At 37.8% G+C, this 62,004-nt stretch overlaps 2 protein-coding genes across 3 annotated transcripts; one reads left to right on the top strand and one right to left on the bottom strand.

Annotated features, from left to right (window-relative positions):
• Positions 1-10,190: 10,190 nt before the first annotated feature.
• zc3h4 (zinc finger CCCH-type containing 4) lies at positions 10,191-26,879 on the bottom strand. 2 transcript variants are annotated; one of them, XM_028464438.1, is made up of 14 exons: positions 26,578-26,879; positions 21,147-21,453; positions 20,971-21,078; positions 19,186-19,387; positions 18,581-18,726; positions 18,020-18,110; positions 17,803-17,936; positions 17,612-17,713; positions 16,369-16,480; positions 16,126-16,235; positions 15,284-15,750; positions 14,277-14,527; positions 13,957-14,190; positions 10,191-13,230 (listed from the first exon to the last, which is right to left on the bottom strand). In XM_028464438.1, the coding sequence occupies exons 1-14, from the start codon at positions 26,655-26,657 to the stop codon at positions 11,714-11,716; spliced, it is 3,861 nt and encodes a 1,286-aa protein (XP_028320239.1). In that variant the 5' UTR covers positions 26,658-26,879; the 3' UTR covers positions 10,191-11,713. The 2 variants fall into 2 exon arrangements, with proteins under 2 accessions (XP_028320239.1, XP_028320240.1); XM_028464439.1 differs by having other exon boundaries at positions 19,267-19,387.
• Positions 26,880-29,583: 2,704 nt separating this feature from the next.
• On the top strand, positions 29,584-41,565 carry sae1 (SUMO1 activating enzyme subunit 1). The gene is made up of 9 exons (XM_028464440.1): positions 29,584-29,787; positions 31,117-31,228; positions 31,458-31,631; positions 33,999-34,144; positions 34,939-35,038; positions 36,672-36,777; positions 39,471-39,615; positions 39,771-39,840; positions 41,357-41,565. Exons 1-9 carry the CDS (start codon positions 29,687-29,689, stop codon positions 41,447-41,449), a joined length of 1,047 nt encoding a protein of 348 aa, XP_028320241.1. The 5' UTR covers positions 29,584-29,686; the 3' UTR covers positions 41,450-41,565.
• Positions 41,566-62,004: the final 20,439 nt, after the last annotated feature.

The raw sequence follows: 62,004 nt of genomic DNA, 5'->3' as shown, positions 1-62,004 counted from the left end.
CTTTTGTTGGCCCCCCTGGGCCCCAAATTGAAAATTGGGCTCTGAGCTTTGATGCGTACACATCCATAGATTATAGCTACCAAATTTCAGCCTGATTTGTTCACGAATAACAAAGGAATAGGGATTTTAACTAGTGTGCACAACAAAAAGAAGAAGAACAAAGTGAGGGCGTTTAAGAGTCCGGTAGCTCGGCCTGAAAATGGGGTCGCGATCAAAAAAAAGGTTGGAAACCACTGTTTTATATGTTTATACTGGCCTAAAGCCGGAGCATTTCTGTGTCACTAAATGTGCAGAAGTATTTGAGTGGAAACCAAAACAATGAGTGACGCAATTAGAGCCGAGTACAGAACAACACACTGTAAATGTGTCGTTGTGTATCAATAACACAAAATACACACACTGCGTCACTTCCTGAGCTGCATAAATAAACCTGTTCTTCCTTCAGTAACAAACGTCCAGTTCTCTGCACATCCAGGACTCATTGAGTCGCCTCTCAGGATGTTTTCTGTTCCCACAATCCTCTGCTCTCTCTCTCTCTTCCTGTGAAGGCTCGCGGGTCGAGCGAAGGGTCAGAGTCGGAAACACAGAAATAGAAACGACTGGAAAAGGAAGGAAGGAGAACAGCTTTAATCACTGCTTCACTTTCCCCTCAACGGGTTTGAGTTTCATTTTCAATGTTCAGAAGAAACGATTCATCAATGAATGAACTCGTCCTTCTAGATCCAATCAACTCAAACTGACTGGAATTCAATTCAATTCGATTCTGTTTGAATCCAAATGAACCAAAATTTATGTGATGCCAAATGTAAAAACTTAGTCACCATTTCATAGCCGACATATTTTACGTTTAGCTAATTTTTTTCTTTCATTTGAGACAGAAATTCATGTAAAACAGCATGTTCTATATCATTGTTAAAAACGTGTAAACGTGAAATAAATCTAAGTGTAAAAGTTAAGTACAAACGTCACAGTCAGTGGTGTGGGCGGGACCTCGTGATTGACAGGCACTGACCTGCCCACTTCACATGATTTATAAACATTTAGCTTTAACTTTTAGATTTTGATATAAATTTAACATTTAACATTTACATTTAACATTTACATTTAACATTTACATTTAACATTTAACATTTAAAATTAACATTAACATTAACATTTAACATTTAACATTTAACATTTACATTTACATTTACATTTACATTTAACATTTGACTTTTAACATTTAACATTTACATTTAACATTTACATTTAACATTTACATTTAACATTTACATGTGTACACATTTTAACAATGATATAAAACATGCTATTTTGTGTACATTTCTGTCTCAAATTAAAGAAAAGTGAGCTAATATGTAGGCTATGAAAAAGTGACTTTGAGTTTGTAGAGTGGGCAGCCCATACAAATTGACTCCAATCCACAGGTTGATTTGACGCCATTTCAAGTTCATTGAAGTTCCATTTCCATTCAACTGGAAGAGTCAAAATGTTTCAAATAACTCCAATTTACTCAAAACTTACTTAAAATTGACTCCAATCAACTCTGACTCACTGGAAACTTTGAATCGCCTTAAATTCAAAGCACTTGAATAAAGCAGAATCGACTCCAAATGACTTCAATCGACTTCATTAAGAATGCAGTCGACTTTTTTATGGGAATCGGCTCGAATGTCCTTTCATTGATTCGTGTCAGACTGATTTGACTTGAATAGAGTGCAACTGTCTAAAAAACAGGAATCAACTCAAATTGACCTAAACACAAATCTGGCACAATTGTCCAAAAAAAAATAACTCTCCAATTAACTGGAATCACCTCAAATCGCCTCAAAATATCTTTGTTTGTAGTTTGTTGTATGTTTGTAGTCCTGAGAAAGGAGCAGTGATGGAAATGAAGCAGAGAAACTTCGTATCCTTCAAAGTCCTGCAATTATCTTCCATCCACAGCTTCCTTCAGAGCCTCGTTCAAAGGGTTAAGGTCACTGGGTCTCATGATGGAGTGCAGCGGAGATTACAGGCCAAACGTGTGTGTGTGCGTGTGTGTGTGTGTGTGTGTGGGAACAGCAGAGGGTTAAACACTAAACAAACAAACAGAGAAAGTCTCAGAGAGTTTCCACACAGGCTGTTTCAGCCCTAAACTGTTTCCTGTTGCTGTTGTTGATGGAAGTATTGTCTGTCATTAGAAACATTAAAGGGAACCTGTAGTGGATTTTAATTGTAACTGTATCAACATATGATATATAACACTAGGGGCCTGTACTACAAAGCTAGATATGTGAAGCCTTAATTTATCTCCATTAGCGGGCTTCACCAAACCAGAGAGAAGCTGTACTACGTACCTCGATATCAACTTGCTAAACTAAGCATTGATGTCTAAATATTCTCTCTACTCTCAGCATCAGATCCACACAGAGATGTGTTCACAGAATGATCCTCCTTTTATTGGACCAGTCGTTTTCTAAGAGAACTGATCGGTCGGGAGGCGGGACCTAAGTACTCGCTCAGACCCTAACCAGAACAAAACCTGGTTCCGACCAGGTTAGGTGTTCAGCCTAAGTTACCATGGTGATTTAGCCCCGTGAAATGTTAGCCAGCTTTGTAGGACAGCACAAACTGATTCAATCCCGGAAGTTAGCGCGATTAAAGCAAATCTAGCTTCATAGTAGAGGCCCTAGAGGTATATTCATTATTTTTCTCGTCTGTGAGAGACGGTGAGTCGTAGACAGGTGTTGTGACAAAATCTGTGACCAGAAACAATGACTCTGTTCCAAATGTCACACTAAGGTACGCTACACATTCAATGAGTATATACTGTCTACTATGTACTACTAGTATGATTAGGATGCTGAGCATTCCCACTAAAGTATACTTCCAAGTTTCCCAAGATGCATTTGGAGCCTCCATTGATGATTCTCCACTTTTGAAAGTTCTGAAAACATTTTAAGTGAAAAAGTGACCAAGTAGAATATCAACGTGTGCTCATTGGATCCATAAAACTCACGGAAAAGACAATTCATTCTGACAGTTCGGAGAGTTTTGGAGACCCTTCATTATGCTACTGACAAAACTTCCAATTAACTTCAAAACAAGAGCCTTATTTACAAAAGCTGTAAAAAAGACTAATGGAAGAAGATAAGAGATGCTTTTAATTTGAAAAGATGATGTTTGATTTTTATTACGTTCCGCTCACAATGCGTTATAGGGTGGTTGAGTATGACAAGTGTGCCCACCGTGCATACTTAAAAAATGTCCCTATATAGTATACATCTGGGTATTACTGGCGTTCTCAGTCTGTTCATACTAACTAATGTGAAATGCACTACATACTCATTTAGACATCAGACTTAGTATGAGTTGTACGTTAGTAGGACATTTACAACACAGCCAAAGGCACCTTCAGATCTTCCAACGTGTCCCGCAGGATAAAGTAGAAATGACAGAGAAAACAGGAATCAAATACACAATTTCAATTAAACGCCACAATATTTTCAAGGGATTGCATTTACCCCATGCTTATGTCACATGATGGCAACCATTTTTAAACTCAAATTGTAGAAGAGTCCCAAAATCAAGGACTGATGTCTATGGGGTGCCAAATGTAAAAACTCAGTCACTTTTTCGTAGCCGACATATTTTGAAAATTTAGCAAATTTTTATTTCATTTGAGACAGAAATTCATGTAAAACAGCATTTTCTATATTAATGTTAAAAATGTGTACACAAGAAAAATAAATCTAAATCTAAATGTTACATGTAAATGTAAATGTAGAATATTAAATGTTAAATGTAAATCTAAATGTTTAATATAAATATAAATGTTAAACTAATTGTTAACATGAATTTGTCTGAAATAAAAGCAGAATGAGCCAAATGTTCACAATATGTCAGCTATGAAACATCGATATCTGTCACTTATTGTTGAAATGAGGTTAATTTCAAGGATGTCTGTATTTTATGTATGTTAAGCATATCTTAACAAATCATGTTGAGGCTAATGTTATAAATTACATGTTATTTAGTGGCTAAAAGGGAAACAATCGTCTTGTTTCAGACTAACAGATGAATATTGTAACTACAGGAGGAAAATGAGTGTGTTCCTTCTACTGCAGAGCTGAGGAGTGTGTGTCGCTGTGTTTGGGAACGTGATCCAGTTCAAACTGGCCTACCACAGGAAGTGAAGATGTTGACGTTGGACTTTCTGGGAATGGATCGAGGTCACTGAGGCGCAGCGTCGACGTCACTGAAGCTCCCTGAACGCCTCAGCGTTCATTTAGCTGTCTCATTAGTTCTTCTACTTGTTGTTGTGAAGTTCACGTTAACGTGGGGTTTGTGCTTTTATGATCTTGTGCCTGAGTCAATCAGCACATCACGTACATCAGGGGTGCTGGAGTCTGGTCCTGGAGAGCGCCTGTCCTGCATGTTTTAGCTGTTATCTAGAATCTAATGTCTGCGTCATCGTGCAGCTGCAGAGAAAGCCTGATAACAAGCTATAACCAGCTGTGGGGGAACAGGTGAATCACAATCACAACTTATCGTTAGACAATCTGAAACAGTTCAAATTAAGGGTGTAAAAAAAAAAACGTTTCTACAAAATATCGCAATATTTCACCGCGCAATTATCGTAACGAATCAAAAAATGTTCAAATCGACTTATTCAGTCATGTTCTTTTACACACACACAAAAAAACATTTCATTGTGCTAACATATGCATAGCACGTAAACGTCAGTGAACCACATCAGACCTAGTTAATCTACCTCACTCCTCAATGCATTTTAGCTGCAAGTTCATTGCACTTTATTTTTTAAAGAATTTAAGAACTAAACAGTATCAGAATCTGTTGTAAAAGCAAAAGTTGAACGTTTTTGAAAAACATAATTTGACAGTTTGATAAACATACTTGTTTTTGATATTGGTACTTGAATTACTATTAGTTACCATTTACTTGTTCTCGCAAGTTTAAAAAAGAAAATTAATAATGGTATTTCATACCATTTTGTACTTCTAAAGGTGAACTTTGTAATTAATGATATTGCGATAAATCACAATGTTTATCGTATTGTTTAACGTCGGGATATATTGTATTGTATTGTCAGATTCATGGTAATATACACCCCTAGTTAAAATGTCTCCCCTCGTCGCTATTACCAGTCAAACCGTAATGCTGATACGGTTTGACGTAATCATGTTATCTAGTGAGTGATCATAACAAAAAATGGTAAAAAAAAAATAATAAAAAAATTAATGAATGCAAAGCTGTTGTCCTGACAACGTGAAACCCTCGTCTCTACACTGACGCATCATCAGGTATAATGACGACCAGTTGAAGTATTACACCAACAGGTAAACTGCTTTAAAGCGGCTCTAAGCTGTGTGAATAATAAAAGCTCACATGTTCACTTGATGGACATGCGGCGCTTGAATCATGAATGCACGGATGATGGTCATTGTGGGGAGGAAAAGGTGGTTCCCCAGTTGGACGTTCGCCCTGGACGTGTCCCGACAGAGAATATCATTACAGGAAAACACGGCATTGTTTAGAGTTTCAAAAGAGATCCGTCGAGCCGGAGGAATGGGACCAGTAGGACCAGTGGGGAGGAAACCAGAAGGAGATACGGAAAGAATTCCACTTGTCGGCAAGGACAGTGACCATCGGCCGTGAACCTTAGTAACCTGAGAAAGAGAAAGTCTTCTTCCTCAGACTGTTCTATAGACATAGAAACATAGATTGAAGCAGAGGTTTTGAATTGGCCCAAAAACACCTGGAAAAAAATGACTTCATTGATCACTATCATTCACTACTGCCTATAAACATTAAAAGGGTTTATCACATGTCAAACTTAACTTTCCTAATTTCCTTATTTGACCCTTTTCAATGTTTATCATCAATAATTGACTTTTATCTTTTTGCTTCATAATTCATGACTTTTCCTTATTTGATGGTTAATGGTAGTTGATTTAAGTCGTTTTAATTTTTTATATTTTGAGGTGATTCAAGGTGATTTGAGGAAATTGGAGAGTTTATTTAGGCAACTGTATACGATTTAAGATGATCGGTTTCTGTCGATTCAAGTCGATTAATCCTATTATCCTTTGGGTCAATTTGACTCCATTCAATGTTTATCATTCAAAAAACAGTAGTTAGCTTACATTTTTTGCTTCATAGTTCATGATTTTTTCCTAATTTGAGGTACAAATGATTAAGCATTAAATTATCATGATAATATTTTTTCATTGTGCACACATTTGTGTTGCTCTGGGGTCAATTTGACCCCAAGCTGTTTTAGCTGTGTAAAACAGCCTTTAGAGTGTTGAAGACACTCTAAACGCTGGTGGGTGTCTGTCAACAGTCTGTGATTACTTGCTAACTTCAGCCACCAGAGCATGTCAACCCACCGTTTCAGGGAGAGTAAAGGTCCCTTAGGAGAGCTCTTCTTCTCTGCTTCATTGTCTACAACAAAACTGCAGAGTTGGAACTTGTCGTCCCCTGCGGTGACAGATTATTTTTCAGGTCCTAACGTTTTTATCCTCTTTTGGTAAACTAAAGAACTTTACATTGACATGTTTAACTTTTCCTGATTATTTAGAACAACCAAAAGCAGCACAAGTTGGCATTTTGACTGAAAAAGCTGTTAAATGATCTAAAAAAAAAACATGCTGAATGCTTCACTCTAATAGAAAACAATGGGATGTTTACAGGCAGTGAGGCCATGTGACATCGTCAATCACGTGACTTCAAGATGGTGGAACAAAGTCCCATTTTTAAAAGACATTAAAACAAATATGGTGCAAAAAAGATCTTCTAATAAGTACATTTCAAGGATTTTAGGCCACATTTCTAAAGAAAATTGTAGCATCACTTTAAACTGAGAGAGAAACTCCATAAAGGGACCAGTCCCACGTTTGGGTTAGCTTAGCATGTAGCTGCCCTGGCTGAGCAGGGTGACACAGTAATGGGGCGGGGCTATGTTATCTGATTGACTTGTTGTGTTCAATAAAAACTCTTTAAAAAACTATTGAATTGATGATGTATAAAAGTTTAAAGACAATTTTTATCACTACAAGTGTTTGCGTAATTTGCATGTTCTCCTTGAGAACTTACAGGTTCTCTTTGACGTGTCTCTCACAGCTACTCAGACTGTGGGAGCGATTGTGTGTGATGATGCACATACACACACAGACTCTGAATTGTGTGTGTCTGACCTCCACACACAAACACACACACATACACACATACTCACTCTAGCAGTGTGTGTGTGTGTGTGTGTGTGTGTCACAAAGGCCTCAGTCACATGTGAGGCAGAAACATACCATCATTGTTACGTCAGTTTGTTCACGTCTCTCTCACACAAACATGCACACACACACAGCTGATCCATTCATCAGTTGAAGGCCAACTCTGTCCAGGCGTCTTCTGCTCATTTTGTCCTCTGAATCAAACCTGAGGCATGCAGCCCAAATTTGGACCCCCTAAGCATCCAATGTGGCCCTCTGTAAACCATCCAATTATACAGCCCGGAAAGAGTCGGACTCAAACGATCTCGGTTAATGACTTGGGTCACAGACTCACCAAAAAATATCAGTTCTCGCACTATAAAGGTTATAGATGTGAATCGAGCCTGCACTGGTGACTGTCAGGATTAAAACAATGTGCATTAATGATGGGGGTGAGGGTAGTGTGTGATTCAAATGACTAAAACGAACCAGATCAGTTTAATAAGTGATTCAGATCAAATCTGATCAATTGAGCTCACTAGCACTGATTACTAGAGTTGAGTTTAGGAGGTTTACGAGTTATCCATAGAGTGATTTATGTTTCTGTGATTCGTTGATGCCTTATACGCATAGCTCTCTGCGTTGATGCGCACCTCCAAGAAAATCCTAACTATGCATTGCAACGACGCGGACAGCAAGGGCTCTGATTGGTCTACTCAAAACCTCATTTATGGCAACTGCTTTTTCCGGACTTTTTTGCATTAACTTAACACTGCCATTTTCTAACATTTTTGTGGTGCAGTGCAAGCATTGTTTCTTCAATGTATCATGTCAAGAAAAAAATTATCGATGAGGTCATAGGAACAGGAAGTACAACCACCTAAACTCTATGACCTCTGAATGGCAAAAACTCCTTGGTCACAATTGTTTACTGTGACTGAAAGACCAACCAGGACTTTTCTGCGACATGTTCCTGCGATGCAGAACTTCGAATGGTCAATCACGGCGTCACAGTGACGGCGTAGCTCGGGACGCAGAAGCAAAGAAAGGAGCTCTGTTTGTGTTTGACGTTTGCTTGTTACCCCATGCGCTGATCTGATGTTGACATAAACAGTTGTTTATTAATAAAAGCGGGCTTACCACTAAAACAAACGTAACTATGCAGGACCTGTATTCGCAAGACAAATATGTATTTGGCAATTGAAAAGGTCATGGTCACACATTGAAAGGAAATGTTGTTCAATGGTACCAGTCTGAGCATTGTGGCCAAGTTAGAGGGAAAAAAATATTTTTTTGCTTTGGCTGAGCTTCGCCGTCCTGATAGCGGTAAGGTCTCACTTTGTTCACTTTTCTGAGTTCTTTACCTCAAATATGACCTCGAGCGAAGGCCAAGGTCATATTTGAAAGGAAATGTTGTTCAATGGTACCAGTGGCCAAATTATAGGAATTTTTTTTTTTTTTGTGATGTCATGAACTTTGACCCCTACCGATCTTTTTACTGGTAGGTCGTACAGCTTCAGTCCAATGAAATAAAATACTCCACTTGAGATGAGCTTTTCATAAATGTAAGCATCAAACTTGTACAATAAATATTCATAGAGATATGGGGAAAAAATTTCACACTTGATGCGACCTTGACCTTGACATTTTGGCTCCAAAAAAGGTCGAATGCACATCCTTGACATTGCCCCTATGAGATGACATACGTGTCATTAGTGCAGCATTAATAGCCTTGGAGGAGTTCCACGACAAAGGAGTTGCAGAAGAAAATTATTATTAAGAACTCCTACGAAAACAAATGTATTTGGCCATTTTCAAATGTTAAATACAAACATGTCATTTGTATGAGGAAAAAATAAGGTTTTAACAACTGTCAAGTTCGGGTCGGGCTCGGATATAAATATTTGAATGCATGTCAGGTTCAGGTCGGACTCAGACAAAATAATGCGTTCGGATCAGCACTCCAACTGTGACGGTTATTTATTTACTCGCCGTTCACGTGACCGTTTAATGCAAGACTTTCTGTGCCAACAGTATTTTGGTCCAACGTGCTAGTCTTCTTTCAGTCTCCAAGCCAACATCTTCTTCTTCTTCTTTATTTCTGGCGGAGTGCATCAGCGTCATTTGACGTCACGTCTGCAGAACTACGCGGTAAATTTGGGCCCAGAGTTGCAGAACAAAATGCATCACGCAGTCCGTTAAAGGCAAGAGGGAGAAATGTGTGTGGACTCTTTCTCTTTGGTTTTGAGCACTTCATCAGCACCTTTATGATTATTTTTTGATTTGTTTTTGATTTATTGTCTGTTCTTTTGAACAGACAATAAAGATCTATTCTATTCTATTAAGAGCTTCTCACAGAATAAACTACAGACTGATAACAGACTGAGTGGGAAAGAGCAAATCTGTGGATAAACAAACCAATAAGAGCTGTTGATGCTTTAGGGTGGAACTCATAAACAAACCAGAAGAAACAAGAATAACAAAGGAGAGAAGCGCGCCCCCTGGTGTTTATGACTATTACAGACAGGCTGTAATGTAAAGTGATATTGGAAACCTTAAAAGTAAAAAATAAATATGAAGAAATTGTAGCTTGATTAAAAAAAAAGTAATAATAATAAATAAAAGTTACTTGTTTAAACTCTGAAAATCTAATTAAGTAATACATTTCTTTAAAATTTATTTTTGAAAGTATTACTATGTCATTCAGCGTTATAACTTTAAATAATAAAATAACAAAACATGTGTAGATGACAACGATTAATCAATAAAACCTGAAAGGGAGGATTTTCATATTTGATCAATCTACATTTCAATAAAATCGCATGCTTAAAATTTGATCATCTGAAATGTACAAATAATTTTAACAAGTAATTTAAACCCACTTCTCAAAAGAAAAAAATGCAGATAAAATCCATTCATTAGTCACTTTTTTCCCCCACAAAAATACATGAAAATACATGAATGTCAGACTAGTAACGGTTGAATATTTATCAATTTTATTTAAATACTTACAGCTTCGTCTACAGTATACGGTTAGAAAAGTCCTGTGAAAGCATGAGCGACATGGTTTGGAATTTACAACGTGAAAGAAAAATACAAATGTACAAAAATAACAACAAGGAGGAGGAGGAAAACCAACGACTGCCTCGAAAATATAAAAAAATAAGTTATATAATGACCCACGTCTGTGAAGATGCTGATTCTACACCCAACCTGGCAACCCACAGTGCTGGATGGGATACTTATTTACACCCTGAACATCTGAACACTTAGTTATCCCGTCCACAGGTCCGAGTCTAGCTCATGATTGTCAAACCGAGCCGAAAAACCGCAAAATAAACGGGAAAAATCTTCCTTCGGCAAAACACGGCACAAAAAACAGAAACTATAGTTCACATAATCTGCTCAAAAGATCCTCTTCATGGAGCTCCTCACATGGAGCTGAAAGTTATTCCTGTAGATGGAGGAAATGGGTTCAGATCCCACACGTGGAAGCAATAAATATTATATGACATAAACAAAAGAGATTTTGGGATTTCAGCAGAAAAAAACAAGACGACAAGCAGCGGAATTAAAGGCAGTGATGCCAAACCAACTGTGTGCAGACTTTCAAAATAAAACACAAACAAGTCAAAATAATCAGATATAAAGTCTGCGTGTGAATAACTGTTGTTAAACTGGATGTTTAGAGAAAGAGCGTTACGTTTATGACATACAGTAGAGCCGAGCACGAGGAGAGAAAAAACGTTTAGTTTGTTATTTTAGAGGAATAAAAAAAGTTTAAATGTGTTTATTTTATAAAATGGGACAAATAAAAAAAAAAAAAACTTTCCCATCAGGGAATAAAAATTCAAATATAGAGGGAAACATTTGTTTTTATTATTAAGTCCTAGAAATATTGGAAGAAGTTTGTGGTTAGAGAAAGATTTTTAATGCAGGGTGAAAGTTTTAGGTGTGAAAATAGGTTAAAAAAAAAAAGGAAACTAAATTTCTAAACAATAAATTAATGGATTTGAGAAAAAATGTGTTTAAGATTATGACAGAAACCAAAATAAACCTTGAATGAAAATCCAATAATTTTAAATGTTACACACCTTAATATTTGAATATGAACACATTTTTAAGGTGAGTATAAAAATAGGGAGAATGCCACCTGTAAAATCATAGAATTTTGAAACTTTTAAATTGTAAAGATTTTTCAGGCAGAACCTTCAGACTAGATTGGACATTGGATCTCTCAAACTAGAGATTCAATGATTTTAGAAGATCTCAGAAATCCATGGTTTTTAAAAATGAGACAGAAATGTGTGTGACTTTCCTCCTCCTTCCTGTGCACGGCTCTGTGTGCACGTGATATCTCTTCAAACTCTGTGTGATGATAAGTGTGTTTAAAATGGAGGCTCTGTGATAAACTCTGGATCTGAAATACTGTGAGGCGTTCACAAACGTCTGTTCTTCTGTGTTTGCACTGACCAGCGTCCCAGAAGTAAAAACCAGTTGAGTTACTGGCAGAAAGGCGACGCCGTGGGGTCGAACCCTTTAAACACGTCCTTCAGTGAGGCGTTATCGTCGGCCGCTGCTGCAGCTGCAGCCGCCGCCGCCTGCTCAGCCTGTGCGGGGCTGTTCCCTCCAAACGGACTCCCGGTGCCGCTGGCCTTCACCGGGCCGTACAGCGAGGACACGGGCAGGCTGTGCACCCCCGGCGCCGCCTGCTCCGACTCTGCCACGGTGGCGTTGGGGGACGGCGTGGGTTTGGGTCGGGGCCGGTTGTAGCTGTTGTAGCGGTCGGTGCCCGGCTCTCCGCTTTTCTCGGGCTCCGGTTGGTCCAGAGCCGACTTACGCACGAACAGCGGCTCTTTGGACTTGGTTTTGGCGCCGGACGAGTCGCCGGCTTTGGACTCGGAGTTTGGCGAGCCGGAGCCGGAGCTGTCAGTCCGAGGGTCGTACAGGCTGATGCCGCTCAGCACGCTGGCCCCACCCGCTGTCCCGGACCCCCCGCCGCGGGCCGCACCCCCCGAGGAGAGGAGCCGTGGGTCGTATGGGGCGATAGTGGGTGGAGACGAGCTGGCTGCAGCAGGAGGGGCGGAGTCAGCCGGCTGCTTCAGCGCAGACTTCTGCGGCTGCAGGCGTGGGTCCGCGGAGGGTTTACGGGACACACGGGGGTCCACGGGCTTCTCTATGGGGGGGGCAGCTGCAGAGAGGGGTGGAGTGGGAGCGAGCGGGGTGGGGGGCGGGCTTTGGGATGGGCCAGAGTTCACAGTCTTCAGAATGCGGGTCAGCAGCTCCAGGTCGGGCAGGGACGAGGAGGAGGACGACGAGGGGGGGGCAGGGGGGTCATGGGCAGGGGGGGCTGGGGTGGGAGGGGAGAAGGAGGTGTGGAGCTGCTGCTGGGCGCGGGACAGGCGAGGGTTGAGGGCGGACACGGGGGGGATCCCTGGGGGTAGGGGGAGCAGGTCCTGCTTGGGGAGGGGCAGGGGGAGCAGGTCTTCAGGGGACCAGGTGATGGTTTTGTGGAAAACAGGAAGGTGGAGCAGAATGTCCTTCTTAATGTGGCTGAACTGCTGCAGCTGGGAGCGGGGGTCCCTCAAAGACATCCCCATCAGAGGGTCCAGAGGGATAGGCACTGGCTTTTCCCGGAGAACCCGCTCAGGCTCCTCCTCCTCGGCCGGGACAGTCAGCGGGGGCGGTTTGTAAACCAGCGGAGGCTCCGGTTTGGGCGCTGCGAGGGTGGAGCTCCCCGATGGTGACGCTAGCCTGGCTAACCGGGGGTCAGCGGGGGGTCCGGAGGAGGACGTGGAGGCAGCCGTGGAGTCAGATTCCGTGGATCGGGCCAGGCGGGGGTCACGAGCCAGGCGGGGGTCAGCGGGGCGAGCGGGAGCGCCAGTGGGCGGAGCCTTGAGGAGGCGAGGGTCGCTGGGACCTTCAGGTTTCTGGGTCTGCTGACGGAGCGTCTTCAGGATGGAGGTCACGCTGCTTCCTCCCTCCTCTTCATCACTGCTGTACCAGTTTCCTGAGTCGCCTGCAGAGGGCAAGCACATGACATTTATTGATTCTAAAAACAAACTCTGATTTCACCTGAAGTCCATTGTTTTTATTCATCATAGACTGTTATTATGTGTGTCTGTGTGATTTCACATGTCATATTTAGATTTAATAAATTAATATTCCATAATATCTAAAACAAGTCTCGCGAGCTCTTTGACCTACACGACCCCAAAAAAGGATGGTTGAAAATGTAGCAAAGACAAGGAAATGTCAAAAATGTGCAAAATCTCATGCGTAATTCATGATTTAATACACGACTTACATTGCTAGATATTCAGCAACCTGTTATACAGAAATATCAATAATAATAATAAAAACGATACTGCCATTTCAGAAAGAGAATTCTGTCATTTTTGTGCTGTTTACAAATATAACAGAAAGTCAGAGGTCCAACTTAATAGAAGAGTGGAGCGGTTATTTTCATCTACATAGCGCAGAAGTGAGATTTTGTAAATAAAGTTAGCACAGATAGCATCTGTAACTGTGTTAGATAAAAGCTCATGTTGTTACAACCTGGAAAGGATTTGTCAGCAGTTTTTAGGAAAAAATGCAAACCTGACATGTTAAAATTACGTTTTTTGTCTTTATTATAAATGTTGATTTTTGCTGGTTTTTATGTTTTTTTCACTGCCACTGTTTAAAGGAAATGCATGTTGAATGAAGGTCACATGACTTCACAGCTGTTTCTTCTCATCCATACCTTCAGTTTCTTTGCTTCTCTCTGATCCTCCTTCAGCCTTCCTCCTCCTCTCCTCTTCCTCCTGCTGCTTCTGTTGGATCCTCATGAACAAGACGCGCTGCGCCGGAGGCAGGAAGTCCGGCACTGAGATCCCTCCCTGGTGGGCCGGCGCTCCGTTGGGCGGGACTTCCTGTCCGCCCGGCTGGAACGTCCCCCCTCTGTCGTCACCGCTGGGGAAACCCTGGAAGGCGTCACCTGGATATGAAAGCAGAGGTGAAGCTTTCCAGATGTTTGTGCTCCTGTGCCCAGCACACTAACACTGACACGGTGTTATTTCTCACCTTCTTCCTCCACGCCCTCCATCGTTCCCTCCTCCTGCTGGTTATAGAAGGTGTTGAAGAAGTTTCCTCCACCCTGAGGACCGCCAGGAGGCATCGATCCATCGCCGGGTCCAAACTTGCCCATCATAGGCGGCCCGCCCGGACCCATGTCAGGAGGAATCATGCCCGGGGGGGCTGAGAAATGGGGCGGGGGGGCACCTGGAGGTCCAGCAGGTGCTGTTTGACTTTGGGCTCCAGAGGGAGTCTGAGTCCTGAGAGAAAAGAGACACAGGAGTTGGTTTCTGAAGCCAGGAACATTGAATGTTGGATCCAGCGTTGGGGTCAATTATAATTGTACTTGCATATTTGATAATTAATTATAATTATGATATAATTATAATTTAATTGTAACTGGAAAACCACGTTGCTGTTATAATCATAATTGAATTATAATTGGCATGAAAATTCTATAAAAACTGTCATTTACAATTTCATTAAACGCAAAAATGGGGAACCATGTTACAGTTCTATGGCTCACACATATGTAGTTACCAATTAATAAAATATGTTTCATATGAAGTTAACCTGTCAGTTCTCTTGAGGATCAAATCGAGGGCTATACTGACAGGATAAAGACTCATACGCTCACACCAGAAAAATTAAAACCAATATTTTCATGGACAAGGAAGCCTAAAGTAACCAGGAGATGCAAAACAAATTGGATGATAAATAATTGACTGACCCGTTATCATATGAGATGCTAACAGAAAATAAGGCTGTGCAATTAATCAGAAATAAAATACGATTTAAATTATTACACTCAACGATTACAAAAATAACAATCGAGAAAAACGATAATTGACTTTCAAGGGAAAATTATAATTGTAATTTGAATCGTAATTGGAAAAATTTCCAGTCACCATAATCATACTGGAGTCGTAATTGAACATGGATAATTGAAGATGCAATTGCAATGGGAAAATGTCCTTGACCCCAACCCTGGTTGGATCTGTCTCTGCGTCTCCTACCTGCTGACGGCCAGTTTCTGAGCCAGCTGTCCAGTCGGCTGAACTTTGATCTCAAACAACGACGGGATCTTCTTCCCCATGCAGCCCCCGCCTGCACCTACAGGAGGGGGAGGCCCCATGTGAGCAGGGGGAGCTGGAGGAGGCCCGCCTGGGTTGGGTGGTCCGCTTTGGTAAGGACTTCCATCAGGACTGGAAGAAGGTGGGCAGGGAGGTCCACTTCCAGGGTTCTGACCAGGTCCTGGACCTCCGCTGCTCTGATTGGGAGCAGGAGGAGGACCGAAGTCCACAGGAGGAGGAGAGCAGAAGTCAGCGGCTCCTTGGGTGGAGTCGATGGGGCCGGGCCGGGGAGGGGTGGGGAGGAGGCCCACTCCTGGAGGGGGTTTGGGGAGCGGGTTGATCCCCTGCTTTTTCAGCTCCTCCACCTCCTTCTCATCCTCCGCTCCGGCCTCAGCGTCCTCAGCGAGCATCTACGAGACCAGAAACACACACAGTCTCAGTGAAAGGATTACGACTTTAAATATCATAAATATTATTATGATTTAAATATCATACTTAAATACACATCATGCACCAACATGGATATTTACAACCAATCCAATAATCGGTCATTTTCAAAACATAACATTAGTGTAACGTAACAGTGTAATGTTATGTAACATTAGTGTAACTTTCTGTAACAATAGTGTAACTTTCTGTAACATTAGTGTAACTTTCTGTAACATTAGTGTAACTTTCTGTAACAATAGTTTGTGACAGTGTAACTTTCTGTAACATTAGTGTAACAATGTGACATTAGTGTAACTTTCTGTAACGTTATGTGAGGATTGTTTGGAGGATCCCACCTTGTTGAGCAGCTCCTGCGTGTCGTCGTTGAGATTGTCGTGGGAGAACATGCACTCATCCTCGTTGACACAGTTTCCGGTGGTGTGGAAAAGCTTACAGGGGAACTCACGTAGAGCAGCGGAGTCAAGGAGGAATACTCATGAAACGCTGCGTGTCTTAAAGTGACAATTATTCATTTAAAAATGTAAACAAATACATGAAAATGCTGTGATGGAAACCAGAAGCCGTCGGATGAAGGATATCATGCATGTAGGGACAGTGGTCGGCCCGGGCGCAGTATCCAGTGATGTAGAACTTGCACAGCTCCTTCTTCTTGGGCAGCTCGATGTCGTGGCTGAAGTTGCAGTGCTCCCCCTGGTGGCAGAAACAGGCAATTACGACCTCATACTACTCAGATCTTACCTTTAGGCTCGAAGGTCAGAGTTTGTTATCGTACTTTTAAAGTTGAGTGGGTTTATTCTATGTTGTTCACCAGCTTGAATAAGACTCTTATTGTAAAATTGTGTGTTTTCAGGCTTATTTACCAATGAAATCGTGCAAATGACATTCATGACGAGGTTAAAGTCTCTTCCTGATTGTGTTCAAAGATGAATGAATGTAAATATGAGCAGAGTAGATGATTGTATATTTGTTTTGGGCCAAAAACCCAAAAAGAAGTGAGCAGATGTATTTCTGTTATTGGAAGATGGCACTGGATTTGACCAGGGAAAATGTGATTACTTTATTTAAGCAAAGGTAACAGTTAAAGAGTAACTAAATGCCAAAAACATTTTTTCCTGCTATTGTAATTGTAATTGAGTTCAGATAATTGCCTTTGTAATTGTAATTGGCATGGAAATTCTTTAACAATTGTCATTTACAATTTAATTAAACAGAAAACTGTGGAACTATGTTACAGCTCTATGGCTTACACATCGGCCTATGTAGTGAACAATTATTACATATGTTTCATATGAAGTTTACCTGTCAGTTCCTTTGAGGATCATTAAACCATTAAAAAATAATCTAGGTATATACTGACAGAAAAAAAGGCTCAGACGCCCACACCAAAAATATTAATACCAATATTTTCATTGATTAGGAAGCCTAACAAGGTAACCAAGAGATATGAAACAAATTGGATGATACTGTAATATTTTTTGTGTATTTTACAGATGGTTTAAGACATGGGTCAAAACTGACCCATCACTTTAGAGATGCTAACAGAAAGCTAACACAAGAGGAAAGTTAACTTTTATGAGGTTATTTATTAAAGGAGTAATTGTGAATAATTGAATTAAATCTTTAGTAATTGAGAACATAATTTTACTTAACTTTCGGGGAAAAATAATCATTGTAATTTTAAATGGAAAAAAATGCTCATCACTGTAATTGTAATTGACCCCAACCCTGGTATACATATCAATACACTTTTTTCTTTGGCAAATTGATTGAAAGACTGAAAACTGAGATGCGAAAACAAAACGTATCAGTTGATAGTCTCACCCAGGTGCATCGACCCTCGATGTAGTACTTGCAGATGGCTTTTCCTTTCTTATCCGAGTATTTGTCACTCCTCCTCGGAGGGCCATCGCCTGCCCCCCCGTCCTGAAACATCCAGCAGACAAACATGAGGTCACTTCTTAATGATTGCGAGCTGGTGTTATGCTCAGCACAGAGCAGAGCTGAGTTCTCACCCCGTTGTCCATGTCAGGACTGTGGTCGTCGTCATTGCCCATGTCTCCTCTTCCTCTTCCGCGCATCCTGCCTCTCATTCCTCGGATCATCCCCCGTCCTCTACCTCGCCCCCGACCACGAAGTCCTCGCATCCCTGAGGCAGAATACACAACAGTTAACCATGATTAAAGCTACACAATAAGGACTGAATTTCAAAATAAAGGAAAATAATCAAACCTCTGCCTCTGTCCTTGGACCTTCTGTAATGAGTGAGCTCCTTTGAGTATTCGTCATAATCATCTTCTTCCATGTAATCGTCTTCTCCATACTGGAAGAAAAAAGGAGCAATAATTAGGTAAATGATGCGCAAAAGAGCTAAAAATTTACGATAAATTTCCACTGGTAATTAAGCGAATATGCAAAAATCTAAACCTTTCATGGGAATTATTTATTGGAATTAACCGGATACTGGGAGTAAGCGTTCAGCGCACCAGCGGAGTGACGGCGCGCATGTGGGGCACGCTTATCGGACCTGGGGCGGGGAGTTGATCTGAGATAAACAAACTGCTGACCATCACACTTTCACTGAGTTTTGGTTTTGCCATTTTTAACATAAATTTCAATCTAACTCAGTTTTTAAGTGTTACTGCTTCAATATTATTATTGCATTTTAATGTGTGTGTGTGTGTGTGTGTGTGTGTGTGTGTGTGTACGAGCTTCACCTGTTAGCACACACACAGATGTTAATGGTGGGTTAACTGGTTTATCTACATCAAAGCTCTACATCAGGACTCTCACCTCCATCTCGTGTCCGTATCCGTCTCCATCGTCATCTCCGCCCATTTTTGCCCCTCGCCCACCTCTTCCTCTCATCCCTCCTCTTCCTCGTCGGCTGCCTCTGATTCCTCCGCGGCCTCTCATGACCTTAAGGCGTCCTCTCATCCCTGACGGGACACAAGAAAGATGTTTGAAACTCACTACAATAGGGTGACCACACGTCCGGTTTTACCCTGACATGTCCTCTTTTCACGTCTTGTCTGGACCGTCCGGCCGGATTTTAAACTCGTGAAAATGTCCAGGTTTCCCAGGGACCCTGAACGTATCTCGGGCACATGTTAATTTGAAAGAACGCATCTCTGCTAATATTTGCTCTATCGGAGAAATTCCACCAGTTAAGCTAAGGAGTTGCTTTTTGAAGCCAGTATCATTTGAATGGCATTTGAAAATGAAGAAGCCACTAGAAGAAACTTAGAATCTAAGAAGTTAGGGGTAAAATAAGTTCAATTTCTGGATGAATAAATGTTGTTCTGCTTTTCTGTAGCTAGTCTTTACGTGTGTACATTAAATGTATCCAGTCCAGGATCCAGTCTGAGCACAAAGTCAGCTTCAGATGCCGGACTCACCCCGCCCTCCGCGGCTCCCTCCCTCCTTGGCCTTGCGGTACTGGTTGAGTTCCTTGGTGAAGTCGTCGTAGTCTTCCTCACCCATTTCCTCCTCCTCCTCGCCCTCGTAGAAGTCTTCCTCATAGTCGTCGTAGCCTCCGTAGCCTTGTTTTTCCCCCTTCATGTAGCTGCTTTTCTTGGCGCCTCCGTAGCCGCTGTGGGACTGGAGACAGACCGATAAGGTTAGCTTAGCATGTAGCAACGCTGGCTGAGCAAGGTCAAAGGGGAATGGGCCGTGGTTACGTTATCAGGTCTAGTTATTGCTTATCTTCACTGGGTTATGATTATTTGATCTTAACTTTTTACATTTGCAAATCCACCATTGTGCCTGGTGATCGATTCCAACAAAGTTATTCATCTTTATTTTGCTTACCTGGTTTTATTTTATCATTTTAACTTATTGTGGGTCATTCCATGTGATTTAAAAAAAAGCTCAGAAATGTTTTACCAATTGTTCTGTAATTATTAAATAGGCACAATGTACATTTTTGGTTTGCTTGAATTAATACTTTTTGAGATATAGTCAATTCAGTGAGGGGGGTATGTGTCGATATTTTTGTGCTTCCTTATTTTCCTTCCATTTTCATCTTCCAATATCTTCCATTAATTCCAAATCCTGAAATTTTCAATTGATAGAAATGTGCGTGGGATGTCCTGAAAATGTGTAGAAATTACATAGAATGATTCTTGTGTACTTATTTTATTTATTTCACTGCTCAGTGTAACTCTTTGTGCTTAATTCTTGAATGGTATCGTACAGGAAGGGTAGACGCAACTTGCCGTTATCAGACTGATCATTTTTTGGATCGAGACCCCATTTTAATATCAGAAATTTCTGGCGACCCCAAAGATTTTTTCTTCGTTCTATAATTTGTTTTTAATCATGTTTGTTATACTGTGTGTGTTACAAACACAGAGTTAATTTCATCATATCAATATTTATATTAATATAGAAGCTTTTTTGTCATTGCACTGAAAACAATACAACAAAATGTTGCTGGCAGCAGTCAATTAGCCTACGTCAGAAATATTAAAATGCTCTAAAAAAAATATGTGGTCATAAATAGTAATAAATAAAAACAAGTGTTAAAAGTACGGTAGCGACTAAAAGGCACAACAGTAAAAGGCACAAGCAAGTTAAAACCTGAGTCATAACATATTTCTGCTGCTAGTGACTGAGGAGTGCCTCAGTGCCTATTATATTATTTATTATATTCTATATATATATATATATATATTACTATATTTCAGAAAATGAAAATATAGAATACAGTTGTTAAAGATTTTGTGTTGCGTTTTCATTTTGAAAAGAATAATTACAAAAATAATAATCAGTAACATTTTTTTTTTAATTACTAGACATTTCAGGCGACCCAAACTAAATTCCAGGCGACCCCAAATGGGGTCATGATCCCAAGGTTAAATAACATTTGTTTGTTGGTTGGTTAATGGCGCGTTGCAACCATTAACATTGAAAGATAGATAGATAGATAGATAGATAGATAGATAGATAGATAGATAGATAGATAGATAGATAGATAGATAGATAGATAGATAGATAGATAGATAGATAGATAGATAGATGATTTATTCATCCCTAGAAGGGTAAATTCATGTGCCCAGTAGCATACAGTGTGTGCCATACATTCCACACACATACTTGTAAATAAATAAAAGGTTAAAAAGTTGCTGAAAATAATAATCAAAATGCACATTAGCAGGACCCATTGTAGAGCGGTTACTCACCGAGGATCCGTACTGAGGACTGTAGTCTCTGTACTTCCTCTTCTCACTTGGACTGTAGTCAGAATCATCGCTGAAGTCCGAGTGGTCATCGTCTGATGAGGCGTGACGCTGGAGAAAGGTTTGAACTTTGAGAATCATAAACGACTGAGACGTGTTTGGTCACTCAGACGTCCTACCTTATGTTTGGATTTGCGTTTTTTCTTGGCCTTCCTCTTCTCTCTCTCACGCTCTTTCTTCCTCTTCCTCTTGCGGCGGTGAGCTCGCTCCTCGTCTGATTCGCTGCTGCCGTGGCGCTCTTTGCTCCTCCGTTGCTTCTCGGCCGTCACCTCGCCCCCCGCCGCGTCACCTCCTCCACCTGTTTCAGCCTCAGCTTCACCACCTTCACCTCCATCTGCAGCAGAAGCTCCTCCTGCAGTCTTATCCGTCTCCGTTTCTCCGCCATCATCCTCCAGCTCGCCCTCCTCCAGCTCTCCATCCTCTGGTCTGTGAGTTAGAAACAAGGATGGAGGAACATTTAAATACAAGGAACAATAACTTTGATAAAGTCTGAAAACGGATGAAGTATAAAACATTAATAACACAAACTATTCTGCAGGAAACAAATGAGTTGATGCGTATTTTTGATGTTCTAGAAATTCGGTTGATGGAAAAAACAGGCCAAAAACAGAAAACAACCCTCTTATTTTGAAGGTACATTTTAAAAAACAAAATCACATCACATTGCAATACCATCTTAAAATAGTCGACTCTTCCGCATCCCTTCCACTGTCCTACCCTGACTCCCTCTTCCTCGTTCCCATCCCTCTCACCTAGGTGTAACACTGCCCTCTCTTTTTATATCGTCCTTTTAATAAAGTATTTCTTACTCTTCCTATAGTGATGGTCACAATTATGCAATAAAATTAATTCATTTATTTAATTGCAATAATAAAACATGCATAAAAAATAAATAAATAAAACTAAATTTTGATTTATTTTGGAAAAAAGTTACAAATAAAAAAAAGTTGTTTTTGCAGCACAAACAATAATCATATATTTTTTTTAATCCCAGGTATCAAACTTCCAGTCCTTTATAAACACAATCGTTGCTTTAAAAACATTTATTCACTCCGTTCACTTCAGCAGTTTTTTCCTTATTTGCTAACAAACAAAACTTCCCAAAAATTCTTCCAACAATGCTAATTAGATTTAGTTAAGTAAAATCTTGTAAATACCTATTTTTCAATGCTTTGAAAGATGATACAGTCGACTTGAATCGCACCAAATTTTGTGCTTTACAAGAGAACTCTGTCTTTTATAGACTTGCGACACTTTTACCCACCAGAGAAAACATGATAAATACACCAAAACATACCATACCAGCTTTAATCATAAAGCACTTTAAAAACTTTACAGTTGGCCAAAGTCTCGGACACAAATCATAAAACTATGGAAGAATATGTGTGATATACCTCCCAGACATTTTAGTGAGGATGACTGTCGTAGTTTATTCTGTAGTTTCCATCAGTTTTCTGGGATGACAAAAAATATTAGGTTTTATAGAAGATTTTAGGATGTCTGACAGTCGTTTTGAGGACTGCGTGTGTCATATGGCGGGGTGATATATCGAGATTCAAGATGCGTTGTTTTCTATTTTGGCGATATAGAAAATTACAATATTGCCTATATCAATATATATATATTGATATATAGATATTTTTTATAGTTTATTTTGTTTTAAAACACTTGTTTTAGGAGTCGCTGCTTTCTCTACTTCTCAGGACAGCATGAAAGACACAGTTAGATGGAATTCTGAGTGCGTCCTAACGACACCTTTCCCTAAACAAGCCACACTACAGAACTCACTCACACGTGCTGTCCTGTAGAGACGGAAAAAGCCAAAAGTGGCACATTTTGTGCAACTGTTTGTTAATTAATGTTCATGTGTGACATGTTGCATCAGCAAATTTAATCCTGAATTGCTTTTCTGGTCTGACTTCGTTTGAATTAAAAATATTGAGATTTATATCATCGCCATTTTGAGAAAAAATATAGCGATATGAGTGTAGGATCACGCCGTTTATTCAGCGTGCGCTCACATCGGGCAGGTGAGTAACAGCACAGCACACCTACAACAGATTTCTGTCCAATCATAGAACAGCTTTCCTCAGGCGGATTGTAGAGAACACAAAGGGAGACGAAGAAAACCAACATACGCGTTTAAGAGTCACATAGTGACTAATGAATCTGGTTTGACTAAACCTCAACACTTGATCTAAGCTAACTCATCAGCAGCAGCAGGGAGAGGCTCAGCTGTGTGTGTGTGTGTGTGTGTGTGTGTGTGTGTGTGTGTGTGTGTGTGTGTGTGTGTGTGTGTGTGTGTGTGTGTGTGTGTGTGTGTGTGTGTGTGTGTGTGTGTGTGTGTGAGAGCCCACAGTGAGCTGGGAAAACAACTGTGTGCTGTGTCAGCAGCTCTGAACCACGTTACAGGCAGAGCGGAATAATAAAACGTGCCAAACGTTTTCAACGAAGGGACAAAGTTCGTCTACAGGGAACATTTATAAAGCTCAACATTCAACAGCTAAATGTCACTTATTTAACCAGTCAAAGCATTAAAAAGACAATCTTTAAAGAGTCGAGTCAAGTTTCTTGTTTTAGAAAAGAGGTCCAACCTCAGTGTTTATCCTTTCCCTGTAAACAAAAGAGGTTTACATCGACATCTTTAACTTTTCCTGATTATTTTGAGCAACCAGAAGCAGCACACGTTGTCATTTTGACTGAAAAAGCTGCTAAATGATCTAAAAAGCAGGCTGAACGCTTCACCCCAATAGAAAACAATAGGATGTTTACAGGCAGTGGGGCCATATGACATCATCAATCACATCATTTCAAGATGGCGGAACACAGGCATTAAAATGGTATAATAGTCCCAATTTTATAAGTTAATAAAAAGAAATATGGTGCAAAATAATGTGTTTTGTTAGACATGGATCTTCTAATAAGGATGTTTCAAAGATTTTAGGCCACATTTGTGAAAACAGTGGTGACAAGGTGATAGATTATCAGTTGTCCTGTCCAGTGTGAAAACACCCTTAGATTGTCACCCCTCTTTCAGCTCAGAGCCACACACATGGTACATTGGTTGACAAAAAAGGGAGGGATAACAACTACCTCGTATGGAAGTTATTTTGTTGTTTTTACATCTTTGAGCAGATAATACAGACACCAAGACTGGACACCACAGCTCAAGGATTAGCAGCACCTTATTGAAAATACAGGATTCAACAAAGACCACCCCGAGGATATGGACAACAAAACAAGTACCAATTTCAAAGCAAACACTATCCAAACAAATTAAGAAATCAAACAAGAGAATAAAAAAACAATTTATCTTTCAAAAACCATTCTGCTTTAAGACAACTAATGACCAAGTTCCTTAAATTATATCTCTACTGCACATTCTATGATCAGCAAGCAAATAAATACATAATCATGCTATAAATGTCTTCAAACAATGGTGACAAAATCTGAGCACCCAGCAAAGGATCATCCCCATTCAGGTCGTTTAAATTGAGCGATCCAAAAGTACAACTGCCATATATATATTATTAGCACAGTGAAGCCCAGAGCTGGATTGTTTTTAAAGCAGAGGGCCATGAATAAAGTGGGAATACTCACTGTGACTGGATTTCTTCGCATAAGGCAAACAAAACTGTTCAAAACAATTTTTTCCCCTAAAATTTCCAGGGAAAACTGGTGGAGAGACTAACCTTGCTAACTGGGAAAGGTGATACTGGGAAAGGGAACGTTGTGTTTGACATTGAACAATTCAGGGATGCTTTGCAGACGTTTTGGACATTTTGAGGGGAGGGGGGTGTACTTGTGGGTGTTTGTGACACTTAAGGCCACGTGTTAGAAAAAAAACAACAATCCGCACAATTATAGTGACATATCAAACTTTGTAAAAACAAAACCAAAAAACAGAATTTTCATAAAAATTAAAGGTAAATTTAAAGCAACGTTGGTGCAATAATTTTAAAAATACAAGTAGGAAAGCTAAGCAAAGGAACTATAGCAACTACAAAAACTCTTTGAAATTATTAAAACTACCCACCTTGGAGTAAACTTTAGCCTAAAGTTTTATTTTAAAGCATTTTCTATGACTAACAAGTCTATTCAATTTACTTGCCTAATATTGAATTTGTTGAATCAAGAGAGCTTCACTTACAAATGAAAGGAGTTATTTGCCAACCCACATTTTTAGGATTTATTTAGGCCAACATGTTGATTTTGGGAGTGGATTCTTTGGATAATAAGTGGTTAACTCATAACAGCAATTAGGTAAACATGTCATTAATATTTTGTGTTCTATGTGTAAAAAACAAAAAATAAATAAAAATCATATTTTACACAATTATCAAACTCAAAGCTTGCAGGAAAATATTAATCAGTTAATTTGTAACTGAGTTTATTGATACTATTATGTTTCAATCAACATTAATATTTGTTAGCTGACAGGGCGTGAAACTCAAAGCTATTGGCCTAATTTAGTCCAAAGAGCCTCAAATGCTGTCTGCTAGGTGATTAAAAAATAAAATGAAACAATAATTATGTATATCACTATGTAACTAGAGTTAAATATTTACAACTGTTTACACTTTAATATAAAAAAAAAAAAAATTATACACAGTTGTTTACATCAGGAAGTGTAACAACTAGGGAATCAAAAGTTTCAACATTGTTAGTTTTTAAAAAAAAAACAAGTTTAACAAACAATCTAAATTATGGCTTATATTATATTCAATAATTAACAGTTTTTACCTGGTTACAAATGTTTTCCAGTAGAACTGTTTAATGCTATCTTGGCCTACATCGGACTTCTGTTATCTTTTTAAAGATGACGTACCTAGTTTGGCCGAAACTCGGGCCTTTAGCGTATCCGTGTTAGCTTACTTCCTGACGCTAAGAATTCGAGTTAAACACAAAATTAGCAAAAACAGCTCACGTTTAATGATATGTAGGGCTTGCTGGGGTATTAATCGGTATGTCTGAGTCCGTTGGTTGCGTTCGCTACCAGGTTAATATTGAAAAATTGGGCCTGAAGCCCCAGATAACGCTATTAGCCTGTGCCAGTGAGGCTAATGCGGCTAACTCGGCCTCATCGGTAGCATTAGCTTATGAGCTAATGGTGCTATTTTTACGTCTAAACACCTACAGTATGGTTTTAAAAGGCGGATTTTCTGTTGAAAAAATTAATCGATAGTTTAACCACAGTTACTAATCTTCCCTGAGCGGTGGAGGACTAGTTAACGGATGCTAAGCAAGGGTTTAGGTTACGGTGAAACCGACGAGTTGATTCGACGGTTTTCGGTAACGACTCGGTTGCCGTGACCGAGGCGTTAAAAACCCCAAAAAAATGTTATCCAAGCGGGCGTTTGGGATTCCCAGCTGGCGTGTCAACATGGTGATCGTTACCTCCGCACTTGTTTTCCAGAAAAGACGAGTTTAATCCCTTTGACAGGAAAGAGGAAAAAAAAAAAAAAAGGAAAAACAAACCCCGGACTTTCTGTGTAAAAGCCCAGGACAGTTAAATATTGTCATTTAAACATGATTGTAGAATTACTCGACCTTTCGTCAGTCAGGAGACTGTTGTGTTCGTGGTTGGACGGTGGGGAGTTAGGATTCACAGTCATGCTTTCCACAGCCATTTCCCTCTAGCTCTACATGAAGGTGCAAAAATGACAACTGTCGACACTCTGCAGACTCTGGCTTATGCCTCACTTCGCTACAGTCAACTTGTTTTTGGTTTAGGAAGAGATTCACGTCATAGAAAGCCAACTATCCACTACAGTAGTTTGATGAAAGTGAGTCCTGACGCTCTCCGTCCTACTGTTGCAAGGTGAGATGACGACTGATACACTTAAAATGGCCGCTTGTCTCCCCTAAAGAAAGCAGGGGCGGGTCTTTCCGAATATGACGGCACGTGCTCGTACAAATTCACGGAAAAAACCGATGAGTAGCAGCGGTGAGAAATTCAGCCCCCGAGTTTGTCTGGCAGGCACATTTACAGCAATATTTTACTGCAGTGAACCGAATTTAAAAACAAACAAAAAAAGTGTCAAAGAAAACAAATAAGACAAACTTTATTTATAAATCTAACAAGCTTGTTTTCTTACATCACTGTGTCAAACTCATGGCCCGGGGGCCAAATCCGGCCCTTTGGAGCATCCAATTTGGCCTGCAGGAAGAAGTAAAATTTACAAAGAAAACATAAATCATTGTGTAAATGAACCCCAACACTCCTGCTGATTATATTGCACGATTGCAGTCATTTATAGTGTTAAACTGTTGAAAAACTCAAAATTCTTTGAAAATCCTTCCATTTTCCTCAAATTATTACATAATATTTGCCCTAATTAAATAGAAATTGGTCACAAAATCTAGGAAATTTAAACTGAAGATCCTGTTGTGAGTAATATCTGTCACTTATTGCTTGGATATGGTCAGTTTTTAACACATTTTGTATTTTATGTTTCCGTAGAAGTGCAAACTCTGGCACAATATTTGTTGAAATTTTTTGCATGAAATCTGTGGCCCACTTGAGATCTGTATTTGGCCCCTAAACTGAAATGAGTTGCATGTTCAAAGGAGAGAGTAGAAGAAACACCTTTATCATAAAAACAACACGACTTTATTATTCCTCCCCACTTTTTCAGCATTGGGGATACAATGTTAAGTTTTCATAAATACTTCTGTTAAAGAACTACGGAAGCGGGTTAGGGCCAAATTTGATGGAGAAAATACATTTGAACAAATACGGAATAAAGTCAAAATGTCGAGATTGAAGTTGAAATTTTGAGAATAAAGTTAAAATATAATGTTGAAAAAAACTCAATACAATACTGTGATAAAAGTCAGTTTGTTAATAAAGTCAAATCTACGAAAGCTGACTAGGGCCAATTCACCATGTACAACAATAGTCTCCATTAAAACTGGCCCTAATGTGTGTCTGTAGCTCTATAGCCACAGACGGACTGAATGTTCCACCTCTTTTAAACTTCACTAGTTTTTCTTTCTGATCCGAACAGAACAGACATTTTTGGCCAATATCTCTTCAAAGTCCTTAAAGAGAAACAATGCCGTGTTTATGAGTAAAAAGAGAAATAATCTCTTTGTTATTAAACCCAACTTTAAAGTATTGTTTAACCCATTCATCGATACACGGCATTTTGTAGACGGCCACAATCTGCTGTTTGTTGTCGTATGGTGAATTGGCCCTCATCAGCTTCCGTAGATTTTACTTCATTAGCAAACCTTCGACTTTTATCATGATATTGTATTTTGAGGTCATTTTCAAAATTTCAACTTTAATCTTGAGTTTTCGACTTTATTCTCGACATTTGCCCAAAATAATTTTCCCCATCAAAATTGGCCCTAATCCGCTTCCGTATGTTCTCCTTATATGTTTAAAGGAGAAAGTAGAAGAAACACACTTGTCATAACACCACAGCTCCATTATTCCTTCGCACTTTGTTTTTTTAGCATTGGAAATACAATGTTTAATTTTCATAAACTCTTTTATTAAATGACTGATTGTGAAAAGTGGAAAAGTGTTATATTACCTCATGATGGTTTGTTGCAGTGTTGTAAAACAATAAAAATTAAAGTAAATTAAAAAAAAGATGAAAAAGGACAATTTTGGGTCACCAAACATAGATTCACTGATATGGACTTTACCCAACGTGAAGAGGTTTAAAAGGTTTCTTCAGGTCTAAACTGAAGAGTTTGGAGTCTGTGATTATTAATACTGTGGAGTTAATTAGGCTTGATGAACCTATTGTTTGTCATAACAAAGGGCTCCTGGTGTTCTGTTGGTTGAATAGGAGTTAGGGCATACCTAACTGTGTTACAGGGTTCATATTTAATAATGACAAGTGACAAGTATTTAAAACAAGTAAAACATTTTTATTTGAATAAACTTCCCCTATTGTTTTATAGTATCTAATACAGAAGTAACATTTAAGTTAATTTAACAGAGGCGTTTTCCTGAGGCTGAATTTAAAGAGAAATAAATGGAAATTTGAAGAACTGCCCTGTTAATTTTAACTTTTATTAAACATCTTGAAACATTAAGTTTGATCTCACGTCAATAAAAACACACACATAAAATCCAGATTGTAGGTATTAGCCAAGTATCTGCTTTTTTTTTTTTTTTTTTTCCTTTGTTTTTTTCCTTTGTTTTTTTGTTATATCTTTTTAATTTTAAATAACTGTGTTCTGTGGGACAGAAATGTAAAATATAGGTTTGTGCATGCTGTATGAAATGTGCTGTTCAAATACATTACATTTGTCTTTGCCTGTAGAAAAGGCACAAAGAAACATATGTTATGCAAGACGAGTATGAATAAACTAAACTGATTTTCCCAATATTTTTGAAGGGATATTAAACTTGAAATTAAAAATCATTAATGACTGTATTTTATGCAACATTTATTATTATTGTATATTAATACTGCTATGTATTAAATAAGCCTTTAGTTTAAATTTGTATTCTCTACCTAATATTGACAACGTTGTGTTAAATAAAGATAAATACAACAAAAAAAAGTCTCCCATTGTTTACCTGGTGACGTCATCACCCGTCGCCCATTCAGCCGGACTGTCGCGGCAGATTGAAATAATTCAGTCCACACCGGCACATTTTCCTCCAATTTCTGCCCCTCCAGAGCGGACCGACATGATCGATACAATCGAAAAGGAGGACCCGGTCATCAGTGAGGAGGAAGCGGCTCAGTACGACCGTCAGATACGCCTGTGGGGGCTGGACGCTCAGAAAAGGTCCGTTAGCTTCTTTTTAGCGCCTCTCTGCACCGGGGTGACGGCGTCACTGGTGGCCGTGTTAACTGGTGACTTACTTACCAAAAAAAAAACGTCTAAAATAAATAAATAAGACTTTATAGTGAGCCAATAAACCAGTATTTCGAAGGTGTAATTAACATTTTTTAAAAAATAATTATTAAACATTTAAAAAAAAAAAAAAATATTCGCAAACAGACAACATATATTCACAACTTTTACTGAAGTGATTTTATTTGCATACATTTGCTAAGAAAATGATTTTTTTTTAAAAAAAACAAGAAAACACGAGCATGTAAAACATGTTAAACATAAAAGCATAGCAAAATAAAGATTAAATAATACTTTTTATTTTTTATTAAGGCACTCATTTACTGCCGAAAGACATACTTTTATTTTCACGGGACACTCAGCTGGGAAGTTGGTCACCAGTTTGTCACATTTTTTCTCTATAAAAGCAAGGAGAGTGTGTGTGTTCCTCAAATATCTGTGTGGATCAGGATCAGACTGACCTGAGAGTTTCAACATGGCTGCTGCTTGGTTCAAAGGTGTGCAACGTCAGATTTGTTTGGACGCCCCACGCGCACGCCCCACTTCCTGAGTCAAAGGATTCAGTGGTGATGTCATCAGTCCAACCTTTACAGTGATGATGTCATCAGTCCAACCTTTACAGTGATGATGTCATCAGTCCTACCTCTACTCTGATGATGTCATCAGTCTTACCCTCTACAGTGATGATGTCATCAGTCTTACCCTCTACAGTGATGAGGTCATCAGTCCTACCCTCTACAGTGATGATGTCATCAGTCCTACCCTCTACAGTGATGACGTCCCACCTTCAAACACAACCTTATTTGGCCATCCATGAAAAAGCTACTGACCCTCCCACTTTTTTATAGCAATGCATACTTCCTACGGGCACTGCACTAGTTAGTTTAAATCAGAGTTTTTCAACATTGGGGCCATGACCACATGTGGGGTCGTCTGGAATGTGTTAAACAGCACACAGTATAACAAACATGATACTAAAAAAAAAAAAATATATATATATATATATATTGGGGTCACCAGAAATTTGTCATATAATGATAATCATAATGCACAAGTCCAAAAAGAAACTAACAACAACAAAGGTAAATACATAACAATCACAAGTGAAAAGCTTGTTTAAAAGGTGACTTTAATATCAAAATGGGGTCAAGATCCAATAAAGGTTAAGAACCACTGGTTTAAATGAAACATGGCGTCTACCTAGTATCTGTTTTTTTGAACTCCACTCTTTTCTCCATCTTGTTTTCCTCTCCATCCCAGGCTGAGAGGCTCCCGTGTGCTCCTGGCTGGTCTGGGTGGTCTCGGTGCTGAAGTGGCCAAAAACCTCATCTTGGCTGGAGTTAAAAAACTCACTTTACTGGACCATGAAAAGGTAACGAAGAACATTTCTATTTTATAAAAGAATGACAATTATGGCTTTCAACTTTCATCTTTAGCATTTTTCAACCAGTGATTTTGACTTTTAAAGGCTGAATATGATCATTTTTCCTCTCGTTTCGACATTTTAAACAAGTCCAATAAATGCTTTTAGATGCTCATTTCATAATTTATTATTTTATTTGACCTTATCTTAAACATTTCTTATTTCCTTTTGACACCAGGTGACTGAGGACTCGTGTCGAGCTCAGTTTCTGGTGCCGGTGACGGCTCAGGGTCAGAATCGAGCTCAGGCATCTCTGGAGCGAGCGCAGAACCTCAACCCCATGGTGGAGGTTCAGGCTGACACGGACAAGGTGGAGGACAAACCCGACGACTTTTTTCTGCAGTTCGATGCGGTGAGTAGAGATAAAAGTCAGGGGTATCGAACTCATTTTAGTTCAGGGCCCAAACACAGCAGTTTGATCTCAAGTGGGCCACAGATTTTAAGAGACTCAAGTGCTCTAGTTTGCACTTTTACGTATACATAAAATACAAAAGATGTAAGAAACCAACATTATCCAAGCAAAAAGTGACAGAAATCAATCCCAACAAGATTTTTACTTTGAATTTCTTAGATTTTATGACCAATTTCTATTTAATTAAGAGAAATATGTCATAATTTGAGGAAATTTGAAGGATTTTGTAAGAATTCTGATTTTCTTTCATCAGTTTAACATAAATGACTGCAATCACAGGATATAAACACTGAGATAACTTTTTCTAAGTATTTGCATGTGATAAACAAATGAACAAAAAAGTTTTGTGCTACAAAATCTCGAGATTTGAGCGACTTCTGAAGCATTAAAACATTAGACTACATAAAAGCAGCCACTCACCATTATTTACTTTAAAATTAAAGGGAAAAAATGGAAATTGCTGCTTGAAAGTTTGTTGTCATCTCCACCGCTAACGCTCTTTTTGTTGACATTCTCGCTCGTTGAATTGTGTCACAACACCATACAAGAAGATCATTTCTGTGGAAGGTTTTGGAGGAAGAGCTTGTATCTCACAGTTTTCACCACTAGATGTCACTGTGTTTGTTCTGTTTGCTGAAATCCTGGGTTAAACTCCACTTTTCTGACTTTTTGTTTTTTTGGGAAAATGGTTCTTTTTTTAAACATTCTGGGTCCTTCCATGTCATTTCAACACATTCCACGCACTTTGGTCTAAACCCCCCCAAAAACTGAATTTTTGACCAATTGTTTCCTGACTATTCAATAGACAGGGAATCCATTTTTGAGATATGGATAATTTAGTGATGGGAGTGCATGTGGATTTTCGTGCGTCCTTATTTTTCTTCCATTTTCAGCTTCTAATATCTCAGGAATTACATCACATAGGAAACTGTAGTACAGCTCCTCCTACTCTCTCAGAATATACAATCTGCTATACATCCTTTCTGGTGGACATGACAGCCCCTCAATGTCAAGACGCCGGGTTGCCAGGTTGGGTTTATTCTGCCTGAAGGAGGATGTTTAGAGGCATTTAGGGGATATTTGACCTTTTCTGTGCAAATCCGTGCACTGTATTTGGCAACATGGAACAAACTGCTGCTTTTTGTGTTCGCTAAACTACAATGTAAATTACTTTATTACTGTTTGTTTTGATTGTTTTAAACGCACAATCTGCCTATAAAAAATGAGCTGCAGTGATAAAAGACGCTCTAGTGTTTGATGCTTTTATGTTGGAGCATTTATTATATTTATATATTTATATTTTTAACAGAATAACCTGTTATCAATACTACGAAATAATTGTAAATGTTTTATGAGTCAGCACTTTAACTTAAGCATATTTGAACTGAATGTTAAAGGATGTGTTTGGACAAAAGGCCTGAATAACACACAGACAGGGTGTCAATGAGTTTATTTAGACAGAACACACATCCCTGCTTTGTGTCTGGATGGCGTGCCTCCCTGTGAGGGTGAGGAAGAGGAGGAGGAGGAGGAGGAGGAGGAAGGAGAGGCAGTGATGACACGGATGTTTGAGGGCGAGACGGAGAAGGTGGAACGCTCCTCACTCTAATCAGCACAGCAGAGCATGCTGGGAGAATAAAAGAATGCGCTTCGACTCTTCATGAGGCTGACCTAGTAATTATTGATACGCAGGCAAAATGCCACATTGTTCCATTAGTGTTTGACAAGTTCATTGATTTATTTATAGTTATTCTCCAAGAAGCATCAGATCGATTTATCCTTATTTAACCTCTGAAATCATAGAATTAATATTTAAAGGGATCCTTCACTGTTTATACAAATGTGGCTTAAATCCTTCTAAATGTCCTCATTATAAGATTTATGCTTAACAAAACACATTATTTTGCACTATATTTGTTTTACTTTACTGTTTGAGAGTCTGTGCGCCGCCATGTTGAAATGACGTCATTGATGACGTCAATCGCCCCTTTAGTCCATTGAGTTCTATAGGAGGTGAAGCATTCAGGGTCATTTAGCAGCTTTTTCAGTCAAAATGACAACTTGTGCTGCTTTGGGTTGCTCTAAAAATCAGTAAAAGTTAAAAAAAAGTTGATGTAAAACGTCTTTTGTTTACAGAAATTTGATGAACAAAATCTGTGTCCGCAGGGGGCGACAGTTCCAACTCTGCTGTTTCGTAGACGACATGAAGACGATTTTATTTTATGTTTTTAACTTCGTCAAGGAACCACCAAAATAAGATTATACGGTGTATATAGCTGACGTGCGGTGGGCGTTTTCTTCCCTCAGGTTTGTCTGACAGGCTGCTCCAAAGACCTGATGGTGCGAGTGGACCAGCTCTGCTCTCAGCACAACATCAAGGTCTTCTGTGGAGACATCCACGGTTACTATGGTTACATGTTCTCCAACCTTGGCAAGGAGTACAGCTATGTGGAGTAAGTGGGAACATTATTATTAATAATTATTCTTGTGACAGTTGTTATAGTTGGAGTTTGTGTATTTATTATCATTATTAACATATTATTATTATTAGTGTTGTTGTTCTTATTATATTTTTATATTATTATTTTTTAATCATAATTATGTTATTATCAATACTATAATCTTAGTGTTAGTGGATTATCATTGTTATATCAGTGTAATATTTATTATTGTTTTTTGTTTGTGTTATTATTATTATTATCATCATTTGATTATCATTTTTTATACATTAAATATCATTGTTAAAATAATTGTATTAAAATTTTTATTATTGCTATTTTATTATTGTTTTTATTCTAAAAGTTATTATTATTATTATTGTTTTTTATTATATTATTATCATCATCATTTGATTGTTGTTATTTTTTTCTAAATATTATTAAAAGTATTGCTTGTAATATAATTTTTATTTCTATTTCATTATTTTTTGTATTTTAAAAGTTAGTATTATTATTGTTTTTGTTATTTATTATCATCTTAATTTGATTATTTTTTTTATAAATATTGTAAAGAGTATTGTTTATATTGTATTTTTTTTATTCTTGTTTGTATTCTAATAGTTAATATTATTACTATTTCTATTATTATCATAAAATATAGGTGTTTGTATTGACTTATGCACTATTAACAATATACGTCTGTGTGTGTATAACGCTGTCTGTTAAAATAAGTGGACGTGGTTGTATATGAATATGCAGTGAGCGTTGTTCGCTACAGGCGCTAACGCTAACGGCTGTGTTTGTGTCAGAGAGAAACCCAAAGTGGTGAAAGCGGCCCCAGACTCCAGCGACGGTCCAGAGGCAAAGAAAGCCAAAGTAGACCCCAACGAGACCACTATGGTGAAAAAGGTACATCGTATTAATCTTTTTAACCACTGACGACAATAAACTTTCCCTTTAAAAAAAAAAACAAGGTGCAAAACAAATGAATGAAAGGAAAACTTCCATGGAAAATGAAATGAAAGAGAAATATTCACTTTCACTTCAATCTGTGCCTTTAGCAGCTGTTCTTTTCTGCGTTGCCAGATACAGCTGACAATTCCACGTAGACACTTTCAAACATTCACAAAACATCAACCTCCTGCAGACACTCCTTTTTTATTTTGTAAATGTAACATCAGGCCCCAACATGACACAGAATTACCTCACATGCACATTTTGGGACAATATCCTACATTTACACGCCATCTTTTTTCTTGAAAATCAACAAACTGAATGTCTAGCAAGTGTAGCAGATGGACGAAAATGTCAAATTTGACTCATCATCCTGCTCAAATCTAGTGGTACATAATCACACGACTGTGCAGGATTTCAGTCACAACTTGAGGGTAATTTTCAGGTTGTTGGTTTTTCCTTAAAGGGGCAGTATTATGAAAAAAAAATCACTTTATAATGGTTTTGCTACAGTGATATACGTCGCTTTAGCCTCACTCAGAGGGCACTTCCTTTGTTATTCCACATTTTGTAAAAAAATCAGCTCCAAACGGGCCAGTTGGATTTTTCTCACGTAGCAGAAACTCTTCCTCCTGACAATCCTGGCTCTTCCTACCCTGTAATAATGTGAGCTCCTCCCTCTCAGATTACTTCACAACTAAAACAAACACTGGTTTAATATAGAATATATATTATACTTTATAGTCATATATGTAAAGCTACATACACAAAATGTGTTTTCTGCATTTAACCCCTCCCTGAGGAGCAGTGAGCAGCAATGGTGTAGCCCCCAGGGAGCAGTTCCACTTTTAGCAACCGTTATACCGCCTCGTATCGCCTTTGACAAGATCTGACGTGTTTGTGAGCCAATGAGACGCAGCGGTTAGACAAAACAAATGATTATCACCATAAATGCACTATTCCTGTAGTTAGTAGAGATGAGGAGGAGAAGAAAGTGACTTAGCAACTTTGCACTCCGGTGAGTGTTTGAAACAGCTGACTGATTCTGTTGCTGCTGATGTGATAAACACACACCCTGACGCAGAGTTTGTCAGACTCACAATCACAATAGCGGCTTTAATAGCCATGTGTTTTACTGTAATGTGCAGTTTTTTTGGCTTAAAACAATAACAAGAGTGTGTGGATAGCAAAAGAAAATCACTATAGTGATCAGCTGTGGCATGAAGTCTGCGTCTACAGACACGCCCACTCATGCATATTCATGAAGGCACCAAAACGGCCTGTTTTTAGAAGCGTAATGAAACTGACTTTTCAAAGGCTAAAACTCTGCAAAACATGCGAGTTTGGGAAAATAAACCTTAAATACTATGTTATTGGGGTTCTGAGAACAAATATCCACACATTTCTGTGGTATTTTCCTCCTGTATCTGGACTCAACTTCAGACGTGGTGTCAAAGGAAGCTTTTCACATCGTGGTTCAGATTGTTCAGTTCCAAACGGATCCAGAACCAGCAGCTGAAATGTTTGTATTCTTGTGAGTCGTGGAATGACTGACCTGATCTCTGTGCTAATGTCTCCCATCGCTCAGACGGCCAGTTTCTGCTCTCTGAAGGAAGCTCTGGAGGTGGACTGGACCAGTGAGAAGACCAAAGCCGGCCTGAAGAAGACACCGCTGGACTACTTCATGCTTCATGGTACAAACCAGTCCATTTAGTTTCCTTACAAATGGAAAAGAATGGCTTGGAACGCTCAGCTAGAGATTCTAGCATTAAGACGGAGACTGAGCAGCAAGTTTTAATGTTTGAATAGAAATGTTACATATTGATGCAAACCTCTAGCAGCCAATTTTTCAACGAGTTGGCGCAAATTTAAGTATAGGACATTATTTTTTGTGTGGCTGTGCTAATGGCCTTATTTAATTCCCTTTAATTTAAATGTTTTTTTAATTTATAACTTAGCAAAAAAGAACATGCATCTATTTTAGTGCAGTTTGTACATTATTTATTGTTTTTGTGTCCTCGTATTTAACTACAAATGCTTCAACACACAAAATTGTCATTAAATATTCACCAAAAATGTATAATGTTTGATTAGAAGTGGACCGGAAAGTTTAGGTGGAGAAAAAAGACCATATATAACATTATTATGGCCTAATTTTCACTAATATAGTAAAGTAGTATAAATAGTGATAACTATGACCAACAATATCGGATTCGGAAGGCTAAATGACGGATATAATTTCCTGAAGGATCTTCTTTTTAAAAATCCTTTATTTTAAAAAATGTTTTGCTTTATTTAAAGAAATTTTGTGGGTTTGTTTGGGAAAATTTGCAGGATTTTAGAGAAAAATGTAGTTCTTTCCATAATTTGATATTAAAAATGACTGCCATCATGCTTATAAGGGCGACATTTTCATCAGGGCCACATTTGGTATGTTAAAATAATGGAATTTGCAGTAGCTTAAATAACTTAATGTTATCTGTGCTGTATGAGCAGCATAGCAGCAGTGCTAAATAATTCCTAATGTTTATTAAACATAGGGTTGAATGATGAAGGTTTTTCCTCTCGGTAACGGAGTGGAAAACATGAAAGTTGGTCACATCATCACATATCAATGGTTCCTGTTCTAATACCTAATGTCCTTCATTGCCTTTTAAAAAAACAACATCAAAAAGTTGTTCTCGGGTCTCCATGGATACGATTGTTGGTAACGGAGTGGAAAAGAAAAGGAAAAGTGCTGAAAATCCTCAATCAAACCCGCATTACAAATAAAACTAGAATGCTAGGGTTTTTCCTTTTTTATAAAGCAATACACACTTGATATTTCAGTGGGTAAAAATGTTACTAAAAACAATGGCTTGGATTTATATTGTGCTTCTTTTTTTTTCGAGGAGAATCAAAGTGTTTTACTTTTAAACAATACGTTAAAAAGTATCAGGCTAGGACATATTTTTTCTTAAATTTGCTACTAATGAAAATTTCTTCCGTAAGCATAACTTTGTTGTCTTATGTCGTTATTAACGCCTAAACTTGATCATTAAGATATTTGAGTAAAGTGACTTTTTATCATCTCAAGTAGTGTTATTTTCCAGTGAATTAGCATTTCTGTGACATTGTTGCGTGGTAGAGGCAGTAACAGCTGCTAGAGCTGCTCAATCTTTTATTTTGAAACTGTGACGAGTGTTTGATGCAGCTGTGTGTGTGAGGATGATTCATCGCTTCTTTAGGTGTGTGTGTTGCGTGCGTGCGTGTGTACATGGTGGAAATGGCTGTGGGAGGACACGACTTCCTCCTGTGGTTTCTGGGTAATAAATAAGATGGAAACGTGTGTAGGTGAAGATGTGTGGCGCAGACGCTCGTCTCTCAGGCCTGTGCGAAGTGTGTGTGTGTGTGTGTGTGTGTTTGTAATTTCCCATTCAACCCTGAAGGCCACGCTGAAGGAAACGTTCCTCCTTCCAACCTTTGTGAGCACAAATGTCAAGTATTAAAATCCAACAGACGTTACACTTACCACCTTCGACGTGACCTTTTTACTCCACTTTCCTAAACGACGTATTGCAGCGAGGACTCGGCCGTGTCCAAAAATAACTGTTGTGTCACATTCCGTCTCCCGATCATCACACATTGAGTTTAGCTTCCAGGCAGTCGCGATGGAGCACCCAAGCCGCGGAGTTTCCAGAATCATGGAAAAAGGCCGGAAATCACAGAAATTGCAGAATTTTATTTATTTATTGTGGGAATGTGAAGCTTCGCTTTGTACAGGTTGCACAAAATAAATTGCTATACATTTTTAAAGTGACCCTGTTTGTCATGCTGCATGTAAATCTTTACACCATTCAAAGATCTAAATTTAATTTGTAAAATAACTCTTACTTTTAATGTAATTTAATGATTTATGCAAATTAGGCTGCGTTTGCAAGTCTTAGCGTGCCTGATGAGGTCTGCTGGAGTGTAACAGCTGCTGCTCATGATTTTTGAGGAAAACTGCTGTTAAAGCTTTAATCCTGCATCTGCAGCCACAATTTGTAGCTTAAAATGTGGCTACAGATGCTAACATCTGCTAATTAGCTAATGCTAATGTTTTTCAGTATTTGTTTTATTTTCTCTTTTTCTAAAGACAAAATCAGGTGGAAATTGTAACAAGACATCTTGCTTGGTTAAAAGATCTGAAATGTAAATAGCGATACAACACAGACTGAACCCTCACCTACACATTTTAGGACATCACACATTTACGTGATATTTTCCATATTAAACCGACGGCAAACAGACGGATGGGCCAAATCTGACGCTTTGTATATCTTGCGTTATTTCGATGTGTCGTTGCACATCTAAAGTACAGAAATGATGATAATGATGAAACGTGATAAATAGTGTGTTGTTTCAGTTCTGCTGAAGTTTCGTACGGACAAAGGTCGCGACCCCGACCCGCTGGCCTTCCCCGAGGACAGTCTGGTCCTGAAGCAGATCCGCGATGACGTGTTGGAGGCCAAGACGCTGAGCAGCGACCTGCTGAGTGACGACTTCATCAGGTAACGACTGGAAGAGCATGTGGTTAGAGCTTAAAAAAGCCTATGACTGCTGCTCTCTTAAACATTTCTGGAGTTATTTGTTTGATTCCTGCCAGTGTGAGGAGAAAGTGACACACACTCTGAGGGTTTGATGTCGTTTCTCTTTGTGTCCTCAGCTACTGCTTCTCGGAAATGTCTCCGGTGTGTGCGGTGGTGGGCGGAGTTCTGGGACAGGAAGTGGTCAAGGTAGGCGTGGAAACTAAAATGTGCTCCCCAGTCCATGATTTCACTTTTGCTGTGTTCGAAATCGCATATTAACATACTATACAGAGTGTGTAGTGTATACTATAGACTATAAGTATGATTAGGATGATAACCATGAATATTTCCAAGTTTCCCAAAATGCATTTTGAACCTACAACGACAAAAACCTGAATCACACTGAGGCTAAATATCTCTGTTGATTCTCCACCTTTACTTTGAAAGTTCTGAAAACATTTGAAGTGAGAAAGTGACCAAGTAGAATATTAACATGTGCTCATTTGATCCATAAAACTCACATAAACACATTTCATTCCAACATTTCTGAGATTTTCAGAGACCCTCCATTGTGCTACTGACTAAACTTCTGGTTAACTTCAAAACAAGAGCCCTATTTACAAAAGCTTTAATAAAAAATCTTAAGGGATGACAAGAAGAGATGCTTTTATTTTGAAAAAACCTGGTCGTCCACGAGACAAGGTCCATTTTACTCTCCTCAGACGCTTTTCTTGACGTCATCACGTCACATTCACACGCACTCGTAAAAAAAGAATAAAAGATATTAAAGAAAATGTGGATAAAAGCAGGACAAAAGGCTGAATAAAGAAGAAAATCAGAGAATATAAACTGATGTAAAAGAATCATCTAAACATGGCTGCTCCTCATTAAATGTAATTTAAGCGAAAAAGGACTTCAAATGTGTGTTGTTTGCTTGTTTTGTTTTTTAAACGTGCACATATTTTGTTCTTGGTAATACATTAAACACATTTTCTGTTACATACATGATTCGTATGATTATACAGTAACACGTTATTCTGCCTATTCTCTTTAGTCCCCAAATAAATTAGGTGGACTGGGTTGCGACTCGCTATGGTAACGAACAGCTTTGATCTTTCTGCCTGTCAGTCGTCTCTAACAGAGGATGAAAATGGTCGTTTAGTCACACGTGAAAGCCGACTCATCACAAACCCAGACATGTTTTTTTTTTTTTTTTTTTTTAATTTGCTTGACCTAAAGAAAGAAAGAGAGACTTTTCTTTTTTTTTAAAAAGTGAGAGAGTTCAGCAGAGAGCAGCGCTGACCTGCTGTAAGGTAAACATGGGTTCATATGAGGATGGAGGGAGACATGGCTGGCGTGAGGCCAAACCTGCTGCCACGGGGGATGATGATGATGATGATGATGATGATGATGATGATGATGAAACTTGGCTGCAACTGCGAATGATTCCTCGCACACAGATTCTACTGCATTTCACCCCAAATAAAGTCTATAATTTAAATAATGATCTGAAGATCAACAACAATCTTTTTTCATCCAATCAGTGGCTCATTTTACTGGGTTTAAAGGAACCAATCAGATGTCATCTCAGTGTAAATATTGACCAAAATGAGCATTTTGTGTTTTTTAATGTCTGAACTAGATTGTCTACAAATGTATAGAAATGTGTGTAATGGAGTGTGACAGTGTCCTCTAGTTTAATTTCTCTACGTTTTTTCCTCAGGCTCTCTCTCAAAGAGACGCTCCCCACCGCAACTTCTTCTTCTTCGATGGTCGTAAAGGCAACGGCGTGGTCGACTACTTTGGACCCAACTGAAGCTTTTCTTATTAAGACATGTTTCACACTCAAACACAGGCCGTTTGTTGGTTCCTATCAGTGCATCGTGGCTTTTTGTTTTCTACATTTTGTTAATAAAAACTTTGTTCAATGAATTGTTTCTGCTTTTATTTTCTCTTGTCAACTTTTTCTACAGTTATTCTCTTACATTCTGTGCAACAGACACGGGAAACTGGCGGTCTGGGATCCACATGTGGCTCTCGCTCTAATTTTGTGCATCCCCCAAAGTAACGCACAAACTGACGTATAAAAACCTACAAAATACACAGAATAACTTAAAAACAAAAGAAAACAATAACAACATATGGGACAACAGATGGAAATTAGCCACCGGCTACAATCTGGCGTGTTTACATTCATGTATTTTTTATTCATGTATGTCCATTAACATGCACTGTCCCAATCAAATAAATAATCTAATAAAAAATCTAATGACTCAAAAAATTACACAACAACAACAGAAAAATGAGCGCAAAATATCTGAAATGATGGAGAATTATATAAAATGACAACAAAAGCACCCAAAGCGACAACAAATATATACAAAAATGAGTCCAAAACACAATATGAGCACAAAAAAATGACAGGAAAATACAGAAAAGGACTTGGTAAAAAACAAAACAAAAAATACACAATCGAAACAAAAGCTTATGAAATGAAGAAAAAATATAAACGATAATCACGCTGTGAAATATCAGGACATATCGCAGAATCGATGTTTTCTTACACCCTTGTAGTAACATGTTGAAAAACTGATATTTGTACCTTTAATAAAACAATCGTTCTAATGTTATTATTTAGTTTTACTACTTGTATGTATCACTGAAGACGAGTCCACAAGACAACAGTGTTAGTAATAAACACACATGCAGAGCTTGGCTTTAAACCAGTCGTCACTCTACATGCAAAGCAGAGATAATGATGTTCCTGTAGAGAAATGTCAGGCTTCTATTTATTCTGAGGGGAATGACTTCAGTCATATGACCTGAGGAAGAGTGAAGGACTGTTCAGTGAAAGCCACAAACCACCAACATGTGACTTCTCCAGCCCTCTTAGATCTGCTCTGAAACCACACAGGGAGCTTTAACAACAGATCTATTCTTCAACGCTCTACAGCAGACGTGGGCCAAATGCAGCCCGCAGTCTAATGGAAATATAGAACATAATATGCAAAATGCACTAAATGTTGACAAAAGTACACAAACAGATTTAAAAAACACACAGTGACTTAAACACATAAAATGACATTCAACATCACAAGTACACAGTAAAATACACAATATAGCAACAACAAAAATACAAAAAATGACTTCAAGAACTCACAAAACTTACAAAAACACACGTAATAACTCAAAAACACACACAAAATGACAGTAAAATACACAGAATAACAACAACAAAATTAAGAAAATGACACCAAAAACACCCAAAATGACAGTAAAACACATAATGACAAAAAATACAGGAAATTACTGTTGAAAACACGTAAATAATCTTTTTTAAAAAGAAATCTCTATATTTTCCTGTGTAACATGCATTTCACAGCATGCCTGTCAAAAGAAAAGTTTCTTTCAAAATAAAAGACAAGTCCAACATGAGAGATATTAAGTATTAATTTATTTTTGACCAGCTGTCCATGACCCATCCAGTACAGGTCTGCGACCCACTTTTGGGTGCCGACCCACCAGTTGAGAATCACTGCACTAAAGAACAACAATAAAATTGCAAAAAATAACTTGAAAAATACAAAAAAATGTCACAAAAATACAGAAAATGACTGCAAGAACACACGAAAAACACACAAAGGGCTTATGTTACAAATCTAGATGTGATTAATCTCCGTTCGCTGGCTTCAACTAACCAAACATTCCCTGTCAGACAGGAGCTGTACTATGAATGTCAATCAAAACACGCTAATTTAAGCCAAGTGATTTCAGCCTCGCGACGTGCCCGTGCACATGAAAGGGGTGGAGATTGTAGCATCCGACCAATCAATGAAGAACCTGTCAGACTGAGCGTTTTTACAATGAATGGAGGAACAGTTTATGATCTTAAACAAATATAATGAATATAAAACCATGATGACAGTGAAGAGTAACAGTGTTAGTGCAGCGCACAGCAGGAGGCGGAGCTTTTATACTCGCTCAGACCTGATCCACTTCATAACTTGGTGCCTACCAGGTTGCTGAAGTTTAAAATGATGAATAATTAAAATCCATAATTCAGACCAAAACAACACTGTTGTTACAGAAAAGGCAGGAATGAAGTCAGGCAGAAATAAAATATAATCAATCAAAGCTGCTGACACTGTGAATGCGCAACAGTGCGAGATTATTTATGATATTAATCCATTGGATGATAAACGGACAGCGCTCTGCAGTTAAACTTTATTACAGCACACACGTGTTATATTCAGGTAGAACTCTATCACACACACTGAGATGAGAGCACATTGTTTAACTGTATGTTCGTGCTGATGGTGTCAGCCTCAATCAGCTGACTGTAGATCAGTCCATCAGATATAAATCTATATATTTTCTAAATGATGTCATCAGTAAATGAAAGGATTAATTTATAATTAATAATCTTCTCTCCTAAACTCAGTTGTCAGATCTGCACCAACCAGCATCATACAACAATGGGCAGGTCATTTTCTAAGAGAACTGATTGGTCAGGAGGCGGGGCTTTAGTGCTTTCTAAGATTCTAGCCAGAGAAAAATCTGCTCACGACCAGGTTAGTTGTTCACCATTGATTGCCATAGTGATTAAGCTCCAGCGACCTTCGTAGTGATAAGAGGTCATCTAGACTCATAGTATAGGCACAAAATGACAGTAAAATAAACAAAATAACAACAAAAATAGTACAAAATGACTCCAATAACACACAAAACTACAAAAACACACAAAATTACAACAAGAATTCCCAAAAATTACAGAAAAATCCCTGAAATGACTCCAAAAACACACAAAATGTTACTAAGGACTTAGAAAACACTCATAAAGATAACAAACACATAGATCGTTTGTTGTTTCCTGGGTGTGTGAATGCTCAGATTGGTCATTATTCTAATGCTGACATCAATGTTGACCATGTGATCACATCCAAACACAGTTTTGTGGCCCAGCTGTAATAAAAACAGCCCAAAGTAAATCAGATTTGTTGTGTGTCGTATGAATTTCACACAGGATTCTCGTTGGTGTGAGTGTATGCGTGGACCAGGTTGTGATGTCATCATTAGTAGGAGTTTGAGTTGAATGCAGTGATTGGATGAAAAAGGAAACAAGTTGATGATCGATGCTCTTTTCTCTGGATTCATTACAGTGTCTCACTTTAAACTCATCCACTTGAATCTATTGTCTGCGCACACACACACACACACACACACACACACACACACACACACACACTCTCTCTGCTCCGGCCAACACTTGGCAGCACAATGTCGGCGTCCAATCAGAGCGTTGGTTGAGCTTGAGCTCAAAGGGCAACAGTGATTGGTTGGCTCTGCAGACGGTGCAAGCGAGGACAAATACTGTGTGTTGACTCAGTAACAGACGTGTGTGTGTGCATGTGTGTGTGTGTTCCCTTTATATATACTGCATATAAATATTCTTAATAGGTGTATCTGGTATCTTGGATTTAATGTTTTTAAATGAAAATATGTAATGAAAATTGAAATGATGATGATAATAATAATATTAATGATAATATTAATAACAATAACAATAATGATAATAATAGTAACAATAATAATAGTAATAACATTATAATAGTAATAACATTATACTAGTAATAACATTATAATAGTAATAATAATGACAATAATAATAATAGTAATAATAACTAATAACAATAGTAGTAATGTGTGTGTGCGTTTTCTCTTTAAATACAAATGTACATGAACAATATATATATGTATATATTTTTTTTTATTTTTTTTTTTTTTTCAGTCTTTTTATAAGTGTATCTGGTATATTATTAATAATGTTGGATTTAACTTTTTTTAATTTATATAAATATTTAATAATAAAATGTAAATGATAATAATAATAATGACAATAATGATAATAATAGTAATATTATTATTATTATTTTATTATTATAGTAATAATAGATTTTTAGTGCCGTAGATTTGTATATTATTTGTAAAATAGCTGCATGTGATGTGTTTTCTCCATAATAACGCAATGATGCAAAGGTCTCTGGTTCTTCTCTGGTTCTTCTCTGGTTCTTCTCTGGTTATTCTCTGGTATTTTGGTTCTCCTCTGGTTCTCCTCTGGTTCTTCTCTGGTTCTCCTCTGGTTTTTTGGTTCTCCTCTGGTTCTCCTCTGGTTCTTCTCTGGTTCTCCTCTGGTTCTTCTCTGGTTCTTCTCTGGTTATTCTCTGGTATTTTGGTTCTCCTCTGGTTCTCCTCTGGTTCTTCTCTGGTTATTCTCTGGTATTTTGGTTCTCCTCTGGTTCTCCTCTGGTTCTTCTCTGGTTCTCCTCTGGTTCTTCTCTGGTTCTTCTCTGGTTATTCTCTGGTATTTTGGTTCTCCTCTGGTTCTCCTCTGGTTCTTCTCTGGTTCTCCTCTGGTTCTTCTCTGGTTCTTCTCTGGTTCTTCTCTGGTTTTTTGGTTCTCCTCTGGTTCTTCTCTGGCTCTTCTCTGGTTCTTCTCTGGTTCTCCTCTGCTTCACTGCTTCACTGTTGCTGATTAAGGTCATGAACAGATTCTCATAAATAATAATTGAGAAGATGCAGAGGAAGTGTCCTCACACTGAGGGTCATCACAGATGACGACGTCACTAGTCTCACTTAAAACAGGAATATTAACCATGAACCTCAGCTTCCTGTTCCACATTAAACACTGTAAACACGGCCGGGGTCAACGACCTCATGTCCTCTAATCCACACCAGGGTAGATGTTGTCCAGCCACTGTCACGCACACACACAAACATCTGTCAGCAGCTGGGAGGGTAACAGCATGTGTGAAAACTGTACTTACTGTAAATATATGTACAGTAAACAGATTACGCTGTTGTTTTTATGTTTAACTGTATGTGTATTTATTGTGTTTTAGTGTTATTTTAAACATTGAATCCAGTTTGCATCACAGAATAATGTTTTATAAACATGTCCCTGCTTAATAAAGCTCTGAAGGTATAAAACTGATTGTAAGTGATCGTCAACATTTATGTCAGCATTTACAATAATGACCAATCTGAGCATTAACACAGGAAACGTTTTGTCGTCATTATGTGTATTTTTTTTCATAATGTGTAGTTGTTTTTTGTCATTTTGTGGTCTTTTTGTGTGTTTTTGTTGCAATTTTGTGGTCATTTTGGGTACTTTTGCTGTACTGTGTATTTTTCTGTCATTTGGTATATTTTTCGAGTCATTTTTGTTGTCATTTTGTGCATTATATTTTAATTTTGTGTATTGTTTTGTCCTTTTAAACAGACAATTATTCTAAATTAATATAAAGAATTGAAATCCAGGCCTAAAGCAACACTTTTTCTGCAGAAAAAGGAAAGAAGAATGCTCACAGAAAATAATGAAATTTTTCTCCTTTTGTGTATTTTTTGTAATTTTTTTAAACTGAAGTTGTCATTTTGCTTTTTTTTGGAGTCATTTAGATTTGTGTTTGTTGCTGAACTTTTGTGTATTTTTTGACATTCTATTGTTTTTTGGAGTTATTTAGTGTATTTTCTATCATTTTGTAAATTTTTGAGTCATTTTGTTTTGGGATTTTTTACGGGAGTTTTGTATATTTTTGACGTCCTTTTGTTTTATTTTTGGAGTCATTTTATTTGAGTTTTTCTTTTGGGGGGGAGGTTTTGTGTAGTTTTTAAGTCCTGTATTTTCTGTCATTTTGTAGATTTTAGTTGTAAATGTTTGTGTCTTTTTTACGTCATTTTATTTTAGTTTTTTTGGGGGGAAGTTTTTGTGTTTTTTTTTTTTTTTTTAAGTCATTTTGTTTAATTTTTGGAGTCATTTTCTGTATTTTTTGCTAAAGTTCTGTGTTCTGTGGTGGTGTGGGGAAAAAAGAGCGGTCAGACGGCGAGCATCATTTATTCTCATTTTATTGTATAAAAAGGCAAAAAGTACAAAATTCATGTAGAAACTTTACAAAAACCCATAAAAAACATGTATTTACAAAGAAGAAATGAGGCGACTGGAAAGAGCAAAGGTGAATTAAAAATCAAAGACTGACCAGCAGAGGGCACCATTACAAGTGAAACGCGGCAGAATGTTGGGACAAAAACAAATGTATCGTACACAACACGACATTCCAACATTTTAAACTGTTCCGCGAGTGTCGGTGAGGTAGGATTTCTTCCTTTTTTTGTGCTTTTAAGTGATAGTTCCGTACTTTACGCATATCAAAGGGTAATGCATAGTTTTCAGTCTCCTGGGTTCAAATTAATGTGCTTTTCATGTGAAAACCTCTAACTTTGTGCTGGGTTTGGTCGCCGAGTTCAAACAGTAACGTTGTACAAAAGTCATTAGTTAACATGTCGCATTCTCCACAGATTCGTAATGCGAGAAAAGTAAAAATAAATACATTTTCAGAATAAAAGACAGTGGAAATTAAGCTACAGAAAAGGCTACTGTCCAAAATAAATTACACTCCGGTTAACGAAGAGTTAGCATCTTTAACTATGTTAGTTAGCATCGTTAGCAAACATATCCCAACCAAAGTCTCTTCTGGAACAATTTAAATTCAAATTCAGACACAAATCTACATGTTTTAATTGTTCAGTGGTTTTTAGAAGAGCAAGAGCTTTTATTTTACAAAACGTATTTACAGCCGACAGTGTGTGTGTGTGTGTGTGTGTGTGTGGGGGGGGGGGGTAATGCAGTGTGTGGGTGTGTGTGTGTGTGTGCGATTATCCCCGTTATGGGAGCATCGATGAAGGCACACAGTGCGATGATGTGACGCAGTTTATGGTTCTCTCACAAACAGGACATTCACAGTGTGAAAGCGTAGAAAGACAAACAAACAAAATTTTCATTTACATAAGCAAATATCAGTCCAACACAAAAACAGGTTTGAGTTTTGATCAAAATGTTACACTTTGAAATGGTGATATGCCGTTTTCAAATAAATTATTATTTAATTTTAACCTTTTAAAATCAACATATTAATGAGCGGGCGTTTATGTCACTTTAAAGTTAAACAATATCAATTCAATTCTACGTTCTAGGTTGTCCTGAACATTGCAACGTGTGTTGAATTATGAAAAATTATTATTATGATCTCCATGTTTAGAGTAGTTTGACCATTTTTCAAATACATTATTGAATTTTCATTTTAACTTATTAAAATCAACATATTTCAGTCACTTTGTGGTGTTTAATTATGGAATCCTCCTTTTTTAAAGTAAAATATCATTTAAATTCTACATTAAGTTGTTGCAATGATTTTTTGTTCTTTTCACTTTCATAATTTGCTTTTTTTCTTCTTTAAGAACTCCAAAAATGTCCTAAAAAACTGCCTTTTCTCAAAACCACCTGTGTGCAGCTCTAATAGATAATCCTCCTCCTCGTACGAACAGAGAGAAACACAGACACTCTTTCCACAACAACAAAGTTCCAGATTTCGCTGAGTCATGGCTGCCATTGCCGACAGCGACAGTAAACAACAGTTGGATTGCCTGAGTTACATGCGCTCTACGTGAGGTGATAGAGAACGCTCAGCGTCTGCGTGATGAAGTCCAGGAGTCCTCTGCAGAAAACCTCCCAGTGCTGCCCCTGGTGGACACGCTGAGGAAACACACGGAGGAACACTTTGTTATTTACTTATTTATGACAAGAACAAGATACACATTTATACACAGTCCCACCCTGAACTCACTCCTTTATATCACCGTCATCAAGCCACTGTTAATTTAATTGTTTAATCTGCTCGATTTTTGTGTTTTTGAAGTAGGACCCTTAGTGAAATTTTGGAAATGTATGATAATGAGTGAAAATAAATCATGTTTTAAATACAGAAATTTGTAGTAAAAAACCCCAGAGATTTACTTGAAATAAAAAGCCAATTCTCAGTATGGAAGGCTATAAAAGCAGAAATAATTGAACTAATTTATGGACAACAACTACAGCAAGTTTAGTGATAATAATAATTTTAATAACTAATTTTAATCTTATTTTGCAATTTGGCTTGAAATAAGTGTTTGTGCTGTGCCATGTGTAATGGTATTTTTTAATTTTGTCTTCTTTTTGAATAATATGTTCAGGGAGTCATGGACAAAAATGTGTCCAAGCACTGGACACATCAAAGCAATCAGCAGATGCCTCAGAGGAAGAGTGGCAGTTGACAGTCGACATAAGTCAGGAGATCAAAGTAAAGTTCCCGAAAAAGAGTTATTATTCAAAAAGAAGACAACATGAACTTGCTGGAATTATTATGGGGGAATAAATGTGCCGTCATCCTCTCAAACTGTGAAGGAACTCCATACTCCAAACCAGCGACCAGTCTCTCACGTTAGGGTTAGCTTAGCACATAGCGGTGCCTATCTACGTGGTTGAACTCATCTGTTTGACAATTAAAGCCCATCCCTATAAATAAAGTCCACTAAACGTACCATTCTGAGCTGCACCGAGGCGTTGAACTCATCCCCGATGGTCCTCAGCTGATGAGCTACTGTCCTGATCTCCAGCTCCTGGTCCGTCTCCCACAATGTGTCACTGTTAACGGGCTGGTCTGAAGTCCAGGCTGGGTGAGGCTCCGGGGGGTGGACAGAGGCTGTGTCTGCAGCAGAACAAAGAGGAAGGAGTTAGAATTTTGGAAATATATGATACTGAGTGACAATAAATCATGTTTTAAAAACAGAAATCTGTGGTCTGTCAGAGATTTACATCAAATATGAAGCCAATTCTCAATAGGGAAAGCTACAAAGGCAGGAATTATTGAACTAATGTGTGGACAACAAATGCAGCAAGTTTGGTGATAATAATAAACAATAGGCCAAAGATACAAGTTAAAAAAAAAAAAAAAAAAGTTAAGGTGGAAGCCCATTTTGCCACCAGTTTGGAAACAAGTGTGTTAGAATGGTAGAACCCTCAGAGAACCTGCAGAGCGTCTTCTGTGCTGATGCTGTTTTTACCACTGATACAGTTGACCACAATATCCTACTGCACAGATTGAGACAGTGGGTTGGGGTATCCAGGACAGTTTTAAAATGGTTCTCATCATATTTATCAGATAGGAGGTTTATGCGTTTTCGGCAAACGGCTACAGGTCTTTATTTTCTTTTATTCACTACGCTGTGCCTCGGGGCTCGATCTTAGGACTAATTTAATTTTTTATATATTCTTCTCCTGGGGCATGTCATCCAGATACATGGTGTTTCCTTTCATGTTCATGCTGATGATACAGTTGTATCTGCCTTCTAAACCCTGTCAACCTGGTGTGCTGAGTTCACTAATCGATGTGTATCACTGACGCAAAAAACTGGAAAGACAGAATCAAAATAATGACGTTTGGGAGAAAAACAAAACAGCCGCTGCACAGACTGCGAAAGATCATTCAGGGCAGTTTTCATCTTTCAATTTAAACAACCAAGATTTCATTTTGACAGGAACAGATCTATTCTTTATACATCTAAAGGAGGTTAATTTACGTGAACATGTTTTGACATTTTTAACAAACATTCTGAAGGTTAATTCTAAGGAAACACGCACACACAGATCCATTGAATCCCACTGATCTTATCCCATCTTAAACACACACAAATTTAAGTTGCATGACAGGGTTGTCGTGACTTATTTTCCTTCTCTGTGGAACTTGGGAGAATAATCTCTTAATCTGCTTAATAAGTCTGGTTCTGGTATGAAGAGGTGTGTAATGTTGTGTGTTTGTTGTGCGTTTACGGAGCTTTTGTTTATGTTTTGTTTTGACCGACTAATTCCTGACGAGCCTTCTGTCTGCTGTAGACAGTTCAAATCTTTTCCTTCTCATCCAACATCAGTGCCTGACCTCATCAACGCTGGCCGTAGATTCCAACAGAAACAGTAGAACATCAGATTGAAAGCGTGGCGAGTGGAAGCAGTTTGACCGACTCCATGTTAACTAGTGAACTGTTGGTGAAACCCACTGAATATTCTTCTTATATCGAGGTTTTTATTTTGACAATAAAGAAAAATTACAATATTGGCTCTAACAACACTTTTTAATTTCATTGGTTTTTAAAAAAAATTAAAATACTCGTTTTAGGAGTCGCTGCTTTCACTACTTCTCAGAACAACATGAAAAGCAAATAATTGTCTTTCCCGTAACACTTTATCGAGTATTTTTTCAGGGTAATCTAACTACTTTTTACGCCGTTAACGTTGCTGAACGTTAAATGTGGTGCGTTACGTACATTGATTGAATAAACCGTTATCTGAAAACGCCCCTGGCTTCATACGCAGCTGTAGTGAGGAGGTGGGTTATAAACAAGGTGAGCGATTATGATTGGCTAAGGCGACGTCATGTTTCATGGTAGCCAATCAGAGCCAGTGTTTTTACACATGTTCCAGCACACACACACACACACACACACAACCACTACAGATTTGATGAATCAGCAGAGATGGTGAGCGTGGAGCAGTCTGATGAAAAGTTGTCATTTTTAAGATGACGATACAAACACTACTTTATATTAATTATGGTCAAAAACAATAACGTACATGTGAAGTGTTTATTATATCCAGGAGTGAAGACTTTGTCCACATCTGTTGTAAACAACTCAGATTTAATGAAACGCCTCACAACGACACATCTAAAAAATCTGAATTCTTGGACAAATAGCAACTTTTTTTTTTAACAGTAACGCAAATAGTTACTTTCCTTAGTAATGAGTTACTTTTATTATAGAGTAATTTAGTTACTAACTCAGTTACTTTTTGGAACTATAACTAACAACTTTTTTAAAGTAATTTTCCCAACACTGGTTATTATCATGATGACTATTATTGTTACCAATCATTTTTCTTTTCTTCATAGCCCTGGATTATTTACATCCAGACTGTTTGTGGGATTTCTTCATCTAGATCTGTTATTCAGTTGTTTGTGGGAATTAAAACCGGATCGTTTGAATTCCGGCGTTTCCGGGATTTGAAAAGTTAACTCACATCATCTGTATCCTTAAAGTTTGGACGACCTTACACACTTTGTGTACTTAGCAGCAGCCTTTCAAAGGATTCCAGATCAGGGTTAAATATCTGGATCTGTTAAAGATCTGGATTAACAGACGATGGATCAATGAGTCACGACTAGGGATGGGCGATATGGACTAAAAAAATTATCCCGATAATTTCTGGTATTTATCACGATAATGATAAACATCACAATAAATAAAAAAATTCCCAACTTAAAGTGTAAACAGGTTCCTTACAAACACAAATAAATGTGAATACAAAAAGGCTACATTAACTGCTGACTCAGAGTTTATGAGCTCATATTTTATGGACTATATTAGATCACTATTAGTGTTTTTGTATGTAATTCATTTATTTCCTCACTTAAAATGAAGTTGTTTTTACTGTTGGAACTTTGTTGGATGGTTATCTGGTCTTGACCAGGTAGACACGTTACGAAGATTTGACTCTTTAACCTAGATCGTTCATTGCCAGCTCTAAATCGAGAGTTTGACGTGCTTTTTCAGCCCCGACGTCCTCAGCTTTGTAGGTTTGTTTTGTTTATTGTGAAGCAATCCCGTCTCCCCGGCAACCACATTGTCTGCTTTCCTAATCTGGGATTAAGGCTGATCCTTTAAAGGTTCAGTCGGAGAGCAGAAAGCAGGAGAAAAGAGAGAGCGAAGACGCACAAAAACTCTGGCTTGTTGCCAGGGTAACGACTACAGCTGGAATAAGAGCTGTGATTGGGTGAAGGAGGGTGGAAGGGGAGTGGCTTCTCAGGAATCAACCTGTCTGATTGGCTGACAGGGTGATTCGTTGAATAGAGAAGAAGGGTAGCAATTGCATTTGTGTGTTTTATTTCTGTACATTGACTTATTATTTTATTTATAGAATATAGAACATGACAATTAAGTTCCTCACTTTTTCTACAGATAATATTTGTTCAATTAACTTTAAAACAGAATTGTATGCAACAGTTTAACAAACTGGAGATTTTTTTTTAAATGTGAAATACTTCAAAACTATAGCTACAAGCAATCAACATTTATTACTGCATTATTTTGTTTATTATCTTCATTGTTTTATTTTTTATTATCATTTTTATTAATGGCAGAAGATGTGCAAAAACATCCAAAAATGTATTATATTTCTAAACATAAACACCTTTACCAGATGACAACACTAAAATTAATTTGATATCAACCTTGGTTTTACTCATTAATTTATAATGATTAACCTTAACTATCTGCTTTCATTTAAAAATCAGTTACTGTATTAGTTTTTCTGATTATTGTTACTAAACATTTCAGGTGACCCCAAGGTTGAAAAACACTGCCTTAAACCATGTTTGTACCACTTTGTTATTATTGGACGTTTCAAAAATGAGGGCGGGTTGAGATCAGCTTTTAATGTTGCTATAAAGTCAAAGATAATGTTCATTTGCGATTATTAAAGCAATTTCACCCATAAATAATTGACAGACTAAAGTCATAGCTCATCGGTTTCTGCTCAAACTGTGAAAAACTCCTAAAATCCTCTGAAAAAGAGTCAAAATAATTCTTAAACTTCACCTCAGTCACTTTACTTTATGGCCACAAACAGAGCTAAAGGCAGGAAGCTGTCCAACCTGGCAACCCCTGCCTGCTGTGAGGAGGAAGCAGGAGGAGCAGAGACATGTCTGAACATGTCCACATAGACATGTGTGACCGTGGTTCACTGACTGACTTTAAAGCTGCGATGATGATGACCACAGTACACACTTTAAATACACACTTATTCAGACACACTTCGACACAAAGGGAAGCCACGTGCACGACTAAAGGATTCTGCATATTTTATGAGAACTGCTTTGTTTAGTTTCACTGTGATGTTTGGTAATGTGTCACACAATGACAATAACGTCTTGATTTCTTAATTTCTTCAGAGAACAAAATTCAATTGTTTTGGCCCCTTAAACCAGTGGTTCCCAACCTTTTTCGGGCTGTGACCCCATTTTGATATTGCAAATGTCCAGCCACTCCAGAATAATAATTCAAAACATTTGAAAATACAATTGTATATAGTTTTAACCTCATTTAAAAAATATATATATTTTATTACCAATTAATAGACATTTCAGGTGACCCCATTTTAATTCCAGTCGACCCCACATGGGGTCCCGGCCGTAAGGTTGAAAAACCCTGCCATAGAATCTTTTTCTTTCTATTTAAAAAGAAAAACAACTTTATTATGAATTGATTTTAATCGAGTCCCATCTTTATTTATTTATTTTTTATCAAAAAATTAAAAATTAAAAATTAAAAATTAAAAATTAAAAATTAAAAATTAAAAATTAAAAATTAAAAATTATGAATGAATAAATAAAGTTAAAAGGAAATTATGAACCTTCCATTATATTTGGAACTTGCGCACAGCAGACTATTACTAGTAAGCATGAATATGAGGTAATAGACCCTACCTGGCTGCTGCTGCACCGAGGAGGAGGAGTCACAGAGCGTGACAGTGGTCGTGCGGCTGCAGGACGTCGAAGGAGGCGGCGACGCTGCTGCTGCGGGCAAATCCCGGGTGTTGTGTGTGACGTAGTTAGCCTGCAGAGGGTGCGCTCGCCTGGGCAGAGCGTGCACGCTTCCCGCGGTCAGCACCATGTTAGCGGTGAGCAGACCCGACCAGGCCAGGAGGGGGCGTGGCATCGCCATTCCGCAGGTGATCGCTTGAGAAAAGGCGGCAATTCCTCCGACTCCGGATTCCGCAACGCTGGAAACGGTCTCAGCGCAAGCCATCACTGTAAAAACCTGAGGAGTTAAATACACGTTTCCATTAAAATATCAAACTCTTTCTTACATTTGGACTTAAAGCCGTTTCAGCTTTTATTTAAGTTTGACAACATTCATATGAAAAACTAAATACAGTTGAAAACACTGCAACACAACACAGGATTTAGAGATAAATCCAGGAACTACTTTTGGATTTAACTACATTTAAAATTTGACTTGAAATCTTTTTTCCACCTAATATTTTGTAAAACACCAATTTTTAACTATGAATGTTATTTTGAATTCCTAAATGTTTAATTATCAGTCTAGTATCGTCCATTGAAAATTGGTATTTTATTGTTGATTGTTCAATTTGAGCACACATGGATATGGCAAATATATATCAAAGTAGTAAAAACTAAATAAAGTTTATCAAATATTTTAAAAAAAAAACATGACTTAAATGTGCATATTTGCAAACAGAATTCTAATTATTATATAATTTGAACAATTTGTTTTTAGATGAAAATGTTATTGTATGTTTGACATTATTAGTGATGCCTTTTTTGACTTAAAGAATAACAAACATTATATAGTAGACACTAATAATAATATTCTCAGCTCAATAATAAATCTGATATTATCAACCATTTGAAATGCCCAGTAGAACCAACACATGACTCAATATGACCAAAGATTGACACAAAATGTGTTCCAAAAATTCTTGCATGTGATTTTTGTCTTGTGATAAAAATTTACTTTGAAATTTTAAAGTCAATTTCCAAGTAAATTTCCTGAAAAAAGTTTTCTATATAAATGAAACCATAACACATTGATTCAAAAGCTAAAAGTAAAGCGAGACATGACAAAACAGACACAAAAGGATCAAAATATCGCAAAAATTACTTAACATCACTATATTATAACTAAATTTACTAATAAAATTGTTTTATACTTATTTTGTAGCACCTTGATATTAGGGGTGTGCCAAAATATCGATACAATGATATATCGCAAGGTTTCATCTCGCGATACGTTACCTATTCACTGGCGTTAAATATCGGGGTTTTTTTTTCATTTATTTTTTATTGCAACAGACAAGATATGATGAAAACAATATATATACATGATACACAGAGATAATGTAGTACATACACAGTGCAATGAGTACAATGACAGATATTGTGATGTACCGTGGATGAAATTTCCCGTGATATATTGATTATCGCGATAATATTGTTATCATGTGAGGGGGAAGCTACCTGGCAATACCCAGCCCTACTTGATTACCTACTTGATAGTGAAATAAAATTCACTATTGTAAAATCTCATTAAAAGTTAATAATTGTACAATATTTATTGGTAAAACTTTGGGTACATTTTATTTGTAATGCTGTTTAATTTTGCATTTTAAAGCACCAAATTTAATTAAAATCAGACATTCATACAGTTTCTTCTTATAAAACCGAAACATTTCTGGGTAAGTTTGACCCACTTGTGTTGAAACACTTTCCCTTATTTGACCCACAAACACAGATTCATGTCCTGGCCGCTAGGGGGCGGAGTCTCACGCTTTTTCTCTCCGTGTTTGTAAACAAATCCGTGCCGCTTGAGAGCACGTGCGGAGAATCAAATAGAAGTTTCTACAAATTCGATGTTAGAATAGAAATATCGGATTTTTTTTTTTATTTTATTGTTGGATTTAAAAACCACTTTTGTCCAATTACTGTTTCTTTATCATCCACAAGGTACGCGCAAACACACACACGCGCGCACGCACGCACACACGCGCACACACACGTAAAAAAACAAACAAACAAAAAAACAATACACACTCAAATAACAGAGATATAACCGACATGCACAGACACACAGACAAAGTATCACAGTGTTGTTCAACCTTGGGGTTGGGATCCCATGTGGGGTCGCCTAGAATTGAAATAGGGTCGCCTGAAACTTTTTTGAATTATTATTTTTAAAATACACATCACACATACAATACATATTAAATAACTGTATCCTTTCTCAAATATAATCTCGTGCACTTGTAACTTTGTGCACTAATCCTGGCTACTCTGTATTTGTAACACACTTTAATAACACGATTAAAAAATATTTTTAGAAGAAAAAAAAAACACTGACATGCACTTTTTTCTCTATAAAATACACAAACATTGTATAAAACATTGATAAATATTGTAAAGCATTGTGTTCTGCGCACCTCTTATATTACATCATTATCACTATAAAAGTATAATTACAATTATTGTTGTTATTTAATTATTATTGTTATAAATTATAATTTTTTACTACACTTTTCAGTATATTTAATTTTTTTACTTGTACAGTGCTATAAATAACCTGATTTATTCCGGTTTTGATAAATATTAACGTAGTTTATTTTCTCATGTCTGGACATGTCCAACATTATTAAATATGACACACAATAACGCAGGGAAACTGAATAAATGTAGAAACTGTTTTTTTTTTTTTTTTAATCATTGAAATGATAAGGAATACATTCAGAAAAAGAAAAACCTTATTTTCTTTGACAGAAATGTAAAGTTTAAACAGACTTACTCGGTGTGTGTGAGTGTATGTGACCCTCCGTCGGTGAACATCAGCAGAGAAGAGCCGGTGCTGGATGAAGATCCGGTGATTAAAGTCGCTCCATTGTTTAATGTCTTTAAAATCCCGGTAATGATTGTCTCCGGTTGGTTTTAATGTCGGACTAACCCATGTAAACAAAGATATAAACGCGCTGCTGCAGAGCCACCATTGACCCTTATGTAGTATGTGTAGTATTACCGATCGATGCGAGTCTGCTCTGCTTTATAGTAGAAATCAATTCACACAAGACCAAAGCACGCATCCGGTTTGACCCTTCACAATAAAGTAAAAGAAACGCGATAATTCAAATCTTAACTAAGATTTATTTATTTATTTAGTTGTATTATTTTTGTACATATCTGTATCATACTTGTATATAATTTGTATATTTGTATTATTAGTATTATCTATCCTACTTTATTTTTTACTACTGTAATATGTGTGTGTATCTGATCCCTATTTTTAACAGTCTTTTACCTAATTATACACTTATTTAACATTTATTCTTTCTTTCGTCTTTGTTAGACGTTTTATTCTTTTATTTGTGATTTTTTTTTTTTTTCTGTGGCTGTAACAAAAGCAATTTCCAACTGGGATTAATAAAGGAATTCTGATTCTGATATTATACTACTAAATAGTTTTGAATAGTTTTGCCTTTTATTGGTTTTTTTTTAATTTTTTTAATTTTTTTTAAACTGTCATTAATCTAATTTAGTTTTCACTGTGCAATAATGATTAATTTCATATGTAAATATCCATGTCCATCCCACCCCTGTCTTTCTATTTTATTTCATATTGGCCCTTGTATATATATATATATATATATATATATATATATATATATATATATATATATATATATATATATATATATATAGTTTATTTATTTATTTACTTATTTTTCTTGATTGCCTATATCTTTTGCACAATGTTTTTCTCTACACTGTCTGTGTCCTGCTATTTTTCCTTTTACTTATTAATTTTTTAAAGATTATAATTTTGTATTTATTTATTTGCTCATCTGGTTCTATTATTTATGACACTACCAAGGCCGACAAAGAATCTGTTATGTTTCAGACAAACACTGATGTTATTATTATTTATCATTGTGTTTTACATTAAGTCACAGTATTTGTAATACTTAAAATGTGTTGCAGGACCTTTAACATTTCTTTATCTGCTCTCTGTTGTTGAATTCCCTCATATGTGCTTAGATTTCTAAATGTGCATTTATTATGAAGGGAATATTTCAGGGTTGTATAACTTGACTTCCTGCTCCAGAACAAGCTCTGACGTGTTTGATGTCTCCACCTTTTCTTTCAGCCTGTGTTGCAATTTAACACTTTCTTCTTTTATTTTGTTAACAACTCTCTTTGTGCTTTTCACTTTGTCCAATAACCACATGACCTCTGACCCCTCCCTTACTTCCCTCCTCTGTTTGACTCAGTGTTTCCTTGTCATGTGACATGAGAGTAAACACCTCCACACACAAACATGCACACGCACACACACAAACCACCTCCTTCTTCCTCCTCCTACTTCACACAAATTGAAGTTAGAGAAGCACAAACACACACACGCACAAACACACACACACACTCCATTTCTGATCTAACACCATCTACACTTATCAATACCCGTCTCTATAGTTTTTGGACTTATTTTGGTGACTTCTGCCCCTCCCTTACGTCATTTAAATAGTCTTCACCAGTTTTTGAACACACTTTTCCTAAACTTTTTGTTAAGAAGCGTTGGGGAGCACTATTATACGAGTCCCTGTCAATGTCCCACATATTCCCTACAAAATGCTATCTCTTTAGTCCTTTCTGGGACCTCAACTGCCTGTACTTTGTCTGGCAAGGTTACCAGCGATAGATTTCTGGTGGTTTGTACTTTTTGGAACTGTTGCTGTTGGATTGTCACACTTCTGTCGTACCTCATTGGGATGAGCTTTTCATTTGATTCCCGATCAGGTCTGACTCTGACAGACAGCCTTTTGTCTTTTTGTCAGCTTTCTTGAGTACTCGCTCACATCCTGCCTTGTCAAAGAATTTGTCTCATTTCGATATGTACTCCTTCCCTATCATGGTGCTTGGTGGCTACTACACCTGCAGCGAGAATGTGGAAGCTGTCCGCTTCCTCCTTCAACATCTTGCGGGACTTTTCTTCATCGATGTTACTTGAATTATCCAGGTTTCGTCCTTGTTCCCGTCGCACCCTCCCTGGTTCATCTTCTTCCTAGGGACCCCAGTTCTTATCTGTACTTCCTCCACCACAGGACATACTGCCGGCTCTTTCTATGCGAGTTCTATGCGGTTCAATGCCACTCTTTGTTGTCTCGAGTTGGGATGAAGGTCAGACTGGTTGGCTAGTCAATTCGCTGTTCCTAGATTCATGGCTAACCACCCACTCGGTACTTCTTGACGTCTTGCTCCAGTATTCTTAATGGTCTCACATTCTAGAACACAGTCAGATGACGGAGCTTTTCTTGACGATTCCTGCACTTTGCGTGATATCCTTTAGAGACATGAATAGAATTGGCCTCAATGGAAATGTTATTTTTGAAATCAGAATAACCATTATAATAAGTTGTTAAGATGCACAACCAGGGCCAGGACAATTTATCCAACTTTGATGATTGTTTTTTATTAAACTAAATATTTGTAAAATGCAATAGCAATAATACAAAGCAAAGATACAGGCAGTATTCCTATTAATATTCTTTTCTATTTGTACTAGGAGAGAGATAGACCCAACATTAGAGGCATGCCAGGTGCGGTCCGTCTCTGCCTGCCTTGGGTGGGGGAGGGGGATAAGACCGTTAGTTTGAGTCCTCTGAATCCCAGAAGCTAACATACCATTGGTATTCTTCATAAACAAACTACAGCAGTGAATTCTTTTTGGCTGAAGAAGCTTCCAGTCTTCTTTCCTTTTTCTTCACGAAGCACACAATCTTCTCCTCGCAGTCGGTGTTTCATCCTTGGTAATCCACGGAGACTAAACAACACTTTTTATGTTGCCCATGTCTTTTATAAAGTTTTTTTCTTGTTCTCCTCCCACTATGAGATCTTTTCTCTGAATCGTCCCCCCATGGCTTCTCTCTCTCTCTTCCTAGGATCTGACTCTTCCTCACGTCTTACTTGCTAAAATCCAACAGGGTGCTACATCCTGACTTTCCCTACAGAGCCAGATGTTCCCGCTCTTCCTTTTCTCATGGTTCCTTGTTGCACAACTCTTTCCATACAGATATGAATACTTACTAAATTATAAGATGTTCCTTTTGTGAACAGGTTCAATCAACCTCTTGTTTCTGTGAATCATCCAATCTCTTACATCCTTTTCAACAATTGAAAAAAGTTAAAGAATACAGTGAGATTACATCTCTCTCAAACCCACCAGAGGGAGACAGTGTGTATGAGTGAGAGGTTGAGACGAGGGACCAAGTATCTTGTGTTTGTTTTAATATTAATCTGATGATGACGTATCGCTTACAGGGTTGGACTGAGAAATGTGCCGTTTGAAGAGAGAGAACAAGCCCTGGCACTTGGATAGAAGTGTAAACAGGATGAAGTCAAACCATATATGGCATCGACAGAGGCATGAGAATTGAAGGGTATGAAAAAGAGGAGCAGACATAGATGCTCACCTTTTTCTCCGAAGACCAGTGTGGACCGACAGCTATAGGGTGACTGAGCCCTATCCGACGAGGTCCAAAGAGGATTGGATCTTTCTTCAGAGCCTTGTCACCCAACATAAGGAGACCAAGTCAATAAGATGAACAACTGAAGAATGATTTATCCTTTCTCTTTTTGGGCGAAGGTTGTGCAAATCCTGAGAGATACCTTTTCCGAGAATTGTGTGGTGTACTCTGAAGATTATCCTACTTCAGGAATTCCAAAGAATTTGGCTTAAGCACCGGCTAAATAATTCTAGGTTTGCCTCTCTCACCTGCCAGCCAAAAGAAAGACGGTAAATGCTTAGATGATAAATTGAGGGCAATCCTCATTTTGTATCCTACTTGTATGGTTCTGCCACTTGCAATACTGCCCAAATTCTAGTTAT

This window comes from Gouania willdenowi, chromosome 13, assembly GCF_900634775.1.
Source record: "Gouania willdenowi chromosome 13, fGouWil2.1, whole genome shotgun sequence".
Classification (NCBI taxonomy): Eukaryota; Metazoa; Chordata; class Actinopteri; order Blenniiformes; family Gobiesocidae; genus Gouania; species Gouania willdenowi.
Note: the sequence above shows the minus strand (reverse complement) of the source record. Positions and strands in the feature narration are given on the sequence as shown.

Bases quoted from the DNA above. Each gene is read 5' to 3' on its own strand.
- sae1 (XM_028464440.1), top strand. From the start codon at position 29,687: ATGATCGATACAATCGAAAAGGAGGACCCGGTCATCAGTGAGGAGGAA. The intron at 31,229-31,457 runs GTAACGAAGAAC...TTTTGACACCAG, and splicing joins CTTTACTGGACCATGAAAAG to GTGACTGAGGACTCGTGTCG. The intron at 34,145-34,938 runs GTAAGTGGGAAC...TGTTTGTGTCAG, and splicing joins AAGGAGTACAGCTATGTGGA to AGAGAAACCCAAAGTGGTGA.
- zc3h4 (XM_028464438.1), bottom strand. From the start codon at position 26,657: ATGGCTGTGGAAAGCATGACTGTGAATCCTAACTCCCCACCGTCCAAC. The intron at 18,727-19,185 runs GTGAGTCCGGCA...GTGTCCCGTCAG, and splicing joins AGGGAGCCGCGGAGGGCGGG to GGATGAGAGGACGCCTTAAG. The intron at 15,751-16,125 runs GTGGGATCCTCC...CTGGTCTCGTAG, and splicing joins CGCAGGAGCTGCTCAACAAG to ATGCTCGCTGAGGACGCTGA.